The sequence below is a fragment of the Diadema antillarum genome, unplaced genomic scaffold (genome assembly GCF_040938485.1).
Source record: "Diadema antillarum isolate AM-2024a unplaced genomic scaffold, OU_Dant_1.0 scf00000234, whole genome shotgun sequence".
NCBI classification, from domain to species: Eukaryota; Metazoa; Echinodermata; class Echinoidea; order Diadematoida; family Diadematidae; genus Diadema; species Diadema antillarum.
This window is the reverse complement of record NW_027271123.1, coordinates 42,872-103,819: the sequence shown is the minus strand read 5'-3', so window position 1 is coordinate 103,819 and position 60,948 is coordinate 42,872. Positions and strand designations below refer to the sequence as shown.

Below are 60,948 nucleotides of genomic sequence, written 5' to 3'. Positions count from 1 at the left end.
ATCGATGCAAAAGTTATGAATTTTTAAAATTTTTGTGTTGGAACCGCTGGATGAGGAGACTAGTACAGCTTGTGAGTCATATGCGTACAACAGTATAAAGAAAATGTAAAAGAAAATTCAACATATTTTGACTTTTTTCGCATAATAAAAGAGCACTTGACTTGCCTCTTTCTAAAGGCAGGGGGAATAATATTACCTATAACATTTGTCGGTAACGAGTCAGGGGAATGTGTACTTTTTTCAAAAGATGGAATTTTGTAAAATTCTCTTTATATTTTCCTTATATTGTTGTACGCATGTGACATCTAAGTTATTCATACACTGCAGTAGTCTTCTCATCCAGCGGTTACTGCACAAAAACTTCAAAAATTCATAAGTTTTGAACGGATTGTCTGATTTTCCTCAAACTTTCAATGATGTGTTCTGCTAATATTGATACATTCTCTCAATCCTTATGTTTATGAAGGTGAACTTGTCCTTTAAGTGGTTTCTAATCAATTCGCAAAAAGTTAAAAGCTGACTCTCATCTCAACCAAAACTATACCATCCCTTTAAGTAAGACGATAATTCAAATCGGATTATCTGTGTTTATGTATTACCCAATTGTTGTCGATCAAGCAGCTCAAATGACAACGAGAAGCGATGAGCAATCACTCCACGCTCTCCCTCATATGACACTCATTCATACATACGTCATCACTAACCGGGCTCACGATGCCCCGCGTGATGTCAAGTTGTGGGTGATCGTCACACCGTCAGCGGGAAAGACGTGTCGCGCCTGATGGCCCAAAACCCAAAAGAGCAATGTCGATTGAGTGAAAGCAGCAACATTAGTAGAACACATCAGTGAAAGTTTGAGGAAAATCGGACAATCGATGCAAAAATTATGAATTTATGAGTCTGTTTTCAACTTAAAGTTTTGGTGTTAGAACCGCAGGATGAGGATACTACTATAAGAGGTTATGACGTATGTGTGGACAACAATATAAAGAAAATATATAGGGAATTACACACACACACACACACACACACACACACACACACACACACACACACACACAAATCATTTTTCATGAAAATTACACATTCCATCAACTTGATACTGGCATAATGTTAAGGGTAGCGATTATTCCCCCTGCTTTCTGAAAGTGATTTTTTTGTGCTCCTATATAGCTGTTTCAAGTGAGGAAGGGAAGGGCTGAGATGCACTTTATGTATACTATAATCCTTCATATATTATATAGTTTATTATTGATGGCATTAGATAGATACGTCATTGGGTATAAGTTTTGACTCTTAATATGTGAGAGTGCTTGTGACACAAACTCAACATATAGACCTACCAGCGATTATATGTAATTTTGGTCATGAATAAATAAACTACATGGGCAACTACTCATGGGCATACTACATCTGAATAATGATAACATCACAATCCAATACGGTCTTACATCAAGCTTGTAGTACATATTGGATGTGTGAATCTGTTTGAATAGAAAGTTTATTGCGAAGGAAACAAAATTTTCAGCCTCACATCATGCACATGAATTAATGCATATTGATTTCTACCGATAAACGAGTCATTAACAGGATGTTATGATAAAAAAATAATAACTTTTCAATTTTCTGCATTCAGACAGACAAACACACAAATAGACAGAATATACAACATAGGCCTAAACGTATGCACACACATATACACACGCAGAGAGAAAGAGAGAGAGAGAGATGAAACAAACAAAAACACTCCAACAAACACGTCGTTAACACACACACACACACACACACACACACACACACACACACACACACACACACACAAAATACAGCATTATGAAGTAACAAAAGGTCATTCCTGTCTTGATCAATACAATAGTGTATACAAGTATACAAATTGTATAAGACGCAGATACATAAATGGTGTCATTCCCATTACCTTGCACACCGGAGCATGAGTATAATGCTGCAGTGTTAACTATTGTAGGCTTGAAATTATACGGCATTCAAGCAAGTGGTACATGACAGTGTATCATTAGATTGACCTACACGCATAAAATGAACGAGGTAATTACCGAGATTACTTGGGGTCCTCGATAATATAGGTACAGACCTGTGATTAAATGGGTTTGATACAGCATGGCCAATTAGTAAGCACATCTGTTGTAAAGGCCCTACACTGGGTCAGATGAAAAATAGTGCCGCTGTTTTTAATAACAGCTTGACTAAAATCAGGTTTAATTGATGTGCGAGATAAGTTCACTTTGCACTTAATTACAGGCGGAATGAGAAGATGGACATTGCAGCTCGACATAATATATTGGGGTCTTATGAAAAGGGGAGGGGAGGGTGACAGGAGTATACACTGCAAAAAGTCCAGTGTTAAATAGTGAACACCGAGCTGGTGTTAAATTTTCGGTGCTCATTTATGGTGTTAAATTAACACCTCCGGGTGTCATTTCCAAATTTTAAACTGTTTTTTGAAGAGTTTCTTAGTAACTGCACTTCTTGTTGATTTTTAATTTAAACAAGACGATCAAGAATTTTACATTAAAATACTAGATTTTTGAAAAAATGTGAAAATAAATTTACACCAAAGTAACACCAGCTGGTGTGGTCTCTTATTGAAGCTGGACGGGTGTTAAACCATTGATATTAACACCAACAAATATCAAATCAACACCATGTGGTGTCATTTTTGAATTAACACCAGTACAGTGTCAAAATAACACCAGGTACAGTGTCAAAATAACACCACGAAGTGTCAAGTGAACACTTTTCAACACCATCACAGTGCATTTTTAACACCTGTGGGTGTGGTCCTTTATTGAAGTTTGATCGGTGTTAGATTTAACACCCGTGGTGTTAAATCTAACACCGATGTTTTTACAGTGTATTCAGGGAGGTCCGGGGGGGGGGGGTGTTTCATAAAGCTGCTCGTAAAGTTACAAGTGACTTACGAGCGACTGGTGATCAGTTCTTGTGCTGAATGATGGAAATTCTGATAAGCATAGCACATCAGATCACCAGTCGCTCGTAAGTTGTTCGTAACTTTACGAACAGCTTTATGAAACAGGGCCCTGGTATATCATAGTATATAGACTCTGAGAGGCTGTATATACCTCACTTTCTACCCCACTTTCATGTGACACGACATTATTTGCTCCTGCAACAAAATGCTCCGGTCTTCAGGGAGGTGACCCTTCTCACTTCCCTGTTTCCTCCAGGGACTTAGAGTTATATGGTTAGGGTTAAGTGATAGAGTTTTAGGTTTAGTTTGATGTTATGATTATGATTATGATTATATTATATATCGTAGGATGTATGTTTGGCTTATGTGCAGATATTTCATGGGAGCAATTCAATTGTCGCAGGAGCAAAAATGTCATGGAACCCACTTTCAGTGCAGTGAGTGGGAGCCTGATGCAGGGACGTTAATCCGATTTTACGATGGGGGGGGGGGGGGCAAAACTTTGAAGATAATGTGCGAGTGAGGTGAGCAACCGAGCGGAGGGAGGGTGAGTGTGTGCGATGGGGGGGGGGGGGGATCACCCCTCACACACGAGGAAGATTTCGCATTTTCAGACCTGAAATTCATCGATCTGGAGCACACTTTGGGTTAAATGTTTTGATTTTTTTCCTATAAAAAAAGTTAGAAGAATAAATATTTCTAGAAATGTGGATGACTAAATCTGGGTATCTCAGCTCTTGTTCCGCATGTGCGTCATCAATGTGTGATGGGGTGGGAGGGGAGGAGGTATTCCCCGCCCACACGACGGAGCTTTTGCATTTTTAGATTAAAATAGAACGATTTGATGCTCACTTTTCAATCTCCATGCATCAAGTTGGGGGGGGGGGGGTGAGACTAAGCAAAGGGAGGGTCAGAGGGCCTGGCGGGGTATACCCCCTTCCATTCGAGGATGCTTTTGCATTTTTACAATTAAAGTTCAACGATCTGGCGCACACTTTTGGTGGAATATCCTGACATTTTTATAAGAGAAGTGCAGTAAGTCTGTAATCTAAATGCTGGAAGGAGACCAAGTGGGAATTCTATTAAGGATGTGGCAGGGGGTATCCCTTTCCGACATGATGTGGGAGCTTTTGCATTTTTATGATTGCAATCCAACGATCTGGTGCACACTTTTCGTGGAATACGTCAATCCCCAAAGTGCTGTAGCCATAATATTTGACTTTGTAATGAAGGGACAGATCTGGTGTACATTTTTTGATGAAATATTCGGAAATTTGTCAATCTCAAAAGTGTATAATGGAAAAGAACCGAGCGGGGAAGAGTGTGGGAGGAGGTATCCCCCTCCCATACGAGGAAGATTTTGCATTTTCAGAATTGAAATTCAACATTCTGGCATATTTCGGGAGAAATATTACTTGGACAATTTTCTACAAAAAAAAGCAAGCAAATTTCCCACATCTCGAATTATTGGGGGGGGGGGGGGCAGGGAAGCAAAATTATATGTTTGCCCCCCATATGGATATAATACAGGGGCAGCGGAGCGCTTTTTTCCCTTAGTCTGTGTTTTGTGTGTGTGTGTGAGGGGGAGGGGGGGGGGGGCGTTCCGCGGCCTCAGTCTTTTCGAATGAGGCAGTTTCATTTCTTTTTCTCCCACTTGTCTTTTGTCGCAAATGGGAAAGAGACCCACGACTATCATCCCACATGATCAGTTTGATCTCGCAGCTCTCTTTGCCGCAAATGTTGTTTTTTACCCCTTCCCACACTCAAAGTTCCCCCCCCCCCCCCCCCCGGCCCCCCTCCGCTCGGATCCCCATCCCCGCTCCCTATATACCCCGCTCACTATCCCTGCTCCCTAACTTCCGTGGCGTGGATGGGTGTTTTTCTGCCCGCTTCAGAGGTTCCTCCCATCAAGTCATGATTACTGAGCGGACATCGTGGTCGCCTTGCCAAGCTCGGACCATGATCTGGGTCTCCGTTCCCTAATCCCCATCTGTCTGACAACATCCCGTGATTTGGGCTAGTGTGATGGTAGTGGGTATCATGGTACGCTGTCAACCATCAAAGCGCTTCACATAACAAACGATGTCGGGGTGTGGGGGCGGGGGCCTGCCCAGCCTGTTCGTCCGGCCGGTACGATGAGAGCGCAGTGTACTCGCGTGTACGTGCATGCTCAATTACATGTGTTTTGCTGCTGGTGGTCCTCAAGTACAGTATACGCGGTACTACGCACGGTACGGGCTCAATGGTGTTGACAAGGTAGCGGATATGTCTCCAAGCGGTCTGCCCGCCTTATCATGATTACTGCTGCATCGCATTCAGCAATGGAGGATTGGAATATCGTACTTTATGTGATATACCTGTGTTTTGTCATCGCAGACAGTCATGTTTGTGTTCACAAACCTCCTCAGCCATCTCAGGTATTCTGATATGATTTTTGTGTGTTGCTGAACGGACACTAGTAAGGTGTAGTCCCACACATCAGATTATATGTCAGTGAATATTGGAACTAGGCCCCAACATAACATCGCATCAACAGCTGCACTCGTGCTGTGTGACGTGTGGCCTTTGGTGTGGCCGTGGCAAGCCATGCGCCAGGACGCGACGTGAACTACCACCATGCCAATGACTATCTACTACTAATTACCTCCGCCGAGGGGGAGGTTATGTTTTCGTTACCGTTGGTTTGTTAATTAATTAGTTAGTCAGTTTGAGAATGACACAAGTAACAAACGATTAAATTTTGGTAGTGATCCAGGAATTTTGGGGGAATTTATGAAGGATTTTTGATATTTTGACAGGTAGAGTAAAATATCCCGTTTGCGGCAGTTTAAGCATTGTTAAGAGTTTTTCCAACTTGTAAACAAATCAGGCAAATTATTTTCAACCATTTCATATATCATAGACAAGATTATTCATTAACGCAATTGTTTTCATGAAAGAAATTTACCACTGACCAATGCAGTTTTCATGATTTACCAGGGCAAAACCCGGCACAATTTTCGCCGATAAGGGCGATATGCGACGTAGTATTTCTGCTTGCGGCACGATGTACAATCCCTATGCAATACGCGCGTGCTCCGCGATCTTTAGCTGAACGCCTTCACATGTCTCGCGAACATTGCGTAAGCGCCAATTCCCATTGCGAAAGCACGTGAAAATAGCGTGCGCACATGCATTGGCCGCAAACAAGATCGCAATTCTGGCGGTGTTGTTGATGTCTTTCTCGTGTTTTTCTCATTTTTTTTCGATGGTAACATCCACTTTCCGAAAAAAATGGCGGCCCACATCGGCTCGCGAAAATTCTATTTTACGTGAGGATATGTTTTCAAAATCCACGAACATCGAGAAAACGACAAAAAATCCAGTTTCTTGGACCATTGTTTCTTAACTGTTATGTTAAGAAGTACCGAAAATTTCATTTTGGATGCGATATGTTGTCATTTAGGTGAGAAAATTTCACTTTCGTCAGAGATCGTGCCCATTTTATCGGTTGGTTTTTGTTGATTGCTAGTGTGTTAGTATATGTGTAGTGTGCATGTAACAGTGCAATGCTGTGTTTAGCTGTATATTACCGTGTATGTTGTACCTGCCGCGAACGGCTGCACGGCCGCTTACTGACGCAGTTACTCTAGAGTCAATGAACTTGGGAGTTCAAGCTGTGCATTTTTGAGGTTTTAAACGCGCACTAAAGTGCGTGCTCTAGTTTCTGCTGGCTGGAGGTGCGCCACGCAGCAAAGGGAATGACGTAATAAAGGCTTCTATTGCCTTGGGAAATCGGGTGATTTTTCAGCATAGATAGTACACCTATGGGTGGAAATCACTGATCTCTATGGAAGAGCCCAATTAGCTTTTCCCAAGTGGTGGAGAGGAGAAAAATTTTCTGTGGGAAGTTTAAGATCATCGGTGGAAAGTAGCTGCTTGGCGGAGGTCTGCGCTCTCAGAGTGCTTTTCTAGTTACCTATTATAATCTACTTTATGAATACCTCTGCCAAGGAGGTAATGTTTTTTTGCGCTGGCATTGTTTGTCTGTCTGTCCTTTTGTAAAATAACTTAAAAAGAATTTAAACAGTCTTGACTCTTGGCATGGTGGGACTTTGGGTGAAACTTGTTACATGAGCAGCACTAGTCATGGTCTGTTTGTAGTGCCAGGAAAAGTTACTTGATCATCACTGATCATTATGTGTCTTTTGGATGGCACAACAAGGAACAGATGATTGTTCACCATGAAATTTTTGGTTTTGTTGTAATCTGGATAACCGTCATGTCTGGATCCAGGATACTTTTTAAAAAAATAGTTTTGAAGGATTATCATTGGCAAATAGGGTACCAAATGGCCAAGTGAGGGAATTTGAGCTGCACGCATATTATTTTGAGGTGTGCATACGTGCACTGAGAGTGTGCTCGATCTTAAGCCAGGCACAGCGTGCAATGAGTTGCTGATTAGGTACAGTGTAAACTCTGCAAATGAGACACAACGAAACAGAGAAAGGCTCTTTTACTATTGGGAAATAAGGGCGATTTTCAGCATGTGTGTACATGGGTGGATATGAGCTACTTTAAATGCAGAGGTCTGCGCTTTCCGAGTTCCTCTCTAGATATTTACAGGCAATTGCTGGAATGTTACTGGTATACTTTCATAATCGAGTTTGCATACAATGGGTGAGGAAAAAAGCACCATCGGCATGGTTTGAACTCTTTAGAGCTAAAATTAGCAAGTTCATAACACTTTTTTCTAAAAAAGTTATGAACCATTTCAAAGTTACTATGGTCACATACAGTGTAACTCTACCAATTTATAAACCTGTGCATCATCTTTTCAATTGGATGGATATTAAAAGTAGTGATACCCGCTATTGTTTATGGGAGGAAAATCATTTGATGCATGAAACCTGTTAAAGATGCATGGAGTTTTTACTGGATGGAGGCATAAAATCAATTTTTTTTTCAGGAAAACGAACCAACTGTACATATTTGGGAAAGACTTATGTCTCCCCAACCCCCCCCCCCCCCCCACTAATTTTGCCATACCACTCTACATTGTACACTACCCTACAGAATCCTTGCTAGCTTTATACACACAGATGCACACACTTGCACACATTTCACAAGTGGTGGGGTGTATGATGGGGGGGGGGGGGGGAGGGAGGGCATAAGGAAGTCTTGCCAACATTTGGTTCTCAATTGTATTGGATTTGCAGGGATTTATTTTGCTCTGTACTATTTTGCTTTTAAACACATACCTGGATAGGATAGCATTCCTTTTCATGATCCCAAATTATGCTATTTTATGGTTGTGTATATGATATGATTTTTTATACAACTTTCACTAATAAGAAGTTATGCGGCTGTCATACATCTCACTAGACAGCCAAGTGTGCTCCCCCACCCCTTCATGATCAGACTGGTACGAGAGTGAATTACTTTGTTGTTGTTGTTTGTCAGTAATTCATTATTTTTTTGACATATACCAGGTGAAATTTGGTGTGGAGTTGGAGTCAATGACCCATCGATCTGAGAGGAGTGTGTCTCACCCACTAAGGATCCATGTGGAATATGATGCCTCAATTGAAGCACTCTCCATTGCGGAGTCTACTGTCATTAAGGTAGGGCCTCTTCCATGTACAGCCACAGGTTTTGTTTACATGTGAATACTATATAACATAATGTACATTGTATACATTATACCTAATGTAACACCTTGTATAGGCCTACATTTATGTGTGGATTGTATCCAAACTGTACAGCCTACAGATAATAATTGCAGTATTGATAACAGAAACATACATTGCATAGACATGAAAATTTGAAAGAGAAAAATGAAACTAGAACTTATTTCTTTTGTTCGTAATGGGGAAAGGTTTTAATTTGCAGACTGTGTTAATTCAATTTGTTAAATTTGATTTACTTTTTTTTTTTCATAGTAAAAAGGGATACAACATTCTAATGTTAATCAGAGCAGGCTGCTTTATGAAGAAATTATGAATGTGATTTTATGAATATCAGAACTTAGTGTAGCAACAAAAAAAAAGCTGCTAAAAACTACTTATCCAATAGTGGCGATCCAATGGAGTGTGGAGTTAAAAGGGGCCTGAGCTTTCGGATCCTAGCAGAATCTTTGTCACAGGCAAAATTCATGACCTGGTCAAATGAAATGGTCATTTTGCCTCTGATGAAGATTCTGCTAGGATCGAAAGCCCAGGCCCCTTTTGACTCCATTAATATTAGAACTTGTGAACAAAATATGCAGGAGAATTCCCAATTAATATCAAGCTTAAACTTGAAGTCCTCCCAAGATGCTCATAGAACAGAAGAAAAGTTGCCTTGAAGCTTGAACAAGGAAAAAGAGAGACGTGCAAACTGTTTTCCCCACAAGTGCAAATTACAGTTGTACTGGAGAGGTCTTACAATAGCAGAAGAAAGTGCCACAAGTGGGCCAGGTGATATAGTGTTACTGTGTTAATTATCTACAGAGAAGAAGAGTACCAGGTACATTTGTCAGTTTTATGTAGCAGAAGGAAAGACAAAGAGAAAGCAGACAGGGAATAAGGGGGAGGTAGACAAAAACGTGGAGACCCTTTGGCCTTGTATTAATGTTGTCACCCTGTGCACTCTCTGCTTGGTTTTTTATATCCCCCCACCCCACACACACACACATACACACCCATAGTGTTTAACCCTATAAAGCCCAAGGGGGGGGGGGGGTGGGGCACATTGTGCCCCCCTACCATATTTTTGTTTGCCACTCCTACAATCTTTACTCAATTCCAACCAAATTTGGTGACTTATCCTAGAACCTTATTGCAAACATTTTGATATATAATTTTGCTATGTCCGATATTTCTGGTTGCCATGGCAACCATAAACTGACAACCATGTTCGTCAGATTTTGCATGATTTTCTGTTCCAATTTTAGTTAATAGTATAATAAAGGATGAAATGGGGGTTTTCTTGGCTGTAATGTGCTAAAGGACCAAAATGTGAAGTAATTATGGTTGTGAATTACCCTGAAATGCTCTTCTTATTATTTCCTTTATTTTTATATGACATACAAATGTAGGCATCAAACAATAGATATAATAGAAATAATCGAAAATACAGCATTTTTCAAAGACTACCCTTTTATTTTGTGTTATTTTCACACAAGCTTTGCCTGTAATGTCATTTGTTTATCATATCATCAATCTGCAAACTCAAAATTTCAATATTTTGGAAATATGAAATGTGATACCAATGTACCTATTCCAAGCAATTCATCATAGGTTTTATATATTTCTTTATATTGTAATGAATAGCGCCCCACATGTTGACCTTGAGAAATTTCAACCATAACAAATAGTGAAGGTTGACTTGCTTTTCCTTTGTGGTAAATATGAAAATGATTGATATAAAATAGAAACATACTTGGGATAAAGAAATAAAAAGAAAAAAGCATGATTTTAACATATATCCTATGTATTTCTGTATATTTTGGTAAATAGCGCCCTCAGTGGATGACCTTGAGAAATTCTAAATGTCGGGACTATGAGTTGCTCTACCCGTGTGCCAAATATGATGGTCATACATCATACAAAAAAAGAAGTTATATAGTGGGGGGGGGGGGGCACAATGTGCCCCCCTTGGGCCTGGAAGGGGTCAAAATAGCTTGGGCTTTATAGGGTTAAGGGTACAACATACAAAATCACTCTGAGGTTTGGTGTCCGGGCAATCGTTAAACTGTCAATCGGTTCATTGCAAAATCTTGTGGATGAAACTACTCACTCAATTTTTGACCAATTAATATAAAATTTGGCACATGTGATGGCTGTTATAGGTAGATGTGCAAGACAACATTTTTGTTGTTGTCAGTATTGGGTAATGCTTTACATGGTAACGGCAAAGTTTCACAGAAATCATACGAAAATGTAGTGGATCGAACTACATGTACAGTACATTCTCTCAGATTTAAAACAATTCACTTTCGATAATTGGCACGTGTGATCAATGAAATTGTGAAGCTGTGGGTGTCAATGTGTGGCCATGGCAACAGCATCGTTTATACAAGTCATACAAAATGCTGATATGTGATTGCTACAATATGTTGTACATATGTATGCAAGACACCTTGAGTGTCAAGTAATGTGTTGCCATGGCAGCAATATTGTGCATACAAATTATACAAACCTTGTGGATCAGAATACTCTGTTTTGAGAAATTGAATAGGAATTTAACATGTGATTGCTGTTATGTGCAGTTACATGTACACGTGTACATCTAGACAGTATTTTAAAGACGCCATTTTTTGTTGTTGTAAATGTGAAGAAATGTGTAGCACAACATTTTTTAATTCAATTATACAAACTCATATGGATCAAACTGTTCCCTCAGTTTTGGGGCAATTACGTAGAAATTGGCACATGCAGTCATGATAAAGTGTAGTTGTGCATGATGTCTTGTTTTGAAAAATAGTGGAAAGAATGTTGCCATGGTAAAAACACATTTTTTTTTGCAGTTACTTCTTATTATTCTCATCAGTGTCCCTGTGATATCATTGTTATCAGTACAGAAGTGCAAGGCAGGAATATTTTGAAATCACCTTGGCTTAAGATATTTGCATTTTTTTTTCCAAATGTATATGTGGGATTCAAAGACTCCCACTGTTCATTGAGAAGGTCATTACTCTACTAGATCTCTATCATGTCAGAGCTTGTCTCAGTTTCTTTTTCATGAAGCAACTTTCAGGACAAGCCTCCCTAGGTTAGGGTACCAGCCTTGTATCGTAAAACACAATAATTTTGTGGCTTGAAATTTTCACGAAGTGGAGCCGATGGCCTTGTTTGCGGCATGAAATTTGCCTCTAACATTCATTGTGCATAGTGTAGACAAGGACTTTCATGTGCATTTAAATTTCGTGAATCTTGGCTCTTGCGAAATTCGCAAAATTAAAATGCACGTGAACATTCCTCGTTTTACAGTACATTCAACTTCCAACCCCTGCCATTTCTCCATTGCAGTTTGATGGACTGATATAAGTTGCCTGTGTTTTCAGGTCAAGATAAAAGTTTTTTTTTGTCATGAGTGTAAATGGTGATACAGGAACAACAGTCAGTGAGAATTTTGCGCAGAATTTTAAAAATTCAGAGAGTTGGAATGATTTTAAATGTCATTCAAGATGAGTCATCAAAATGATGCAGTGTAGACACCTCAAGATAGTTGTACATGTAATGAGCAGTAAAATGATGATAGGAATTTTTGAAAATGTAAAGAAAGTAGAATCCATTTTGTTTTAAGTCATTCATAATGACTTATCAAAAATGATGACGTGTACAGTAGACACCTCAAAATAGGACTATGTCAAGTGCAGATGACTTCACATGCTAAGTACTTCTCATTTGTTTACCGTACAGAAATTTCACCAATTTTAAAGTTTCCTTGAAGATGCATGGTATTCTTCTCATGGAAGAGCTGAAGATACTGTACATGTAGACACATGTCATATAGTCAGTTACAAAAAGAATTAATTCCTTTAAATACCAATCCAATTATGATAATGTGGCATCATGACCAAATTGATTGTTTTGGCAACACCATGGGATACCAGAGGACTCGCTGCTAATTAAAATCATAAATGTGTTGGCTTTTTCATTTGTACTTCTGCCACTCTCTCATTTTGGTTTTTACAAATTTATGTTAAATTCAAGTTCCTCATTTACTAAGATAGAAACTCTCTCAGTGTACAATTTATGTAGTCATTGCAAAAGAATTAATTGTTGTTTATCATTGCATTTTGCCCAGATTATTTGTGTGCATTCCAGCAACTTTTGTAGAAGAAAATAATCACACGATATACAACAGCGCTACTGTATAATGGCAGTTTATAGCATGATGTAAATCCAAGGACCTAATGCCAGAAATCATGGTGTTGTTCATTTTGATGACAATTACTGCATGTAACTTCTCTTGAGAGAATCTTTTCTTTGGTCAAAAGGTTAAGAAAAGTGACACCTGCAAATACAATTGTATAATGCTGTATGATTGCTTTCATGAGTATAGACTATAGAATTTAGATCTCTTTGAAAGTTTGGATTTTATTGAGCTGACTGATTTCAATTTTTGTATTATGCAACATCTTCATATGTTTAGTAGTCTTCAATAGAATATATGCCATATATGTCATATTATGATTTCTTTGAATTTCAGACACTCCTTCCTAAAGCTGTTGAATTCTTATCAGGATTACTCAGTGTGAAGCAGAGCCCTTCAACTGTCCTTCTTAACAGGTAAGTTGATCCATTACAGCTACTTGTATGGTGCAGATCAATGGCATGTGTCTAAAGAAACAAAACAAAACAAAGAAATACACAGACACACAGTTGAAACACAAGCAAAAGGTTTCATTTCCCACTGCTTGGCAGATGTCTATTACTTTCTGATACACAGAGTAGAAATTAATGCATTTCCAATCCACTATTACATTTGCAGTAGTACCTGTGTGTATTTAGCAGTGCACCACACTCAGGTACATAATTTTTGTGGTTTAAAAAAAGAAAAAGAAAAAAAAGTCACATTATAATCTTGATATTTACATTGGATCGTAGAGTAGCATCTTAAAGTGTACCAATACCCTGAGTAGTAATCATGTTTGCTATATTTGTAGAATGTATTTGAGACATCCTCTGCAAAATGTTAGATTTTTTTGTCACTCCGATTTTTACTTATTGGGGTTTAAATGAAAATTTTAAAGAGTACATACAAAAACAAAAATGGCTTGAAATAGACTAGTTAATGGAACGATCAGGCTGTCAATTCCCCCCCCCCCAAATTCGTCCTGAACGATAGTGATATGCGTGGGCATATACTTCGATCGATACCTCAGTAACCGATTGACATGTAATCTCGATATTATTCTTAAAAACATATGAATATTGCTAGAATGCACACATGTCAGTACCGGCACTTGCAGAGCAGAACTCAAATGTGCAGAGCACAAGTGCCAAATTGTTATAGAGATATGATCTGATAAATTTATCAGAATTTGTATACATTGTACTTTCAGGGGCTATCACAGGTGAATTATGGCTGTTTTTGTGTATTCTAGGTGTACACAAATTTGATTTCCAGGGTATTGGTACACTTTAAGTAATTAAATGTGTGCAGAATCATAATCCTAGCCGTCATTTCTGACAAATCTCTTGTTTGATGTTACAAATTACAGTAATCGTTTGTTTGAAATACATGTTGTACAAATACACATGTATACATTGTATTTTTGAAATACTTAAATGTTGATGTCCAATGCTATATGCATGTGATGTGCCTGCAAATAGATTTGGGTATGTCTAAAGGGGCATTCCAGATGATTTTTTTAATATAGTTGCACATAGTATAGTAACTAAATTGATAGTGCCATTTATAGATTTGTGGAATTTATTGAGGTCCTTGAGCAGATAAACCAATAAAAAACAAAAACAAATGTAATACACTAGGCCCATTTACACTTGCTTGGAAAAATCGAGATTTTTCTAAAATCGCGACATTTGGGTGTACATTGTAAGTTGCTAAGCAACTACACCCAAACGCCCTCGAAACATCGCCCGAAAAATCGCCAGCCGGAGTGCGATTTTTTGAAACATCGCGAAGTTTGAGGCAAAGTTAGCGAGTGTAAACCCAAGCTGCAGAAATATCGCGATTTTTCATCACGTGACTCTCGGTATCGGATTGCACCGGGAGTTTACGCGCGCTCCCGATCCCTCTTTGGAACGTGTATGGAGAGCACGTCGGTCACTGGCCAGGAGAGTACTCGTACACGGTATAGACAGCTGTCGGCTCGTGGTCTCTCACCTCCCCCTCCCTGATGAAACTAGTACACTGTACGTGAAAACTACTACTGGTATCAAACCTGAAGTTCTCCAAACACGTATCATCACCCCATGACAACTAAACAAAATAATGTTCTCCCAGAAATGGCCAGAAATGCGTTGATTCAGATTGTGGGAGTGCCCGTACTGCTCTCGATATATATATACGTTGTTTGTGGAATACAGTGCCGACCGCGGGAAACGTCACGCAAACCCCTAGGGCAAATGCGGGAAGCCCTTTCGTCCGGGCGTACGAGGTTATACGCGGGCGTTTGGACGCGTACAGACGAGGGAAGTCGCCCGCACTTTCACGCTCGTCTAAACACCCGCATTTGCCCGAGCGCTCCAGCGCGGAATTAATGATATGAAAATCAAACTCTCCCGTCAACCATCGGCTACATGAAGGAAATTAGCTGAAATCGATCCGCGAAAATCATTTGAAAAGTATCAGTAATTTGCCGGATGTTTGCTTTTACGTTCGAAAGTAAAATAATAACCATAACATTCAGCTCCCGAATATGCTAAAGTAAATGTCGAATGATCCCTTTGACGTTTGGAAATGAATAACAATAATACTCCGTACGATGATTAAATAAATGTCGGATGTTTGCTTGTACTTTCGGAAGTAAATAGCAATAACATTCATCTCCGGAAGATGCTAAAATAAATGTCGGATCTTTGCTTTGACGTTCGGAAATGAATAACAATAATATTCAACTCTGTACGATGATAAAAATAAATGCCGGATGTTTGCTTTTACGTTCAAAAGTAAATAACAATAACATTCAGCTCCGGAAGATGCTAAAATAAATGTCGAATGATCCCTTTGATGTTCGGAAATTAATAACACTAATATTCAACTCCGTATGATGATTAAACAGATGTCGGGTGTTTGCTTTTACTTTCGAGAGTAAATAGCAATAACATTTGGCTCCGGAAGATGCCCAAAAAACGGCAGATGATTGCTTTTTACGTTTGGAAGTGAATAGCAGTAACAGTCTGCTCCATATAATAAAATAAATGTCGGATATTTGCTATTACATTTCGAAATGAAGAACAGTAACATTTAGCTGCGTTTGATGGTAAAGTAATGTCTGATGTCTGCCTTGACGTTCAAAATGAAAAACAGTAACATTCGGCTCCGTACGATGCTAAAATGATTGTCGGATGTTTGCTTTTAAATTTGGAAATGAATAACGGTAATGTTCTGCTCCGAACGATGCTAAAATAAATAACAGATTGCTGCTTTTACATTTGGAAGTGATTAACGGTATCAATCGGCTCAGTTAGATGCTAAAATAAATAGCGGATGTTTGCTTTCACGTTTGGAAATGAAAAAGGATAACATTCAGCTCCGTAAGATGCTGAAATGAATGTCGGTTGTTTGCTTTAACATTTGAAAATGATTAACGGTAACATTCGGCTCCGTAAGGTGTCAAAATACTAGTAAATGTTGGATGATTGCTTTTACGATCAGAATGAATAACGGTAACTTTAGCCTCTTTACAATGCTAAAACAAATGTCGGATAAATCAGATAATTTTGCTTAACATTCGACGTCGTGCGATACCAAGTTGATTGCATAAACCTTCGACACTTCGTTGCTGCTCAATTTTATTTGATCTCGACATTATGGACGCTATACCTATTTGATTTAATTGTCCTCATTTTATCAACCTTCGACATCAGCCGCTACTTTATAGTTTTCTCGATCACTGACGTCGGACGGTATGACCTAATCAACTTTGGACATTGGTCGCTATTTAATTATTTTATCAACCTTACACATCGGTAGCTATTATTCCCATGTTCGTTATTCCGAAGACTCTCTAGTCCGAAGATTCGTTATTCAGAAGGCATATTGTTCCGTTAATTTCATTTTCGGATTCATGAATCTTCGGAATAACGAACCTTCGGAATAACGCCACAAACGTTCGAATTAACGAACCTGTAGGTTTAGGGAATTTGTGTGTTTCGAATTTAACGACCCTTCGGAATTACGAACCTTTGGAATATTACGAACAGCACCCATCCGATTATCAACCTTCGACATCGATCGCTGCTGACTGATTTTATCAACCTTTGACGTCGACCGTAAATAACGTATTTGATTGACACTTTCGACGTCGATCGCTGCACATTAGATTGGCAAACCGTCGAAGTGTCGATCGCTGCCTATTTATTTACTGGTTCCCCAATATCTGACTTAGTTACTGATTTAATCTACCTTCAACATCGGTCGGTCATTATATTGTAAGTGGCCACTTATTGTCTCGAGCTTGATATTTCCCAATGGCGTCCACGTCCACACACACACACACACAAAAAGAAAAAGATCTGAGTCTTAAAGGTCTAACGAGGCGTGAAAGTCCTTGTGTGATGCTTTTAATTGTGTCATTCACAATAGTGTCACGGTCCCTTAGATGGATGAAAGAGGCGCGGATCTTAAGAAGCCACTTGAGTTGAAGTTTAACACCGTCTGTCTATTCTTAAAGTACACGATTTGTAGGAAAAAAGACAAAGACAAAGAGAGGGAGAAAACAAAGAAAACGTAGGAGAGAGAGAAGGGTATGGCGAAACCACCAGAGTGGCATTATGTAATCAACAAAGCTGCGTTTAACTTTACTCGAGTCCCCGAGAAGTGGTACTACACGTGCATGCATAATGTTTATCTTGGATACATGTACTGTAGGTACCCTTCTCTCCTTTCATGATAAATTGTTTATACGTATCACATAACTATATCAATGCATGTTTACGTCGCAATTTGTCCAATCGGGGTTTTCCCTCTTTAAGGAGTGCTTGCTTTCCAAGAAAAAAAAAGACGGATGAAATTAATGATTATGAGCAAAACTGAATGCATTTAAGCAGCGGAATCGCGCTACATCAATAGCACTCCAAAATCTTCGAGTGATCCCGGAGGTCACTCCGAGTGAAAATGAACATTTTCACTCAAAATTCACTCCAATTTCACTCTAAATTGACTCCGTTTTAAATGTATCCACCCCTTCAGGTGTGAATGTTTTCATTTTTTTTTTATTTTTTTTTTTAGAGAGAGAGAGAGTAGGCCTACTGTGCATTGGAATACGAATCTCTGCTGTGCAGCGATATTATGATCGCTATAAAAACGATCAGTTCGATGAGCAAAGCACGTGCTTGCCCTGCCAGCAGTGAGTGCGCCATGTGGTTCAAACATACTCATCTTGTGTGCCCAGCGTGTTTTTATCACAGAACTCTTGTGTGTAGAGTTCTGTCGATTTTACGTTATGGTCAATTCATGACGTGTGAGTGCTTCGACTTGACGCCTGTGAGATTGACAGGTGCCGTTTATGAAAATGAAAACTGTCAGTAGTGACTATCAATCCCAAAATCAGTTGCTATAATAATCAGACTAATTACTTAAATGTAGAGTTACATGTAGTTACATGTATTTCGAATGACAATGCGCACATCCCCTTTATCATCACACTTTTGATACGGCGGACAGAAGGCCGTTAAATTTCATTGCTCTCAATGATTCGATACAATCATAGTTTTTAAAAGGTCCAATTAAACAAATCGGATATGAAATCACGGTTACAGCTCGTTATTCCGAAGGTTCGTTAGTAAGGTTCTTTAGTCCGAAGGTTTGTTAATCCGAAAATGAAATAAGGTTCGTTATTCCGAAGGTTCGTTAATCCGAAAATGAAACAAAGCTCGACTTACTTCGAAGGTTCGTTACGGACCCTTGCCTATATCATTTCGGATCCTATATCATTTCGGATCAACGAACCTTCGAGATAACGAACCCTATTTCATTTTCGGATTAACGAACCTTCGGAATGACGAACCCTATGTCATTTTTGGATTAACGAACCTTCGGAATAACGCCGCAAATGTTCGAATCAACAAACCTTTTTTCGTTTTCGGATTAACGAACCTCTATGGTTTAGGGAATTTGTGTGTTTCGGATAAACGAACCTTCGGAATAACGAACCTTCGGAATAACGAACAGCACCCGAAATCACACCGTCTTTATCTTGTTAAGATATAAGACGAAAAAAAAGTCTTTATATGGCAGTGTCAAACATTCTTTTCGAGACGTTGTTGCCCCGATTTCGTTGCTGTTCCCACGGCCCTCAGTTCATGAACTTGCGATGTTTCTTTATTGCATGTGTTTCTAGCTTGTATTTGGCACTCACGGAATGCGCGTACAGTATGGTAGGCTACATACTCGTGCTCTTGTTGTTGCTGAACATTTCCCCTTCACAGTGATTGTGTGGCATGATCGTTGAGTATGTTCAGATGGTGTTAGTGCGTTGATTAAAATGCTACCACAATAGGTGCACGTGTGCTATACAACGATCTGAGGTCTTTACTCCGCGCTGCTTTCTTGTTTACAAACATTGAATCTTGGTGAACTTAATTCACTATCGTCCCCATGCTAACATGCAAAAGAAGAAAACGCTTTTGTTCTTGTTTATGTGTACCATGCAGTGAACAGAAGGTAGACCTGTAAACTGTGCCGCTAGGCCCTAGCTGTAGTTTGCACTTTGACGGATTGTCACTGCTCGTCTACTGTTCGAAGCGAAATGAAAATCAAACTAGAGATCTCGTGCTGTATACTATCTCGTACTGTGTACTATATACCATATTTAAAATGCAATTTGTGGTAGTACTTGTCAACGCTGTGTTTTTGGCTCAAACTTTTCTCTCTCAAACTTACTTGGTTACGCAGGGGCGGATCCAGGGAGGACCGCAACCGGCGCCCGCCCCCCCTTTTTTTTTTGTTGAAACAAAAGAAATGTAAAAAAAAAAAAAAAAAAATGGGGGAGGGGTGCGTGCCGCCCCCCCCCCCTTTAATTTTGCAAACGCGCCCCCACTTTACGGAATTCCTGGATCCGCCCCTGTTACGGGATATAACCTATCAGAATCTTCATGTAGTATTTCTTGTGATTTTGGTGCAAGCTGCATGGCAGTATTGATTTTGAGACACTTCTATGGTCCGTCAGCACCTGATTCTCTTTATGTGACGATGTGCACGTGAAAAGCATTCAAACTTTCCCATGTTTTTGCTCTTGCATTAAAGGCGTATTAATTCACCACGTACATGAAACAAAACCCCCATAGTTCTGAAATGTGAGTTATAGGGATAGAAACAACCGCTGGAAAAAAAAAAATGAATAAGTATTATCGAAAATACAGTACACAATGTGTACGGTTACAGTTCGCTATTCCGAAGGTTCGTTAATCCGAAAATATGAGGTTTGTAACTTGTTATTCCAAAGGTTCATTTATCAAAAAATGAAATAAGGTTCGTTATGCCGAAGGTTCGTTAATACGAAAATGAAACAAAGGTCCTAATTCCGAAGGTTCTTTACAATCTATAAGAGAAATACTGATATCTCCTTATATTCTAGGCTTTATTACAAAAAAATATGTAGGATGCTTTGCACAACGGACCTATTATGCATCACATGTGATATCTAAAACATCTTTTAAATCACTGCTCCCAAAGGTAAACATATGACCTTTGTGTATCTACTCGTTTGTGTGTATGTGTGTGCGTGTGTGTGGGGGCGGGGGAATAGTTTCCTTCTTCTTCTTCTTCTTTTTTTTGTTAAGAGTTTATCTTAGTTGATCTTGATACAGTGTACCTCTTTCGGTGCGCCCTTTCTCTTGTTATGTCACTTCATCTGTTTCTACATTTTGAAGCAAAGTAATTTGTTCAAGCATTGTGTATGTCCTCGTAACCGTAATGTGTCATTTTGCGGCGATGAGTTGGTTCTAGTAGGCCCTATTATCGCTGTGAGATGTAATATTTGTAATAACGTGTTGAGAATAACAGATTTTTGTTTCTGAACGAAAGGAAAATGACGGAATTATTCTTTTGATAACCAATGTGGATGACTACCTTCTATAAGTGATTTTGGTGTGAAAAGAGAGTTTGCTCAAAGAAACGCTTCTCATGAATGGTCAACGAAACAAAATACATCATACAATGCAACGTGACTCGCGTGCATTTAGCAAACGAAATGTCTAGACCTCCTTTAAGTTCAAGTAAAATGCAGAAAACACAGAATAAGAAAGCAGACAAACTAACAAATATGGAATTAATGACCGCAGACGTAACGTAGGAAAACCTGACACCTATGCTTGAAGAAATTCCCACAAAAGCAGAGCGCAAGATAAAAGAATACATGTGCGTAGTCCATACAGGTCGTGATGCGCTCGGTCGAAATGCGTATGTCGCAGTTTACGAAATTTTAGGCATGTCTACACATGTATATATAAATACTTGAATTCTACATGCATTGTATAGTTTTATCTTTACAATAATATATAAAACAACCCCTTTCCGCATCCCTAGAAGTCATAAAAAAAAAAAACAAACGAAAATCGCCCTTAAAGTTCAGGTTATGTTCAAGCTCACAACCCGTTTCCCCCCCCCCCCCCCCCCCCCATGATGCAACAGTCCTGCTTAGCGACGGCGTTAAGCACACACATACATGGCGACAGCTTGGGTGTGTGAGAAAATTCATTCTTAAATGGATGCCCCCCATGGCACTCAGGATTATCACTGACCCTCCTATGCCTTTTGTCTATCCACCCTCCTGCTTTAATCCCCCTCCCTTCACCTGTTGGCCTCCTTGCCCATGACCTCCCACCCTCTCCTTTTGTTTTCTTTGTTCCGTGTCCCTAGCCTGTCCCTGACTGTTCGTGTTGTGTGAACTTCTTTATAATGTGATTGCTTTCCCTGCCTGATTATCATTTTGCCTCTGACGAAGATTCTGCTGGAATCAAAAGCTCAGGCCCCTTTAGAGTATATACTCCATTTTACTCCTTTGGCACGCCACTGATATTCGATAAGCAGTTTTCAGCATTTTTGTGTTTGTTTTTGTTTTTGTTTTGTTTTGTTTTGTTTTGTTTTGTTTTTGCTACTGATAATTAGCCAATCACAAGACAGATATAATTCGATTCTAACCAATACCAAAATACGGTTGCCTGAATGTAAACTTTGGTGTGTTTGTGTGTGTGTCGGCTGCGGTGTAGTTTGAAACAACAGAAACAGAAAAAAGAAAGAGGCACGCAATGTGTGCTATATACGAAAAGCCTCATTTACCGAGAAAGTTGATCGCTTCCATTCTCCTCCTATGTTGTTGTCAATGGAAGCTAAAGAGAATGCTTTTAGCAAGTATACCAGTACCTAAAGAGGACCTGAGGAACCCGTTGTTTTGAATGCTGTGCTCGGTACGAATTCAAAACGCAGTCGAAGTTATCAGAATGCCATTATAACAGAACTGATAGCTTTATAGAAAACTTGTTTAGGTCAGTAAAGGTTGCCGTAATGCAATCTTTGTGGAATTGACTCATTACCTGAGCATTTTGAAAAACGTGTAGAGTACTTTCGTTTTGCATATAAATGTTAAGAAATAGTTTGAACTATGAAAATAAAAAGGTATGGTTACTTCAACGATGTTGAATAGTTCGATTAGCCGTGATGCATAAAGTGAATTCATGAATTCATCTGACTAATCCTTACCGATTGATGATCACTTCTATAAGCCAACAGTTAAGCTGAACTGCTTTGGAGTGATAAGACGCCAACTAACGAACAAAATGCCACATAATCGCGCGATTTTCAAACATTTTTGTGAGCGTCACCCGACCAATTTCAAGTGACGAATGTAACACTATTATATTACTGTATAATAGCAGACTGCTTTACAATTTGTAAATATTACGATCAACTGTTAATAAAAAAATGAATAAAGCGATGAGGCAAAGTTTAAGAAATGAATAAATGCAGATGATCATGCTCAATATCTAAAGCAAGATCTCACAATCAGTCACACGGCGATGTATTATGCTTCATTTACATGTTATTTGATTTCTATAAGCTATACTTTCTTTAAAATTGAAGAACCCTTTCCTGTTCTTAATGAATTTGTTTTAGCCGGGTTTTCGTTAATGGTTTACTTACAAGGAAACGCTATAGATGACCTATACATACATGACACACTTCCGTACGTTGTTATAAGGATCTGTTCTTTTTTAATGAACTTGGACTTGGTCAGTGGGAAGATGAAAAAAAAAAATAAGTGTACCACTTGATGTGTTATATGAAGTACGGGTAATTGCGAAAGGGTGTATTCCCGCCTTTTCTAGACAGGTAAACGATGAAAACTTGGTACATGTTGTATGCTATTGTAATTATTATAAAATCCTGTAGCCAGAACTGATTTTACGATCATCTTTAACCTTTCAGAAAGTTCCAGTTTTCAACTTAAATAGTAGCGATAGCTTGTAAGAGTAAATTAGCATCCCTCTGACTATTTTTGGTCAATATGCATACTCTTAACCCTATTCTAACGTTTCGCGCCACGATTCTGCAACGCGCAAAGATTTTTTCATTGAAGTCTTCCGAATATTTTGAGACCAAATTTGCGACGTCCGAGTACACCGTTCTGAAGTAACGTAATGTTATGCAAATGCATGTCAACCGGAAAACAGCTCAAATTCATGATATCGTGTGCAAATTGAATGCAAATTGTGTTTTTTGGTTAAATTGATATAAATTAGAGTATTTCATCTTTGAACCATTGAAATTAATCAATTCTAGTGTAGATAAGCCTGAAAAAGTGCCTGCAACAAATTTTGAAAAACAACACAAAACAAAAGGTCGAAAAAACAATAAAATACATAAGAAATTAACAAAACAATAAAAACAAAAGAAATTGATTTTGACTGTGCTTTATTTTTAAATGAAAATTGATTCATATGTCTTGAGGAATTTTGACACAAAATTTAGCAATACTTCAGTGTTTTTTATGGAGTTATAGGTGAAAATATGATTTCATGCACAACTTTGCATAATTAATTTATTAAAAATAGAAAGGCAATATTTTTCTATTGTATGACCATCTAATCTTGTAGTTGACATCCAGCTCTATCTTCAGGAAAAATTTCGCAGCGATCGCGCGATCGGTGGCCGAGATCTGAAAGGGGGGGGGGGGTGGGGTCACCCCCAGTAAAAACTCCTCCCAGTTAGAATAGGGTTAAGCCAGCTGGACAGAGCGATCAATGGGCGCGATTATCACCACGCGTGGTTAACCTAAACAATGCTCGGCCGGCTTGTTCGGTTTCAGTGTTGTTTTTTGTTTCTATTCCCCCTTTAAAAACGAAGGTTCCTTAGTCCAGCCATTGTTTTCGCTTCCTGCTCAAGACATTGAACAGTTCAGCAAAACTGAAGTTTAGATCACTAAACGGCGACATGAACTCATGATGATAATAGGACTTAGATCACAGCCGAAAGTGCGCTCCTTCATTACTCTAGAATGAGAAAGAATACCCTGTCTGTGTTCAAAGTTGGCTTGGGCGGGAAGCAGTTACCTTTATATACAAACATGAAGAATATTGTTTCATTGTCGGTGAGCTTCAACGATCTCGCTAAGTAGGGAGGACGCGTCAATCACTCATAAGTGAGTGCGTCAATCACCCGAGCAATATATTTCCAGTTTACCAGTTTAGAAGTTGGCACATAGTTATATTATGTACACACACACACGGTATAATCATTATGTTTATACAGTACTGAGTATTATGCATATATAGAAACTTGATTTTTTTATGTTAATCGTTGATTCTCTATTATAGGGGTCCTATATATTGCAATCTTGTAACATCATTTCAATTTTCATAGTTAATCTCGTCTCTATTATAACATGCAATATCGCCACTTTTTTATCTTTTGATCTGTAAGTGTTCGATGTAGTCTAATATTCTATGTATGACGGCGATAGATGCATGTTCTCACTTGCTAATGTTTACAATGTTTGCTTGCTTATGAAGTTCTTGAAAGGAGTATAATGTCAGCAAGATGAAATAATAATTTGTCCGTGTATTGATAAAAATGAGGAATAGCGGACGATGAAAAAAAAAGGTTTGAATCATGAATTGTCGGATGACGTCGACAGGTTGATGATATAAATATTAGCGTATCATGGGAAAGATTAAGTAATGATGAGCCCAATGATATCGCAGGGCTCCAAACTAATTTTCATTTTTTGACCACCAAAATCATTGATTTCTATTTTTTTTGTGGCCAAAAAAATCAAGAAAACATAGGAAAAACTAAATCGGTCCTACTAAAAACAATTATTAAGCATTACTGACGTGACAGGTACCCATGTCTAAAATAAATGAATACAAAAGTAGATCATCTTATCACCATTATTCTGAATTCTAAGATTTAGCAAATAGGCTTATAGATAATTATAAAAGTTGATGCCTATTAGGTGGTCATAACTTACTTTTGGGATGAGAAAGTGGGAGCATTTCCAGATTGTTTGTTTTAGCATTGTAAAGAGCCGAAAGTTACCGCTATTCATTTCTGATTGTAAAAGCAATCATCCAACATTCACTATAGTATGTTAGAACCTTACGGAGCCGAATGTTACCGTTAATCATTTTCAAATACACTGTATAAAAGCAAACAACCGACATTCATTTTAGCATCTTATGGAGCTGAATGTTACCCTTATTGATTTCCGAATGTGAAGCAAACATCCTCTATTTATTTAAGCATCATACTGAGCCTATTTATACCATTAATCATTTTCAAATGTGAAAGCAATTATCTGTTATTTATGTTAGCATTGTACCAGAGCTGCCAACCGTTCCGAAAAATTCGTATACGAAAAATCGAAGGGAATACGACAATATGAAAACGTCCTTAGAAAGTACGAATTCACAGTGGGGAAAAATAATGGGTAAAAATATAGCAAACGCACGTCGTATGTGCCATGTTATCTGTATTCAGCTGGGATATCGATGCAACGCTTACGCACCGTATGTGGAAAGCGCTGAATAGAAAAATGTGCGCACACGCATATCGCTGCTTGCGTACTGTGTACACCGAACAGAACTTCGCGCGCGTGAATCCCTGTCGCCTACGGACCCTGGATGTTTACATGGATTGCCGTGGTATCCCCATGTGTGACCGGCCGGCTGGGGAGTGTCTACACACTGTAGCCAGCTGCCACTACAGTACCGCATGAGGCGGGGTGAAAGCGTCCCGTTGTTCAATGTCTGCTTCTTTTCCTCTTCTTTTCATCCTCTTGTCCCTTGCCTCCCAAGTACGAAATGATTTTTAGAGTGTTGTGTGTTTTTTTATAACGCTATTGCATCATTTTCTGCAAGGAAGTTGTAGAGGTGAGTTTCTGTTCGTGTATTGATGACTGATGTGCACTGCCCTCTGCAGTATATGTGCAGGTGAAAAGCGTTCGAACTTTCTTTCCCGAGTATCGTGGAAACTCGATTATTTCTAGGCCTATTAAAGGAGATCTCATCCGGTCAAAATGAATCAATTTCCTTTGTTTTGTATCGTTTATTGACTTGATCCCATAGGATCTCGTCGCAATACCGAGTTTCATATGTGTGTTTATTTTCGCGTAGCTTTCGGTGCTGCAAAACTTTTGCTAGGGCCTAAGCTTACTACTAAACTTCGTTTTATTTCCGTCGTTTCTCACACCTCGTTTAGTACGATTTCTTCCATTTTATATCACTTTATCCGTTCCCTTTATACTTTGAAGTATTTAAACGTAATTCTCTTAGTGTCTCGCACTGTTATTTTCGTAACGGCGATTTCTCCGCTTCGCTGCAATCGAAGCGACGGAGTTTGATCCCAGCCGCTTCGATGTGCTATTTGTTGTCTTTTCTAAATGTTTGTGTTGTTGGGAGGTGTTGATACTTTGTATTTGTTATTGAGTTTCCTAGGTATTTATCTCGAGGGATTATACGTGTTTCTTAATGTTGATCATATATAGGAAAAGGCTAAAAAAATGATCTTGAGTGATGTCTGATAGTGATGATAACTATGCTGGTGACTGGTGTAAAAAGACGGCTTCCTGTGAATGCTTAGCGTACGTGACGTTTGTTTTATTTCCCTTTCCCTCTAGTCTTCTTTCCCCCTTACTCTTCTTTCCCCTCTCAAGAATGATTTTAAAAAAAGAAATTACGTACACCTCACAACAAAACGAACCATGTGCTATAGCAACTTTCGTAAAGTTAAATCTAAATGTTCAATATCAGCAAAGAATAAGGCGAAAACACGAATGACAACAAATAAAAGCGAAGAGATTGTGTATGCAGTCTCTTCGGCTCGAAGAAACTTGACACCCCACCCCTCTCCCTTGTGGAAATTTCCACAAAAGCAGGTGCCACACCCAGGTGCGTGCCAGACGAAAGAATGCGCGCATTGGAATAAACAGCGTGTAAGTATCCTGGAAATATCGATCGAAGAACCAGCTCATTAGTTGAATTAAAGGAATAATTCCAAAGATATCATGATTCTATGTCTATAGCCTTTCTTTTGGCGCATAGTAGGGAACATCGAACAGTCGATTATAGTGTACTTGATCGAATATCTAATGTTCCCTGAACAATAAAAAAAGGATAGATTATTCAGTCAATTAAAAATGCAATCACAGAAATACATGAAAGGTCTCGTATGCCCAGACAAATTCACTACGAGTAGGTCCAATGAGATGCAGTCATCACCTGGTTAGACAGCAAAATACAACGTGTAATGACAATTAATTTCAGTTCACGCGCATCAAAACTGCTTATTACTTTTCAAAGTTTTGGCTATCAACATTCGTTCGTGGGTGTATTTTGTTTGTTTGTTTGTTTGTTTGTTTGATGTGTTTTTCCCTCGTGAAAGACGTAATGATTTCTTCATATCGAACGTAAACTGCATGTTTACCGTAAACAAGCCATTCAGCTCAGCTCAGCTATGGCGCATTCGATCCATCGAACTTGCAGTAACCTCTTATAGGCAGGAGCACATGGCGCATTCATTTAAACTTGAAAATGAAGCCACGTGTTTGCACCACATCGGCGCTTCCACACACAGCGCGGCATTTTGCGATCATCGTTATAGCAGACTTTCCGATTCCAGTCAGGGGAAAAGGAATCGGAATACTTCGAAAAATACTGTTGTTTAAAATCCAATAAAATGAAAAAAGCCTGAAAACAACGCATGATTATGTTTTGATAGTACATAATTGGAAACACAGAACAGAGTTTTGCATCCGCTCACACAGAAGCTCTCTTGAGAAGATCAAGCATTCCCCGTCCCCTGCTAGAAAGTGGAAGCTTCCATAATCAGCCCAGAAAGTTTTTGAAGGTACAAACTTGCACTTGTACACATTCATTGCGAGAAAGCAATCAATCAACGCTGAACATTGCGTAGTTTAGAATCTTTATCGTGCTGGTGACCAGCTGGATGCTTCGGCATGTGTCATAACGATATGTTTATGTTTAGAGCCTGTAGGCCTCATAGCAAAAAGAAGGAGATTGAAAAAAAAAAACTGATTCTGGTGGAAAATACGAATTTTGGAGCTGCTGAGTATTAATTTGTGCTTCCAACGGTTGGCAGCTCTGTCGTACGGAGCAGAATTCAACAGTTAGTCATTTGCAAATATAAAAGCAAACATCCGATATTTATTTTATCATCGTACGGAGCCGAATGTTACTGCTGTACACTATAGCGAAAGTGAAATGAGTCATTTGACAATTATTTTATCATATCGTACGGGGCCGAATGTTACTGTTTTTCAGTTTTTGAACGTCAAGGCAGACATCAGACAGTTGTTGTTTTTTAACCATCAAACGCAGCCGAATCATTTTGAAATTTAATAGCAAATATCCGACATTTATTTCAGCATCGTACGGAGCAGAATGTAACTGCTATTCACTTATTTTATCATCGTATATACGGAGTTATTTTTTGTTATTCATTTCTGAACGTCACAGCAAACATGCGTTATTGATTTTAGCATCTTCCGGAGCTGAATGTTATTGCAATTTACTCTTGAACATAAAAGCAATCATCAGACATTTATGTTATCATCGTATATACAGAGTTGAATATAATTGTATTCATTTCCAAACCATCGAACGCAGCTGAATGTTACTGTTATTCATTTCGAAATTTAAAAGCAAACATACGACAGTTATTTTAGCATCTTATGGAGCAGAATATTACTGCTATTCACTTCCGAACGTAAAAACAATCATCTGACATTTACTTTAGCATCTTCCGGAGCCGAATGCTATTGCAATTTACTTTCGAAAGTAAAAGCAATCATCGGTCATTTATTTTATTATCGTACGGACTTGAATATTATTGTTATTCATTTCCGTACGTTAAATGGCTCATTTGACATCTACCTTAGCATCTTCGGGAGCTGAATGTTACGGCTCTTTACATCCGAACGTAAAAGCAAATAAAAGACATATTGTATATTTTATCATCGTATATACGGAGTTGAATACTATTGTTATTCATTTCCGAACATCAAAGCAATCATTCAACATTAATTTTACCATCGAACGCAGCTGAATGTTACTGTTATTCATTTAGAAATTTAAAAGCAAACATCCAACAGTTATTTTAGCATCGTATGGAGCAGAATATTACTGCTATTCACTTGCGAGCGTAAAAGCAATCATCTGACATTTATTATAGCATCTTTCGGAGCCGAATGCTATTGCTATTTACTTTCGAAGGTAAAAGCAATCATCCGTCATTTATTTATTATCGTACGGACTTGAATATTATTGTTATTCATTTCCGAACGTCCAAGGGATCATTCGACATTTACTTTAGCATCTTTGGGAGCTGAATGTTATTGCTATTTACTTCCGAACGTAAAAGCAAACATCAGACATACATTGTATATTTTATCATCGTATATACGGAGTTGGATATTATTGTAATTCATTTCCGAACATCAAAGCAATCATTCAACATTAATCTTACCATCGAACGCTGCTGAATGTTAATGTTATTCATTTCGAAATTTAAAAGCAAACATCCAACCATTATTTTAGCATCGTATGGAGCAGAATATTACTGCTATTCACTTGCGAGCGTAAAAGCAATCATCTGACATCTATTTTAGCATCTTCCGGAGCCGAGTGTTATTGCTATTTACTTTCGAAAGAAAACAAACATCCGTCTTTTATTTTATCATCGTACGGAGTTGAATATTTTTTGTTATTCATTTCCAAACGTCAAAGGGATCATTCGACATCTACTTAAGCATCTTCCGGAGCTGAATGTTATTGCTATTTACTTTCAAACGTAAGAGCAAACATCCGACATTTATCTTATCATCGTACGGAGTTGAATATTATCATTATTCACTTCCGAATGCCAAAGCAAACATTCGGTATTTATTCTAGTATCATACGGAGTCAAATGTTACCGTGATTCATTTCCAAGATCTAAAGCAAAAATGCGACATTTATTTTTGCATCTTATGGAGCCGATTGTTACCGCTGATCATTACCAAAAGTAAAGGCAAAAATCCGACTTTTGTGTGGCCCGCAAAATTTCAGCAGTGAAATTTGGGTGGCGCAGGTCGTTAAAAGTCGTGAATAGCAGACGCGGTGTCGGATCCACGAGGCTAGATGATCGTAACCGATGCCGATATGTTCTAATAATTATTGATACTTGAGTGATGAACGCATGTGCACAACTTCCGCAGGTGTACTTCTTTAGAAAGAAACGAACAATCAAGGCAGTGGACATCAGAGTGTGATCAAATCGAAAATCGAAAATCGGAATTTGATGAAAACGGGGAAAGCTGGAACTCCATGAAATGTATTTTGATTGAGCGGTCAAAATAAAGCTTAACGGGAATGTGCCCTTGAATACCCTCGTCCACCCTCGTCCACCCTCGTCCAACCCGCGTCTATCGAGACGCAAATTCCCTAGGATGGATTTCCCGTGCGGGCGGATGGACTCGTCCACTGAACGCGTATACCCGCGGGTACCCGCGGGGATACGCGTGAGTGGCCTCGTCCAAATCTCGGAAAAGCGTGACGTTTCCCGCGGTCGGCACTGTATATCATCTGATTTTGTAGTTTGTATGGATTTATTTTTTGAATATGTGCAATAGATATGTGAAGATTATTATAAAGAATGAAATACCGTGATGTACCTTGTGCCTACAAACCTCACTTCACCATGGAAGAAAGTCTCAGACTTCAGTGGTTTATAAGTGACTTTTAAGTACATTGTTTATTAGCAGTATGGTCAAGAGCTAAGATAGGTCAGTTAGTATTATGATATATACAAGTACATGTATGTACATATACTAGTACATGTACTAGTATATGTAGGACCTTATATACAGGGCTCGACACAAGCTGTAGGCCAGGCAAAACACACACACACACACACACACACACACACACACACACACACACACACACAAATGACATCGGGCCACCAAAATTTCAAATGCTAATAAAATTATGTAAGTGTCCCCAAAAATGGGCCACCAGAGAAGACAGTGTCAAGCTCTGATACATATGTACATGTATGTATACATTCAACCAAGAAAGTAACTTCCCCCCTAGCAATTTTGGATATATCTCAAAAAGTATTGTGCCGATTTTCATAACTCAAGTAGGATTGGATAGGGAATTTTATTACTCATAACATGAATGGCATATCATTGCCACCAGATATGATTATTGGTGTGAAAAAATGCATTTTATCTCAAAATGCATGAAAAAAAAAGTTGCACTTTAGTGATTTGCATTGACTTTTACACAAATAATCAAACAATCACTCATGATTCTGAACTTTTAAGCATGGTTTATTGCATATTTCTCTATCTCTTTCTTTTCATGAGCACACAGTGAAGTATTTAATAATTGATATGTCCACCATCCGCTTCAATGACCAGCCGGCATCTCTTCCTCATACTGTTAACTAAAGTTTGTACTTGGGGCTGCTCGATGTTGGCCCATGTTCTCTGCAAGATGCGCTGAAATTCTTGCAGTGAAGTGTCATCTTTCACCTTCATATTGAAAAGGCCTGTTGTTTAAAAAGTATGCATAACATCTGTTTAATATCTTTTCATTCTTCTCATGAGCCCTTCTAAATGACAAAGTATTGAGACAATTCGAGTTTTCACAGTATGCACCTCCCATTGTGGCTGTCCCTATTTCGTATCAATCATTATAATTCCATTACAATTAAGTTCATCCATGCAGGCTCAGATTGTCAAGAGAGTGTCTTGGTGTTCTATTCCATCTTGGTATTTACAAACATCCATTTAGCCAAATGTTGAACCACAAAGTAATGTGAACATGTCAGGTGTTATATTATCTTTTTTCTGGCCCGCGGTTAATGACTCTCGATCCTCCACGTTTTCCAGGAGAATTCAACTCAGTACGTTGTTTAATGCCAACTAGCAACATTCCGATCCTAAGGCGACAACTCGATCGTCATTCCACATTATATACGATGTTATGTGTAGCCAGGTTCCATTCCACTTCTTTTATGTGTCCCTCTAAAGAGAGTGTAATGAAACAACTAGTGCCTTTACAACGTGTGAAGACAAGATGTTTAAGACTTGGATACAGTATGCATCAGTTAGAATGTTCAGTGTTCTGTTCCATCTATGGTATTTGGTAAACATCTATTTAGATAAACTGAATTTAATCTGAGAGATTTTTTTTTTTTCACTGACCGACAAGATACTGTGTGTACTTCTATTATTGGCCCACGGTCAATGACTGGCTCGACCAGGTTTTGCATTCAACTAACTAAGTCATCTATACTTCTATTATTTCAATTCATCAGACAAGAACTCGTTTGTCATTCCCATTTTGCACAAAACCGCCCGCCAGTGCATGCGGCATGGTTTCATTGTTCTCGTGAGCCCCTCTAAATGACAAAGTATTGAGACAACTCGGATTTTCACAGTATGCACTGCCCATTGTGGCTGTCCCTATTTCGTATCAATCATTATAATTCCATTACAATTAAGTTTATCCAGGCTCAGATTGTCAAGACATTTGAACGAGAGTGTCTTACTATTCTATTCCATCCTGGTAGACCTATTCACAAACATCCATTTAGCCAAATGTTGAACCACAAAGTAATGCGAACATGTCAGGTGTTATATTATTTTCCAGCCTACGGTTAATGACTCTTGGTCTTCCGGGTTTTCCTGGAGAATTCAACTCAGTACGTTGTTCAATGCCACATAGCAATATTCCAATCCTGAGGCGACAACTCGATCGTCATTCCACATTATATACGAATATACATCTGTATGTGCAGCCAGGTTCTGTTCCATTTCTTTTTTTGTGTGTGTGACCCTCTATTAAAAGAGGGTAATGAAACAACTAGCACTTTCACAGTGTTTAAAGACAGCATGTTTCTGCATGAATATGTCAGTGCGTTTATTTTATCCCTGGTGCTGCAAACACCGATTTTTTTTAACTGCCATAAATTTGATTTTTTTTTTGAAAGATAATAAAAAATATGCACGGGAATTTTAGTCCAGTACGACGACCCTTGTCCAATGACTTTAAGCCCACCAAGTTTCTCTAAGTTCATTAACCGTATTAAGTTGTATACTGTTAGCTCCTTTGGTTTCGTAATAGCTCACAATAATTTCAGTACTTCACACAAGGCTATTTACTGCTAAATTCCATTTTTTTTTGTACCTCTCCAGAGCTGAGATTGTTATACCAGCTGGATTTTTTATTTTTTTTTATTTTGGTCAATACACCAATGTCACTGCTCCTGTCATCTTCTTGCTCAATCACTCTGGGTTCAATGAGACTCGTATGTATCGTGATTCTCTTCGCAATCACTTTGGTTTTTTTTTCTCGTAAATATATAAAAAGTGATTATTGAGATAATATTTGCTGTATATAATTACCCATTTTGGTACCCCTGGCAGACTGCCAAATACTGTTGTAGGTTTTTTTTTTTACCCATTAATTCTTCCCGCATATTCCAGACATTGTATATTTTTCTAGTTCTGTATACGGTGACTCTAGTTTCAAGTAAATAATTTAGACGCTTCACTCTTTATCACATACACTCAAGATGAATGCACACGCACGCACGCTCAGCGCACATGCACACACAGACACCTGCACTTGCACTCAAACCTCTTCCCACAACCCTTCAATTTCTACTCATACCTCCACACCGACAATGATCCCTCATGGTATGATCTTTGATGATCAAAGTTTGAATGACTCCGAAAGTACTTATTACACAACTGCCGAGTTTAATGCACTCATAAAACAAAATAAATTTCAATCATTTTTGGATTTGTTTAGTCTTCTTCACATCAATGCCAGAAGTTTAAATAAGAATTTTGATTCCATAGAATCATTTCTTTCCTCTTTACAAAATTTTCAATTTAGTATAATTGGCATATCAGAAACTTGGCTTAATACAAATTCACCACCAATGTTTAATTTAGAGCATTATCGAATGTATCGTTCTGATCGTTACTTAGGCAAGGGAGGTGGGGTTGCTTTCTACATTAGAAATAACATTGATATAAAAGTCAGGCATGACTTACATATCGAGGGTACGGAAGATATTTTTGTTGAAATTGTGAACAGTAAAGCAAAAAATATAATAATAGGTAATATATATAGGTCCCCAAGAAATAACATTGATTGTTTTCTAGAAAGTTTTGATCAAATTCTGAGTATTATTTCTCAGGAAAAGAAAGACACTTTTATAATGGGAGATTTTAATATTGATCTTTTAAATAATTCTGATAATCATACAATGCAGTTGCTAAGTTTATTAGCAACTTTCTCATTTCAACCACATATCAACAACCCAACAAGAATTTCTAGTACATCAAAAACTCTTATTGATAATATATTTTCAAATGTAATAAACACAGAATTCACAAATGGTATATTTTATTATGATATATCCGATCATTTACCTGTTTTTACCATCAACAATAGTTCTTTGAAAATAAAACAATATTTTGAAAATAAAAAATCTCAAATGTATTATAAGGAAACAGAAAGTAATATAAATTCTTTGATATTTGATTTAGCGCAGGAAGAATGGGATGATGTATTTGATGAAAGCAATGCTGATACTGCTTATGAAAAATTTATCAGCAGATTATTGTATTATTATCAGAGAAATATTCCTTTGGTTAAACGGAAACCTTTAAAGAAAAATAGACAACCCTGGATTACCAAAGGTATTATGCGGTCTATATCAACCCGTAATAAGTTATATAAGCAAGCAATAAAGAATCAAAGTAATAACTCATTTATGAAATACCGGAAATATAGAAATCAATTAACATCAGTAATAAGATTGTCCCGAAAATTGTATTATTCAACTAATATAGAAAAAAATAAGGATAATCTTTTTTCATTGTGGAAAACTGTCAATGCTCTTATGGGAAAGACGGTAAAAGAAACTACCAACTCTATCATCATTGACAATGAGGAAATTACTGATTTTACCACAATTGCCAATTCATTTAATGATTATTTTATAAATATTGGTCCTAGTTTAGCATCTAATATGAATTCATGTAATACACATTTTACTGATTATTTACCCAATCCTTGTGAAAATTCATTATTTCTCACGCCTACCAATGACCATGAAATAATCAATATTGTTCAGAATCTGAAAACAACTAAATCGAGTGGGCATGATGGTCTTAGTGTTCATTTATTGAAACAAATAATCTTTTACATTGCAAGCCCTCTAACTCACGTATTTAATATGTCTCTTTCAACGGGCATTTTTCCGAACTCATTCAAACTTGCAAAAGTTATTCCCATTCATAAAAAAGATGACTTTAAATTAATGAGTAATTATAGACCAATTTCATTATTACCAAGTATATCCAAAGTTCTTGAAAAAATTGTGTATAAAAGGTTATATCAGTTTTTACAAACCAATAATTTATTGATACCCAATCAATTTGGATTTAGAAGTGGATATTCTACTGACTATGCAATCGCTCACATGTGTGATAAAATGATTGAAGCTTTTGCTGATAAAAAGCATGTTATAGGTATATACATGGATTTGTCGAAAGCATTCGACACCATCGACCATGAAGTATTGATACATAAACTTAATACGTATGGTATACGAGGTCACGCTCTGCTCTGGTTTATAAATTATTTGCAAAACCGTCAACAGTATGTTAGTTTTCAGTCTTATGAATCACACAAACTTGATATTAAATGTGGGGTACCTCAAGGCTCCATTTTAGGGCCTCTGTTGTTTAACATTTATATAAATGATATTATAGGTTCTTCTCCATCTTTGAATTTTATACTTTTTGCTGATGATACATCCATTATTACATCAGATTATGATATAGGGACACTTGTTAATCGTTTGAACACTGAATTATTGAATATATTGAATTGGTTTAAATCAAACAAGTTATCTTTGAATGTTAATAAGACAAATTTCGTTTATTTTAGAAAACCCTACTCACAGGATCTTAATGTCAACATATCAATTGATGGGTTTTCTCTTTGCGAGAAACAGGTTATTAGATTTTTAGGCATTACAATCGATTCTCATTTAACATGGAACGAACATATATCCTGTTTACAAAGGACCCTATCAAGAAATATTGGTGTACTCTGGAAGTTGAAAGATCTCTTATCAGAACGATCCCTGATTATTTTATATAATTCTTTAATTTTGCCTCATATATTGTATTCAAATATTGTATGGGGAAATTGTAGTATTACTAAACTGAATTCATTGTATTTACTCCAAAAGCGTGCTATTCGTATTATTACTAATTCCACATATTTATCTCATACAGATCCTTTATTTCATCGTTTGCATACTTTGAAGCTTCAGGACATCCACATTTTACAAACAGGTATATTTATGTACAAGTATGCAACAAATCAACTTCCCTCTTTATTTCATAATATTTTTCACTTAAATTCGAATATACACACATATCCAACTCGCCGTTCGACAGATTTTCACCTTGTAAACCCCAAAACTGTTTTAGCTCAGAAATCAATTAGACATTACGGTCCCGATGTCTGGAATAACCTACCTGATCAATTAAAGCAGTGTACTTCACTGTTTTCCTTTAAAGCTCATTTAAAAAAGTATTTATTATTGAAATATGTCTCCAGTTAGTAGTTTTTGATCAATGTACTTTTTCTTCTTTTTTTCTGAAGTCTCAGTAAGCCCTGATCCATGCAAAGTGTTTTTTTCCCTCCCGTTCCTTTCCTTTCTTTGATAATGATATTGCATACATTCATTAAAGCGTATACCTTACCCCCAAAATAGGCATGCTACAGCCTTTATTCTCTCTTGCACTGTCACCTGCACACACGACGCACTGTCACTCGCACACACCTACACTTTTATTGTCTACTATACCATGCAGCAGTCAATGGTGCTGCGTACTGTTTTTTTTTTCTTGTTCTAAAGCGCCAAGTCACTATTTTTCTTTTCTGTTTTTTTTTCTGTAGCAAAATGTGTTTTGTGTATTAAGATTAAGAGTTTTATGAGTACATATATAATTGGTGTTGTATTACATTGGTATCACATATTCAGATAGGGCCTCATCCACGTCAAGCTCTGCTTATGATGACGGTCCCCTGTATTGATTTCTCCTTTGTTATTAGATACAGTAAGCCTTAATATGTTATTTTGATTCATAATTATGCCACTTCAGACTGAATGTTGTTACGCAAATGATTTTTTTTTGTATTGATTTGTATGTATCTGTATCATTTTGTTTTCATTTGCAATTGTATTCGGAGAAAGAAAATGCAGAAATAAACCAAACAAAACAAACAAAACAATAGGGAAACACATTGTACCTGAAGAAATTCCTGATAATTACATAATTTAAAAAGGTCATTTGCTAACTTGCATAGGAAATGTACACAATATGCTTCATATAACCTTAAGTGCAACTTTTTTTTCCATGCATTTTGACATAAAATGCATTTTTTTTTTCACACCAATAATGATATCTGGTGGCAATGATATGCCATTCATGTTATGAGTAGTAAATTTCCCTATCCAATCCCGTTGGAATTATGAAAATCGGTAAAATACTTTTTGAGATATATCCAAAAATGCTAGGGGGAACTTACTTTTTTGGTTGAGTGTATATATATATATATATATATATATATATATATACATAATGTACACACAATGCTATTTTGTCATCTCCATAGCTTGATACACTCATGTGTCCTCCAATTTTTATGGAGTAACATCGACAATAACATATAGCACTCATTGACAAAGGGACTGATACGCCATATTGAAAACAAGTTACTCTATACACTACAGTAATGCAAGTGAAGTATTTGCTTAAGGGTGGGATTTCACGGAGCACGCGAACGATTTGCGAAGGACGCGAATGGCAAAATCCAGCATTCGCATTTTGGTCTGCAAAAGATCGCCAAACGAACGTGAGGGTTCGGAAGCGTCGTCAATTGTTCGCGAATGTCGTTTTTACTTCGGCGAGAATTTCAAAAAAGTTTGAAATTTTCTGCGAACCTTTTCCGCACACTTGGTCGTGATTTGCTCGTGAATTGTTCTCGAAAGTGTCTTTAAAGCCTCGTCATATGCGCAAGACCTTCGCAAGACACGCGCGATGTTCGCAAAATGTTCGTGAAACCCCAAACAGACTCCGAAACTTTGGAGAATGTCTCGCGTATGTAACGCGAAATCTGCGAAGTTTTTCCGATCATTTTACGACGTAATCACAAACTGTTCGCGTACCTTTTGAGACATTCTCGCGAACGTTTAGCGCACGTTTGGGGGATGTATGACCTATACATTTTCTACAAATAAAAATCGTAGCATACACCTAAACATCAAACAATTATTAACAACTTTAGTAACAAAAGAAATTAAAGACTAGCAAAGAGAAAGAAATATTTGATATACAAAAAACAAATCGCAGAATACAGTTAAAATTAATCTAAAGTATGTACAATTTTATTTGAAGTGTAGAGATTATGTGTTGGAGGAACTGCAAAAAAAAAAAAAGATCATATGCTTTACTAGGGAGATACGTCCTAGGAAAAAAATGTAGGCAAGCACACAATAGAAAAATGAGAGAAAAAGAAAGGAGAAATAGAGGAAAGAAAAAAATTCAACTCAAGACAGCTTCCACCTCTCCTTGGGTACCTTTTCTCCCATGATTATTGAAAATGTTTCGTTGTTCGCATTTCCGTCGCGTGTTCTTCGTGTACGTAACATGCTGTACTTTAGCAATGATACACACGACATTCGCACATACGTCGTGGAAACTTCGCACAAATTGCGCAAGAATAGTTTTTGGCTTCATTGTCGGAAAACATTCGGAGAAAAACTTTTCCGAATGTTGGATTTTGTCATTCGCGTCCTTCGCAAATCGTTCGCGTACTCCGTGAAATCCCACCCTAAGGGTGGGATTTCACGGAGCACGCAAACGAGAGGGTGGGATTTCACGGAGTACGCGAACGATTTGCGAAGGACGCGAATGGCAAAATCCAGCATTCGTATTTTAGTCTGCAAAAGTTCGCCAAACGGTCGTGATCGTTCGGAAGCGTCGTCAGTTGTTCGCGAATGTCGTTTTTACTTCGGCGAGAATTTCAAAAAAGTTTGAAATTTTTTGCGAACCTTTTCCGCACACTTGGTCGTGATTTGCTCGTGAATTGTTCTCGAAATTGTCTTGAAAGCTTCGTCATATGCGCAAGACCTTCGCAAGACACGCGCGATGTTCGCAAAATGTTCGTTAAACCCCAAACAGACTCCGAAACTTTGGAGAATGTCTCGCGTATGTTACGCGAAATCTGCGAAGTTTTTCCGATCATTTTACGACGTAATCGCAAACGGTTCGCGTACCTTTTGAGACATTCTCGCGAACGTTTAGCGCACGTTTGGGTGATGCATGACTTATACGTTTTCTGCAGATAAAAATTGTAGAATACATCTAAACATCAAAGAATTATTAACAACTATAGTAACAAAAGAAATTAAAGACTAGCAAAGATAAAGAGATGTTTGATATACAAAAAAAAATCGCAGAATACACTTAGAATAACTATGTAAAATTTCATTTGAACTATAGAGATTATGTGTCGGAGGAACTGAAAAAAAAAATCAAAAGCTCCTTACTATAGTGGAGATAGGTATTAAGAAAAAGAATGTAGGCAAGCACACGATAGAGAAATGAGAGAAAAAGAAAGGAGAAATAGAGGAAAGAAAAAAATTCAACTCAAGACAGCTTCCACCTCTCCTTGGGTACATTTTCTCCCATGATTATTGAAAATGTTTCGTTGTTCGCATTTCCGTCGCGTGTTCTTCGTGTACGTAACATGCTGTACTTTAGCAATGATACACACGACATTCGCACATACGTCGTGGAAACTTCGCACAAATTGCGCAAGAATAGTTTTCGGCTTCATTGTCGGAAAACATTCGGAGAAAAACTTTTCCGAATGTTGGATTTTGTCATTCGCGTCCTTCGCAAATCGTTCGCGTGCTCCGTGAAATCCCACCCTAAGGGTGGGATTTTGGTTTATTTTGGGTTTTTTTTTTCAGTTTCAGTAAGTTTTATTTCTCCACCTGTATAAAACAAAAATAAGTATGACAATATCGAACATTTACCAGTCATGGACATATAAACAGGAGTTCTCAGTACATAATCATGTAAATAATATGTATATTTCATGACAACAAATCTGTAGGGTGGGATTTCACGGAGCACGCGAACGATTTGCGAAGGACGCGAATGACAAAATCCAACATTCGGAAAAGTTTTTCTCCGAATGTTTTCCGACAATGAAGCTGAAAACTATTCTTGCGCAATTTGTGCGAAGTTTCCACGACGTATGTGCGAATGTCGTGTGTAACATTGCTAAAGTACAGCATGTTACGTTCACGAAGAACACGCGACGGAAATGCGAACAACGAAACATTTTCAATAATCATGGGAGAAAATGTACCCAAGGAGAGGTGGAAGCTGTCTTGAGTCGATTTTTTTCTTTCTTCTATTTCTCCTTTCTTTTTCTCTCATTTCTCTATCGTGTGCTTGCCTACATTTTTTTTCCTACAGTTTTGTAGGACGTATCTCCACTAGTAAAGCATTTGATCTTTTTTATTTTATTTTTGCAGTTCCTCCAGCACATAATCTCTATGCTTCAAATAAAATTTTACATACTTTAGATTAATTTCAAGTGTATTCTGCGATTTGTTATATCGAACATTTCTTTCTCTTTGCTAGTCTTTAATTTCTTTTGTTACTATAGTTGTTAATAATTGTTTGATGTTTAGGTGTATGCTACGATTTTTATTTGTAGAAAACGTATAGGTCATACATCCCCCAAACGTGCGCTAAACGTTCGCGAGAATGTCTCAAAAGGTACGCGAACAGTTTGCGATTACGTCGTAAAATGATCGGAAAAACTTCGCAGATTTCGCGTAACATACGCGAGACATTCTCCAAAGCTTCGGAGTCTGTTTGGGGTTTAACGAACATTTTGCGAACATCGCGCGTGTCTTGCGAAGGTCTTGCGCATATGACGAGGCTTTAAAGACACTTTCGAGAACAATTCACGAGCAATTCACGACCAAGTGTGCGGAAAAGGTTCGCAGAAAATTTCAAACTTTTTTGAAATTCTCGCCGAAGTAAAAACGACATTCGCGAACAATTGACGACGCTTCCGAACCCTCACGTTCGTTTGGCGATCTTTTGCAGACCAAAATGCGAACGCTGGATTTTGCCATTCGCGTCCTTCGCAAATCGTTCGCGTGCCCCGTGAAATCCCACCCTTAAGTTGTTTGACACAGGTTTTCAGTAGTACCAGTCATATTTATTCCTCTTTCTCAGAGAAAAAAAAGCACATGTAAAATATTTAGTAATACATCCAAATACCTCCCTCTATCTTGAATAGAGCACACAGACACACCATAAACAATTTGGACACTTGACGATTTCCTTTGCGTTGTGTTTATCACTTGACATTAAAGAGTGAATGGAGCAATAACAAAATTGGTTTCCCATCTTTCTAACAGAAAGAGTTTCCTATACATGTATATCTCGCTCACTGAAGAAAGTTTCCTATGGCGTTATTGTTTCCGTGTTGTCCAGGCTGAAGTTCAATCATGGGTGTTTCTGCAAGCGGGAGAGAGTTAATGCCATTCGAAGTGATCATAATTATGAAAGTGACGCGCACAAACAAAACAAATAGATGTGCAAAACACTTAACTTTGTCGGAGAGGGAGGAGAAGCAAAAAAAAAAAAAAAGCAGAAAGACGAAAACAAAAGAAGAAGACGGAAATAGAAAATGAAAATGTTGTGATCAGGCACCCTTTCAAAACAATGGTAAACCATAAAAGAAGATGGACATGATAGAATGATCATTATTATGAATTATATCACCGAAATTTCCAAGTAATGTTGAGATGTAGCTCTTTTATTTTGATGGATGTGAGGGAAAGATAATATGTGCTACTTTGAACATGCTGGAACTCTATCGGTCGGTGTGTGCATGCATTAGACTTCATGGAACGATTACTAGCATGTGACGAAAACCACGTTGGAGTCAAACCAAGTGTATCTTTTCACATTTGGATAGCTTCTGACCTGCCATTGTGCATACGAGCATGAGTGTTCAATTTAAATATACCATATAACAGGAAAATCTACTCACTGTTAAGGTGTGTTCCATGTAACATTTAAATAGGCCATAGCGCATTGTACATAGACACTGTCCAAAGTCCATGACCGATAGAGGGTTTATTGTTGTGCCAGCATAGGATGCCAATAGACGGATGTTCATAACTTTTGCCTATAACTAAAATCACTCTACTAGCAAAGAGACAGAGAAAATCGCTGAAAATTGTCAGGTGCAACGTGACCTTGTTTCAGCGGCCGACCGGTTTTAAAAACTGTGATCATTCCTGTAAGTACTATGTATACTGGGTGGCAATAGCCAGTCATCTTTATGCGTTGGTTGTCAGTGTATAGTTATGCTTATTTAGTCAATCCCTTTTTTATTGTGATGTATTTCCTGTTCCAACTCCAAAGACCTTAAATGGTGCTACATTGTTTAGTATGTGCACTGCTTTGATCAGTTTTTGTCAGTAAACTTATTGCAATGTGATAGATCCGTCCCTGCTGTAAATTATTGTTATTACAATTCTTGATGTACAAAATGACCAGGGCGATGTGTAATCTGAGCAGATAGCGGCATTACAAGTCGAGTCGTCTGACGAGTACCTTTTGTCTTGCCCACGAACGAGAGATTGCCTACGAGCCTGCTTGCGAAGATTGATAAGTTCCTTGTCGCGTGCGCTTACACCGGAGAGGGATTCTTCTACCCGTTTTGTTGCTGACTGTGAAGAACAATAATGCGTAAAGATTACGAAGGTCGTCTCAGCCAATAACAGTCATAATTTATACATGTACAATTGTACTATCAAAGATGACCAAGAAAATTGGATATAAGTGAGGTTCAGCCAATCAGAATTGAGAATATAGAAACTTTTAGAAATGTTTGATTTTCTGACTTATGTGTGATCTCAACTGTATATGCAACAGGGCTCTGGTTGTTAAAACTCGACGCAGTCAGTGCTGCCATCATATGCAATGATCAGTGATTTTTTTTTCTCAATCTTTAATCTAAAACTGTAACCATCTTTTTTTTTCGGACACTAAAAGTATTTGAAGATTGAAAGCAATCTTTTGCTTGTTGCACGAAATTTCAGATAAGAACAGAAGAGGTACTATGTTTAGGGCTTCTAACTCCTGATCCATCGCTCACTTTTTCTTGGTTCATCTTCTTTCCGTTGAATTTTTGCAGAAGCATCTGCTCTTGCACGAGACGAACAGCATCGCGCATGCGCTCTTTAGCAGGATTCACCCGAGGGTCTCGTGACTCCTTCTCGGCCTCTCTGATTCGCCTCTTACGTTCCTCTGCGCATGCGTCGTCCACTGCCTTTATCTTAATTCTGAGTGCGAAAGTGAGAGGCGACAATCCAAAGTCAAAAGGAAACGATTAGTCTAGATTATGCGCAATCCTCGTGCAAAACGACATTCCCAAGAAATTTTCCGGCAGAATTCAGTTTTACATCGAATACTCTTCCGTCCAGTCTTTGTATAATAAACACTTATGACTATTTTCACCCATCTTCAAATTCTTAAAAGTGCTTGTCTTGAGATTGACTTGATACACGTAAAATAAAAAAAAAACGATTGTAGCAATGAAAGTCCTACACGCCGGGGAGTAATTATAGTTACCGAGGCAGACTTTGACATTCGATAATTGAAACCTATGATACACGAGCTGTTCATCTGGAAAGTCGTAATTTTCTCACTCTTGTTAGTCAGTTTTGATCGCTGCTCTTTCTTTTTCACAGCGTTGTTCCACAGTACAGAAACTTCAAGACGTTAAGAATGCATCAGAATTCGTTCAAGCAACTTCAAGTGCAATTCCTCACTAACTTTAATAAAGATAGTAAAAGCAGACGAGCAGAATGTTGAAAGTGTCAGTAATATCTGCCGTAAACTTATGAAGTTATGCCAGGAACTAAGAAACTTGAGCATGTTTTCACCGAACATAAGCAAAAGATTGGGCTATCTTGTCATCTAACAACAGTGCTCTCCTGTTGAATTGAACGCACACACGACCTGGTGACACACACAAACACTAAAACACACACACACACACACACACACAAATCATGTCGAAAATGTAGCAATACAACTGCAAGTCTATATAACCTCCTTCCCCCTAAAAGTCAATGTTGGTAGATTATTACAAGACTACAATCTTATGCAAAGGATACATCTTATATATTCTCATTGATTTCATGTCAAAAAGGGAAATGTGATGAATGTTTGTGTAAGGATGCTATTGTTAGTGATGCCGTCTTCACGTTTGCCAATTTGAACAGTATACATGCTGTGACTTTTATCACTTATTCGTGAAAACTTTGAAAGTTCTATAAAATAACTTTCTTATTTGAAGTCCGATTTTGATGAAGACTCGATCATTCTTTTCGTCGGAGTTTATTCAATCTAATAAAGCCAATTTGAATACGATGTGCTATGTTGCACTTCAAAGGGAAGCAAAGACAATATTTTGTTTGTTTTTTGCTTTTTTTGCTTGTTTTTGTCCTCTGCATACTGCATTGTGAGGTGTCCTATACAAATCGACGTCTATAGCATTCAGCCTTTAATGTCAGCTAGTTTTTGCCAAGATGATGATCGAATATCATCCGATCTGTTTCTTGATTTCGAATGGGTTACTCAGTTATCATCACTCTCATGATGAAATATTATTTGCTTGTTTAATCATTCTTGATGCTGTTATTAATGATATTATGATAAGGAATACTTTTTCTTAGTTCGAGAGCCATCATCGTTAAACACCATTGTCACAACCTACGATACCATGGACGGTAAACTTACGCATGAAGCATTTCATCCAAAGCATCAACCATCAGAAGTTTGGCTCTCTCACGCGAAGTCTCCTCTTCCTCATCCTCGGCTAACTGGGTTTAGAAAGAAACGGCAAAATCCAAAGAATGGTCAGAAAGTTTCAGGAAGAGAAATCGAGTTTTTAAGCACATGATCTTAAAACATGGTGTCGCAGCCCTGCTATGTATGCAAGATGTGTTTGAGCTGCAAAGCAATGACAAAATCTTGCGAGTACCGGAAGGTCACAAGCAAGAAATGCTGTATTTCTTTTGCGACACAATGCAACCAGCCTATATCCTACTTTTGGTGAGATCATCTTATTGTTTATGTACGTTTGTGCAAGACTTTCATTATACTGGCGATGACGTTTCGATGATGGTCGCTGTCGGATGAATGTGATTTTATAATGTGCATGCCCGCATTATAACTGCTTCGCTAATTATTATTACCAGTAATTTGAAACCACCTTCCTGGGATGCCAAAACAAAATATATAGTGTGTGAAGTCGTGGCTAAATGTGTATAAATGTATCTTACAACAAGCCAAATTACTAGATTTTACAGTAACAGAAAGAAATGTCAATGTAATATTACGTTTTTAGATTTCATGGAAAATCCACAAACAAGATTAATGACCCGTTTTATAAGAAGGTTGAACGTATTTGTTTGTGGGTCGGTGGGGGGAGGGGGGGGGAGGGGGGAGTAGGGGAGGGGTAGAGATCAGTGGGCAACCTTCACGAGGGCGAACGTCCGCAGGAGCTCTTCGTGCACCGAATCCTTCGCCTCCAGGCTTCGCTGATGGACAGGGTCGACAACTTCGTCGCCTTCCGACAAACTCTTCATCAAGTTCAGACGGCGACGTCGCTCCGTTTCCTCCTTAAGAGAGCACGTGATTACGAGTGATTACAAGGACGCATAAAAACAAAAGATCTCTAAAGCCGTAAATTTATGCATATTATATAACACAAGGCTTTTGTCGTTTACATTTTTCTTGTCTTGTGTATAACCTACAGAAAAGAAGAATTAAATACAACCTAGTAGGAACATGTTAATTTTTGTTTCTCCCCTTCAATTATATTATAATACATTCGTTGTGGGAGAAGGTATGGATAGATATGTTATTTCTTTAGTCCACTTTAAAACTGTGCTCTTTATCATGTTAACATTATGCACACGTATTTTTTTTCAACTCAACAACTCCGCAGACATTTAGCTTAAAAAAAAAAAAAAAAAACACCTTTGATATGGTTGTACCCAGTTCGCAGCACTTTATCGTATTTATGGATCAATGCTCATCTATGTGAAGTCAAGATGGGAGTCATATAAATTCCCTCTTCTGGTTGTGATTCATCCTTAATATTTTTGCCTCTTGGGTATGAATATTATAAAGCAGAACGCCAAATTGCGCCGGTCACCATCATCATCACTATAACCCAGATACAAGAACATTGAAGAAGAAAAAAGTGCTTTGTGTTAGAGTGTATTTATCTATTAAAGGACAAGTCCACCTTCATATACATAAGGATTGAGAGAATGCAGCAATATTAGTAGAACACATCAGTGAAAGTTTGAGGAAATTGGACAATCCGTTCAAAAGTTATATTTGAATATTATTCCCCCTGCCTTCTGAAAGAGAGAAGTCAAGTATTCTTTTCCTTATGCGAGAAAAAAGGAAATATGTTAAATTTTCTTTATTCTTTCTTTATATCGTTGTACTCATGTGACATCACAACCTATAGTAGTCTCTTCATCCGGCCGTGACTGAGCAGAAATTTCAAAAATTCATACTTTTGAACGGATTGTCCGATTCTGCTCAAACTCTCACTGATGTGTTCTACTAATATTGCTGCATTCACTCAACCCACATGTCTATGAAGGTGAACTTGTCCTTTAATTTCTCCGACTTTTTAAGATTTACAGTGGAATTCTGGTGTGACTTTCCTTACTAAGACATGGAGTTTCATGCGGTGCGTTGTCCGTTTGAACGACAATACGAAGTCGTCTCGGAGATCCTGATATAGGTCATCTACTGCATGGTCTACCTCGTCATGAACTTCTTCAAGATCATGGAAAGCCCCTTCGAGTTCCTGCCGCACGTTACACCAGACTTTTGCCGTGTTGGACATCGCTTTTACTTCGGACAAGAGATGCTTGTCGGCTGAAGACTAAAATGATGGATTTGAAATGGCAGAACACGTTTGTTTCTCTTTGGATCATTAATTTACGCACTATACGTTTTCACTAAGGATGTGTTATAGTGTGTACTGATTCATGAACAAGTCATTAGCCAGGGCTCGACACTATGGTGGCCCGGGGCCACCAAAATTGAAAGTCGGGCCACCAAATTTTAAAAAAGGGCAAATTTGGTGGCCCGCCTCGGGCCACCAAATTTTTTTGAAAAGTACGTCAATTAATTCGTAACTTTTTGAGCCGGAAATTAGCAGTTATATTTGTTTAAAGTATGGATGAAAAGGACTGAATGAGTGCCTGAGAGTGAGTGTTGCGAGTTTGTTGAGGTTTATTTATGAGTAGATGTATGTCCAACTTCCAATTCTTACTATGACTGGATAAAACTTAGATATTTGACTCATTAAAAAAAAACAGGACTTTTAATGTTTTTTTATTTTTTTTTCGGGGCCACCAAATTTTTCTCTCGGGCCACCAAAAATTTGAAATTGAGGATTTTGGTGGCCCCATCGGGCCACCAAACAAAAAAGTTAGTGTCGAGCCCTGCATTAGCATTACAGAGTCGCAACGAGAATGTTTCTTGCGGACATTGAACTAAAAATAGATAACTAAGAAATAATTTGAGCACGGAATCTTTCTCTCTTAATGTACGGAGCGAAAGTGGGGAATGGAACCTTGTTACTGCTTCTGATGTCGACAGTTGGGGGGAGCTCCTTGTTGGGAGTGGAGGGGGATAAGGGAATCTTGAAAATGAATCCTGAGATTTCAAAGGTTCATACAAAGGGCTGCTTGTCTTTACATTTCTTGTATAATAAATCTCCCTTCTTTTTCATCCAAATATTCATTTAAATTTTGTGGCCAAAGGTATGGGTGTTACGTGTGTGTGTGTCATGGGGGGGGGGGGGGGGGGAGGGAGGGAGGGGTAAAGCCTCCTCAGCCTTTCCTAGCTCATTTTGACTCTATGGTCTATAATGTACAGAGTGGAAGTATTGATTTACAAACAGTCGTACGATTGGCGCTTTAATTCTTCTCATTGATTAGTCAATACAACTTTCGTTTCGCACATAACAACTGCACACCCATCTCTTCCAAGGTCCCTGGTCTATGATTATTAAAAAAAAAAGTGATAAAAGAGTGAGAAATGCGACTTTCTCATCAAAGATCACACCTTGTCGTCATCTGTCAGTTCTTCCATCCGCCGCATTCGTCGTTGTCGCTCCTCCTCCTCTTCACCCTGAAGTTCTTTGAGATGCTTCTTATGTAGCATTTCTTCCATGACCATGTTCTTAGTTTCCTCCACTTTCTTAATATTTTTCTTTTCTGTTTTCTTCTCCTCTTTCTACTCGCAGGAAGAAGAAAAAGAAAAAAAAAGACACGAAAATTTAGTGTACTATAAAATGAAAGCATACTTTGTGCTCCTTGCGACGCCATTTTAGCATCGGCCCTTGAATTCAAATGAATTTTCCTTTATCATTATTATATCTGTCTGCGTCCACTGAACAACAGAAAAAAGAAGGAAAATTATAAAGTTCCACTTTAGCATGTTTTCCTCCATTTTTGTGGTTTATGTGTGTCAACGTCCTTACAATATATATGAGGATAATTACCAACTATATTTTAAACATTATTGTCACTGGTGTTACTTTTTTACGTGTCGACAATCATCATGACAGCGATGCGGTTCTTGCCAATGATGAAAACACGCACGTTTGTTCATACTGGTTTGGTATCGGAATAAACAAATTAAATATATGCATGCTTTCCCTCTCTCTTCCGTGTCTCTCTCACACACACACAATGTCAAACACACACAAAGGCTCCGCACTTAGGATGTCGTCAGGTAACCATGCTGACTTCATTTACGCCATTTCATGTAAATCGTAGCTTAGCAGAGGGTAATCTACATTGCACATAATGTTTGTATAGGACTTGTCTTATACCTTAGATTTATGAACCAGAGATTTCAATTCCTTGTTGACTGGTGATAGGACGGAGCGGGCGCGCTCCTGATCACGTGACTCCGTTTGAATCCGCCTCAGTTGCTCGACGTCTACAGCTCTTTGAGAGAAAATTAAGGCAGATATAAATCCTAACTTTGCCTGATTTTTGATTAGCACGATAAACGTATTAGCTAGCTATGACACAACTAACTTCTGGTGTTCCCTTGACGGAGACTATACGCGTATAAGTTCCACTTTGCATATATACACATGTTTTGCTCTTTTGGTAATAACATCTGTTTTATCTAGTATCTTCATTAAGTTTCAAGTTTCAAGTTTCAAGTTTATTTAACCAATTCATTAAACATTTGACATTTTACACAAGGATACAGCATTAAGAATAATGAATGGTTTGGGACCCCAAAAGAAGCAGAGCTTGTAAAAAAGGGGTCCCGGATAAACATATAAAACAAAGCAAAACATACTAAAGTTTTAAACAAATAGATTAACAAGAAGTATAATAGTAACATATTCACATAGGACAGATGCAACACAAGCACACACACACACACACACACACACACGCGCACACACACACATTCAATCACACAAACACGTGTCACAAAAACGCTCATGCACATACATATAATTCACATGAAATTGCAGAAAGATACTTTCTATTTTACTATACTTTTAAATTCAGCTTCCCTGATCAATTCTTGTTTTACAAATTTCCCTCAAGATAGATGCGACATGTACGTTTAAAGTTGGATAGTGATGAGGCTGACCTAATTCTCAATGGCAAATTATTCCATTCTCTAATACAAACATATACAAATGAATTTTGGGCAGTTTGAGTTCTTGCAAAGGGTTGATGAATGAGATTACTTTTACGCGTATTATAAGCATGAACGGTAGAATTTAACACAAACGCATCCTTCATGAAAGATTTCGGATCACCTTGTGTCTTAAACATAAAAATCAAGCAACTCAAGATAACTAATTTTTCAAATGGCAAAATATGAAGTCGAATAAACAATGGCAAACTTGGACTTCTATAGTTTGAATTTGTAATATACCTTACAGCTTTTTTCTGAAGAACAATCAACTTATTTATATGAGTCTTATAAGTATTTCCCCAAGCTACATTACAGTACATTAAAATGAGGCATAACTATGGCATTATACAGAGTAATTAAGGTTTCTTTTGGTAAATAGAGACGTAACTTGGATATGATACCAACACTACGAGAAACTTTAGTACAGACGTAACTGACGTGGTCTTTCCACGATAAATATTCATCGACTATAACGCCTAGGAATCGTACATTTTGGCTTCGATCAATCTGGTTACCGCCTATAACCAGTGGAACAATGTCATTTTGGATTCTTTTCCCTCTTAATCTAAATACAACATATTGAGATTTGCTAGTATTCAATAATAGTTTATTACAACAAAACCATTCAAATATATTACCAATTTCATCATTTACAGAGTTTATTAAGGGTAACAAATAGTTGTGGTGGGCAAGTAAGCAAGTGTCATGTGCAAAAAGCGAATAAGTAAACAAGCTAGATGAATTGATAATGTCATTAATATAAATAAGGAACAATAAAGGGCCTAGGACTGAGCCCTGTGGAACACCACATGTTACTTGCCTCGACTGACTGTGATTTGGAGTTTGTAAAGAATTCCAAAAGACACTATAGGCCTCCTTTGCCTACCAATTTACACATACGGTGCAGTCGACTGGAATGTTTTCGTATATGGGCGGCAGTAACATAACGTGGCAGATGGCAAAATTATGTTGAAATTGGACTTTGCTTTACTTTCGGTTACACATTCAAATGATTATAAGTTAAAGCATTCTCTTCGAGGACCGCTACTATAACGCGAGAGACTTTCCTATTTCGACACTCACTCGTCCACAGCTTGGATTGTTAGTCGCCTGGTTGTATGTTCGAAATTTACTGGCGGGCTGCAGGATGGTTCGAGATCAATGGCATCGGCACCTTCATTCCGTGACGAAGCATTCCCACCAACGTCCCAATGATGACCATGGTAGAAACGTTTCCCATTAGTCTGTACTGATCGGCGACGAGTAGGCAACTTATACGAAATGAATGAGTCAATAAAGATATTAGCCAGTTATATCATCCAAAGTTTTACAGGTCCCCTTAAATCTCATAGGCCTACCATGCCTACCGGTCCTGTGAAAATACATTCCTTGATGACTTCTGCTTATGGGAATAGGTTTTCGCATCACAAATGTTAGAATGTTGTACGATAAAGTTATGCACCAAATATTTTATCATATAACATTTTCTCTCTTTTCTTCCCTCTCTAGGTTCCAACCTTAATTTTTCCCTTTCATAAAGTTTCGTAAAGAACAGTTTACACAAAGCCAGCTGAAATAAGCACAATATACCTATTAGTGATTAGTATACATCACACCCTGCCATAACCAGGAGCACCATCTCACAATATAGCGAGAGGTTCACGTTCCACACCTTTTCTTGCAATGGATTCATTCTTGAAACTTTTTCCATTATAGCAATGACTATCAACATTTAAAGGTTCTGACATGTTATTACAGCCTATATGAGACATGTCTTGCTAACATTGTGAGTTTGTGCACCTCGGTGGATAACGGATGATGTTCCATACTCTGCATTATATATCTACGTTATTCCGAAACTCACAAATTCTCTATACCTGGATGTTCGTTAATCTGAATATGGCGTTATTCCAAAGGTTCGATATTGCGAAGGTTCAGAAATCAGGAAACGAAATGAGGTTCGCTATTCCGAGGGTTCGTTAATCCGAAAATTAAAAGAGAGAGAGAGAAGGGAGAGTTTATTCCAAAGATTCGTTTCTATGCGAAAATGAAAACAAGGTGCGTATATTATATCAACGAACAGTCGGAATCACGAACCTTATTTGGTTTTCGGATGGAACCGTGGATAACACTTGTAAAATAGTGTTCATGATTTCAGCCGACTTTACTTTACATGTCATTACGAAAGTTAGGAAGTTTACATCTTTTAGGACAAAGGTCTGTGGAAGAGGATGAAATACTATGCATTCTATGAAATAACAAAATTCTATGTTACCTTTACATGCATTTCGATTAAACAGTTCGAGATTTCAAGATTTTGTAGACATATTCACATCCCCAAAAGTCAACATCGAATTGCATGGATGTTAGGGGACCTACATGAAAAGTTGAAGATGACGATAATAGGCCTACACCACACTGGATTGTTCTACGGAGTGGTCATTGATAGAGTTATGTATCAAAACTTCACTGCTCAATACTTATCGTTTAACAGGCCTACTCTATAGCTATTCGTGTATCGATCAATGCAATTTCAGGGTCTACACAAAGTTTATCTGAAAAATGGCATGACCCCAATGGGGCTTACATCAACAAGATTAACGTACGATGCACTGTCACCATCGGAGCAACTACAAGGCCACATTTAAAGTTGCCTGGCATCTACCTCGTACATGCCCGGTTTCCGTGGCAAGCGGTGTTTGAGGTGTCGCTTCAGCACTTTCTCGCGGACTTCGTCTGCCTGGCTCATCATGAACACTCGGTCGTGTTTGTCCTCGTCGTACTGGAAGTCACTTGTGGTAGAAGTTTTATTGGATAGGTCCTTTTTTGTAAGAGGGTAATACACAGACAAAGCAGGTCTATATTATGTATGAAAAATGTCAAAGTTCAAAGTTCAAATCTATTTTCATTTCCATCAGAAAATAAAATAGAGAAAATTATATACAATATATAAGCAGAGCATATTGTAATAATTGCAAAAACGTAAATTAACAAAATACATGTGATAATGAGTTACAAAATGGAGAAAGCATAATAGTATTTTTTAAATATATACTTACGCATGATATGAATTAAATTAAGGATGGGAGTGAAAATGGAGGGTCCCACTAAAAAGCAAAGCTTGTACGATATGGGACCCTCAGAAAATAGATAAGAGAACGAATAATGAATTAATGAAACTACAAACAGATACTAGTATGAAACAAAATCAAAGGAACCAATGTCAATGTCTTATAGATCTAGGAGAAAGTTCTATCAATTTAGGCTGCTGATTGTTACAGCGGGTAAGATGATATTGGCCACACTGGATGAGGAATTCGACTTTAAAATATTGTACCGTATGAAAGTTTTTTTCCCCTCGTGTTTAATTTCTGAAACACACTGAATCACAAACTAATATCAAATAGGGCCTTTGGGACTTACAGGGCCTACGCAGAGCAGGTCTATACATAGGTAAGTATACAGTTTGTATAGAGAAATTTAGAATTACACCGCAGGATAATATTCGGGCACATCTGCTTGAAAGGTTGAAAGAGAGAACGAAGTAAGTGAAACGCATGTATGAAGGAAGATTGCATAGAAATTAATAAAAACACATCCATTAGGGCCTATCGAAATTCTTTCTTGCCTTGTTACTCGGGTCATCATGTGCTGCCGCCATCTTGAGATCTTGCAGGGACAAATAAGAACTTAATTCCGTTTATTGCCAGGGTTTGGTGCAGTTCATGCTGTCTAACAGTGAATTCTGCAAAGATAGATATTCCCAACTCTTTTAATGATATAGGCCTACACCTGTTTACCTGTCGTTACGTTCTATTGTTCCGTCACCTTTTGGCAGTTTGTCACGCGCATGACATCACAATGAGAGCGCGCTTAATTACACGGTGCAAAAATGCGTGTTGACTTGTGCTGATTGATAAGACCCTCAACATGCGAAACTAATAATACAGTGTAGTAGAGAGACTCTTATAAAGCGCTCATTCTACCTAAAAGGATAGGCCTACTCATGGAGCTAAGGAACAGAATATTACGTTGCAACAGAGTATATCAGAAGATATAAGAACAATAAGCAAACTAACAATATATGTATACGTATACATGTAAACAATTGTCAATTTAAATCAAAAAGATATAGGTTTTGAGGTTCTTTTTGAAAACTGATGCATGAAATACGTACATATACCAGTATTTGGTAATATTTTTCTGATATTTTTCTTCAGATTACTTGGATACAACCACAAAAACCTTCTAAGCTAAGATTATGCATGTGACGTCATCTGTCAATCATTGCTAAAGTAGGCTTACTAGCTTGACCCATGTAAGCTAAAAATGAACATCAATGAGAGTCATAGCTGCACTGGATACAGCTCTAGGGAGTGCTGCGGTCAGCTCTCTTGCCCGCGGTGTAGCACCGCCTAATACGAGAATCGTCACAACACACAACCTCATGATTAATTTCGAGACAGATAACTGGTGTTATAGTACGATTAGCAAATGTCTCTATGAAAATAAATGATTGATGAAGGAGCAATATCATAGCGGAAACAATTTAGGTATCGTCAAAAAAAAATCATGATGGTTCGCTACTTTCCGCGTCACTCGGATTCAAGATATAGAGAGATGTTGCTTTGCTTGATCATCGTGATCGTGGGGTCTTTGCAAAAAAAAAAAAAAAAAAAAAAAAAAAAAAAAAAAAAAAAAAAAAAAGGGGGGGGGGGGCGGGGGCGGGGGCGAGGGTGCTTTCAGACAAAATGTGCTGGCCATCCGAGTCCAAGCACCTCAGAATTTGAACCTAAATGGCGTATTTGTTCCCCTATCACACATGAAACTTTAGTCACACCTGTGAAACATAAGACGGCGTCACCACACCAGGAGCCTCATTGTAGTTCTAGCATTCTGCAATGGCATACTGGTACATTATTATTTAGTTACGGGTATCGAGCAGGTCTACATGACAATGTATACCTTAAATGGCGTTTTGACAAAACGCTATTTACACTATAGTCAGAACATAACTAGAAAACAACCCTGTCCTGATATACAAAACGAACTCAGTTCATGGATCAGTTGTCAAATTCAGTTGTATTTATTCCACAACGTAAAGTGACACCGAAAAACCCCACCAATTTTGTGAAATAGAACCCATGAATGCTTCAATAGAAAGGAAAAAACAACAACAAACAAACACCACACACTCATTTTAAGGAAAAATGTCCACGACGAAATATGTACAATAACAGACCCTTTTCGACCTACCTTTTATTTATTATTTATTTATTTATTTATTTATTCATTCATTTATTCATCTATCTATCTATCTATCTATTTATTCAGCCCGCGGATGAGTTATTATACAAATGATGCACAGGATAATAGAGTGAGCTGCATCTCCACTAACGCCACGAAATAATCCTGTGCATCATTTGTTTTATAAAATGGGGCGAAAACTAACACCATTTTTCACGTACCTTTGTGGGTCAATACCAGTCAGCTACATGTAGCACTCGCTCAAGAATCAAGATGTCCGAAGATGTTCGTCCCAAACATTTACGCACGTCGCACTCGGAAATCCCGCACATATACTGTGCGTATAAGAGTATACGTACGCCACACATGTTATGCACAAGATAAAGGCCGGCCGGCAGCCCGAACTAGAAGTTGTTTACAGGATTGACAGCGCGTATATAGTGCGCGACGCACTTGTAACAACTTATTGAGTGCGCACTGCTAGTGTAAACATTGTGACGTCAGGCCGCGCATGTAAGTGAGAAATTAATGCACGCACACGTGACTCATTTCAGCGCTTCCAATTGGCTACATTCTTGAACCCATTTTATAAACCAGCATTATTATGGTCATAAATTAATGTTGCAAGATATGAATTACTGATATCTTTCTATCATGAATAAGGCATGAAAGAAAGGATCACTTCAGGCTTTAATTATCATGTATATGGGAACGGATGCTTAAGTCGGGGCTCATTTTCGTCGGGATGGACGTGGAGTATCCTGCTTCAGATACGTGGTAATAAATGAAGGGATACGTGTGAGATCCCTGATCAGCATTAGTCAGTGAATGAGTAAGTGTATCCGCGTCTATAAGTTTTAACATTCAAACATCGCAGAATTGTGATTGTGATGGTATATGAGGGCGACGAGGTGACGTCACGGCCTGAACAGAGTCACAGGAAAAGCTTGCATCCATCACAAAAAAAAAAAACAACACATACACACACGCACAAAATGTCTTGTAACCAGGCAAAGAGGTTTAAATGGCTCAAAAACTAAAACAAAACAAAGACAAAAAGCAAAAAGTGAAAACATACAAAAAGCATACAAAGCACACACACTACACACACACAAAAGCTATGTAAAAAGAAAAGGAAAAGAAAATTAAGACATGATACGTTCTTAATGTGTTGTGTGTTGTGTAGGGCTGTAACAAATTGCAGTGGGAAAGTTGTTGAGTGACTGTATAATATCCGGCTCCCTTGTATTCTGTGAAAGCATGTGTAAATATAGAATTGTGAGACTTTCTTATTTTGTTTCAGATCCGTCTGTTCTAGACCTTCGAACATTCTCTCTGCGTGACTTTGCTGTAGGCCTATCTATAGGCTAATTTACAGTCACTTGAACATGGACTTAACAGTTTCATTAATATCGGACTAATAGATCCTGTAGGCCTATTAATATAAAAAAAGTTATGAATTCACCCCCCCCCCCCTCAAGTGGTGACATAATCGTTAAATGCATAATGGCTCTTTAACTATCTCATCACATTGTGTAACCTATAGGCATCGGCTCTTATATATCTCTGTTCTAGAAGCAAAATAATCCTATGGAAATCTGTGACGAGTGATGTGGATGGGTCAAATTTTGATAGTGTGGTGCAAGGCTTTTTCTAAGTTTTTAAATTCACATTTATTTTGTAAAGAGATATCAATTAGGGCCGTAAACATGGTATCTTAAATCAATGCACATTTTGTGAAATAGGACTTGGCGGATCCAGAGGGGGCGCACCGTGCGCGCGCCCCCTCCTTATTTTGTGTCAAAACAAAAGAAATAAAAAGAAAAAAATGTAAAGGAGTCTCCTCTTTACGGAAATTCTGGATCCGCCCCTGGAAATACAACAATGAAAAATAGTAATATGAATTCTAGAATATACAATTCTGACAATGGAATTCATGAACATGCATATCCAAATATATAGATACGCGGACGATGGACATAAGGGCCTACATGGTCCTCCCAAGCATATAGGGCCTAATTAATGCGAAAAGGATGTAGCCTATCGATATGAACTGACTACATGTAGGCCTAAGTAGGCCCTATTCTTTATTTGCACTATCCTTAAATGTCTGGTAGATTTACACAGCCGGCGTTACGTTTTGAACAAATGGGGGGAGCAGGTTATATTCTGATGCCACTTCCGGGTTTCATCAGCAACAAGCAAAAAAACAAACAAAAACAAAACAAAACAAAAAACAAACAAACAAACAAACAAACAAACAAACAAACAAAACAAAAAAACCTTCAGCGCAACTGTCTTACCTAGTGCCACTTCCGGGGTAAAAAAAAAAAAAAAAGAGAAAGAGATGGGGACTCAAAGTGGTTACGCCCTATGTATTCCTACAATGTGGTGCCAAAAAGAGAGAAAAAAAGTGGGGGCGTCGATGTGTGGCAAATGAACGGTAGGCCTGTTGCCCAGGGGCCTATTGGTAAAGCCTAAATCGTCTTGTTTCCAACTATAGTACATATAACTTTTTTCTTTTTCATGTTCCAACTACAGTATTTTCTTTTTACTTTCAGCTTCTACAGAACTCCATGCTTTTACTGTATATACACAGCACTCGGCCGTCACGCACAGACGGGGGTCGAAAAAGATGATCATTCACATACCCCTCCCGTGCCCCCCTGAGACGCCCGGGCCAGGGGGCGGCAAAAATGCATCACATGTTCAGTCTCCACCAATCAACGGTGTAGCTGGCAGTGACGTTCTCTCACCACCCCCCTACGTGGACTCGCCTGACATACGTGCCCCTCCATTACCCGCGCTACACTTGGGTGGGGGAGAGCGAACCAATATTGACTTTACCTGCACGAAAATGTCACTTGTCGGGTGCATTTCTGGATTATATGTGTTTCTGAATTTTGTGGTTGTATCCAAGAAGCAACAGGACACTTTTCAAGACATTGTTCTTCCTGAAAACTGTAGACTGTGAAGCAATTGTTTGGACGGTGGGTGACACCCAGACTATGCCGCATACCCTGAAACACACAGTAACAGCAAACGCGCCATATACCATAATACACAGCGAGCTAGACCGGACGAGACACAACTGTGGCACAACGCGGAGCGCAACCGAGACACACAAGCCTCACAGTAAGCCGTGTATTTTCTAGGGAGACACATTTGCGCACACACCCCCTCACGCACAGGGACACACACGTTGGTGGTGTGGGGAAGGCACCCGGCCCAGCTCAAGAGCTGCTCTAAACGTTGTATACATCCTGTGTGTACTGTAGTATTTCAGCACGGCTTTCCAGCTAGCTCGCTCCACGAAACAGTCCGCCCGACCGAGTTGTCGTCAACACTCTCCGCACTGAGAGGGGGTTGACCGAGTTGGGTTATTTGGGGTGAGTAAGACTTTAGAGTTGTTGCGTGACTGGACTCCTACGAGAGTCAAGTAGTAGTACTTCGGACGACAAACAGACATTAGTACAACTGTAGAAAGACAAATTGTAGAATTTTAACTCATGAACTCGTAACTTACTATGAGAGTTCAGCTCAGCACACAGGGCCGGCGGAAGTGGGGGGGGGGGGGGGGCGAGGCGAGGGGCCCGCCGGCGCCTCACCTTTTTTTCTTTCTTTTGCACAATAGCCAACAGGGTGTAGGGGTCTAACCACTTTGCCCCTCCACCCCCCCCCCCCCCTCAACACTTTATTTACCCCGGAAGTGGCACCAGAAAAAATAGAACGATGTGGTCTCAAACTTCTGACTTACAACTGTATGTGTGTTACCTAACGTTTCTAGCTTTGTTTAGTATTAAACGTTAAGAGTGTCTACTACTACAAACTAGCTAAAATTAACTAGAAAAGGGTCAAACCCGCTAGACCCTCTCATGTTAATGTTGTTAGTATCTTCTTTTTTTGTATGTGTGTGTCAGGCGATAAAACCTTTTTATTATTTTAACCAGTGTTAGAGTCTAACGTTAAACGTTAAGTGGGAGCATGCATGGTGTTTTTTCAGAAAGTTGCGCTGAAGGCTTTTTTTTATATCTTTTTTTTTTTGTAGCTGATATGGAAGTGGCACAATATAAACTGGGCGCCCCCCCCCCCCCACTTTTTTTTTTAATGTGGCACCAACTGTATGGAAATTCATATTTTCCTTCAGATGTTGTGCAGATCTGTAACATTAGAATCTAGAGTCTATAGACTAGACCTATAATATCTATGATCAGGGAGTTGGGAAGAGATTTTTGGACTTTATGTAGGACCTACTTCAGGGGTACGACTTTGTAAATCCAGGAATTCCGTAAAGAGGGGGCACCTTTAAAAGGAGGGGGCCCACGCACCCGGCCCTCATATTTTCTTTTTATTTCTTTTGTTTCAACAAAAAAATAAAAGGGGTCGCGCGCCCATACAATATGTTCAGAATACTGTACTGTACATGTTCATCAGCATAATAAATTTCCTTATCTTGTCTTGGTGTCTTGTGCGTAAATGTGATGTGTCATCACAAAAACTGAAATGTCGGGAAAATAATTTGTTGGTTTTGGCAGAATTTGTCAAATGGTCTGCTCAACTTCATTACAAGGAAAATGTTTTATAAAATGAAAGTTAGAAAACTGGTATCAAAATTACAAAGGTTATAAAAGGTCATGATTGCAAAGTCGGCTTTATGACTATGAGCATTTTTTTTTTTCATTTTATGATTATGTATTGAATGCTTTGCCATGCTTTCTTTGTATCTGTACATGTAGGCCCTACACTAAGGTTGTAATTTGCAGAATTGATAAAAGTCTAATGAATATTGCATTTCAAAGCACGTTGCATTTCAAGGATTTTTATACTTCGACTTCGTCTATGGTGCAGGGTACAAGTACAAGTGTGGTACCAACGGTATGTGGACCCAAAATCGAACTGTGAATAAAAGTGTTAGTAAATGCAGAATCAGTGCACAATTAACAAAATACAATTGAAAAAAACATAAAACATTTTTTTTATTACATGATGGTATCATATCCAAAATAGAGCAAAAGAAAGCATGAAATGATGTTACGTTAGTGTTTGAGAATAAACATAAAGTGTGTTGTCATCATACCTACATTGTAGGCAGTCTGGGTAGAACAACTCAAACTCAAAATGACCCCACCATCAAACTTTTTCAAGGTTGCCCATTGGCATTGCTACAAGTATTCTAATTCACCACAATACATGGAAATACCGGTACATGGTACATAGAAAATATGTTAAAAATCATGTTTTTTTTTTTTTTCAACTACATGTACAGTATCACTATCTACTGTAATCACTTTCATATTTGCCACAAACAGAGGAATTCAAAAATGACTATTAGTTTGGTTTAAAATTTCTCAAGGTCAATTTGAAGGGGTGTTATTCATCACATATAAAGAAACAATAAATGCACTATAAGTATACCTTTTAAGTAGGCCTACATCTTTAGAATTTGCCCAATAACTGTAAATGTCATTATGATTCCATGATGTTGGAAATCTTGAGTTTGCAGATTGATAGTATGAGAAATGAATGACACTAAATGCAAAACTAGACAGTTGGACAGATTCAAAATTATACAAAATAAAATGGAAACTTTTAGAAAATGCTATTTTTCAATTATTTTTCTAAAATCTACTGTTTTGATGCATTTTTG

The 60,948-nt window shown here is 38.2% G+C and overlaps 2 protein-coding genes across 3 annotated transcripts in view; one reads left to right on the top strand and one right to left on the bottom strand.

Moving 5' to 3' along the window:
* Positions 1 to 709: 709 nt before the first annotated feature.
* Positions 710 to 53,715, bottom strand: LOC139724848 (uncharacterized). Its single transcript, XM_071635970.1, has 10 exons — positions 53,683 to 53,715; positions 52,720 to 52,875; positions 51,138 to 51,325; positions 49,216 to 49,333; positions 48,444 to 48,614; positions 47,035 to 47,253; positions 45,821 to 45,964; positions 45,081 to 45,163; positions 43,432 to 43,618; positions 710 to 778 (listed from the first exon to the last, which is right to left on the bottom strand). The coding sequence occupies exons 1-10, from the start codon at positions 53,713 to 53,715 to the stop codon at positions 710 to 712; spliced, it is 1,368 nt and encodes a 455-aa protein (XP_071492071.1).
* Positions 53,716 to 58,099: 4,384 nt separating this feature from the next.
* The window catches only part of LOC139724849 (NGFI-A-binding protein 1-like), an 11,760-nt gene continuing 8,911 nt past the window's right edge, over positions 58,100 to 60,948 (top strand). For both annotated transcript variants that reach the window (XM_071635971.1, XM_071635973.1), the window contains exon 1: positions 58,100 to 58,690. The gene's annotated coding sequence lies outside the window, so the exon portion shown is untranslated. The remainder of the gene's footprint in view (positions 58,691 to 60,948) is intronic.

What these genes read in the sequence shown, in the direction of transcription:
- LOC139724848 (XM_071635970.1), bottom strand. Translation starts at nt 53,715, where the DNA reads ATGGCGGCAGCACATGATGACCCGAGTAACAAG. An exon ending in ATGATGACCCGAGTAACAAG is followed by an intron (nt 52,876 to 53,682) that starts GCAAGAAAGAAT and finishes CTTACAAAAAAG; the next exon opens with GACCTATCCAATAAAACTTC. An exon ending in CTCTGGTTCATAAATCTAAG is followed by an intron (nt 48,615 to 49,215) that starts GTATAAGACAAG and finishes TCCTGCGAGTAG; the next exon opens with AAAGAGGAGAAGAAAACAGA.